General features: G+C 31.2%; 7 protein-coding genes and 1 pseudogene across 8 annotated transcripts; 5 read left to right on the top strand and 3 right to left on the bottom strand.

Annotated features, from left to right (window-relative positions):
* The first annotated feature begins 1,102 nt into the window (after positions 1-1,102).
* LOC110629773 (zinc finger BED domain-containing protein RICESLEEPER 2-like) lies at positions 1,103-13,861 on the top strand. Its single transcript, XM_043949377.1, has 2 exons — positions 1,103-3,167; positions 13,722-13,861. Exons 1-2 carry the CDS (start codon positions 1,103-1,105, stop codon positions 13,859-13,861), a joined length of 2,205 nt encoding a protein of 734 aa, XP_043805312.1.
* A 78-nt stretch (positions 13,862-13,939) lies between these two features.
* LOC110629564 (beta-1,4-xylosyltransferase IRX14) lies at positions 13,940-20,283 on the top strand. The gene is made up of 3 exons (XM_021776589.2): positions 13,940-14,974; positions 15,185-15,730; positions 19,634-20,283. Exons 1-3 carry the CDS (start codon positions 14,241-14,243, stop codon positions 19,860-19,862), a joined length of 1,509 nt encoding a protein of 502 aa, XP_021632281.1. The 5' UTR covers positions 13,940-14,240; the 3' UTR covers positions 19,863-20,283.
* Positions 20,284-20,428: 145 nt separating this feature from the next.
* LOC110629565 (cysteine proteinase COT44) lies at positions 20,429-22,913 on the top strand. The gene is made up of 4 exons (XM_021776590.2): positions 20,429-21,258; positions 21,829-22,064; positions 22,166-22,306; positions 22,392-22,913. Exons 1-4 carry the CDS (start codon positions 20,784-20,786, stop codon positions 22,662-22,664), a joined length of 1,125 nt encoding a protein of 374 aa, XP_021632282.1. The 5' UTR covers positions 20,429-20,783; the 3' UTR covers positions 22,665-22,913.
* A 139-nt stretch (positions 22,914-23,052) lies between these two features.
* LOC110629285 lies at positions 23,053-24,613 on the top strand (annotated as a pseudogene).
* Positions 24,614-25,996: 1,383 nt separating this feature from the next.
* Positions 25,997-34,690, bottom strand: LOC110630157 (DNA (cytosine-5)-methyltransferase 1). The gene is made up of 12 exons (XM_021777504.2): positions 34,345-34,690; positions 31,433-32,942; positions 29,806-31,318; positions 29,505-29,669; positions 29,139-29,334; positions 28,918-29,029; positions 28,689-28,836; positions 28,406-28,603; positions 27,388-27,666; positions 27,134-27,295; positions 26,811-27,029; positions 25,997-26,266 (listed from the first exon to the last, which is right to left on the bottom strand). Exons 1-12 carry the CDS (start codon positions 34,397-34,399, stop codon positions 26,114-26,116), a joined length of 4,710 nt encoding a protein of 1,569 aa, XP_021633196.1. The 5' UTR covers positions 34,400-34,690; the 3' UTR covers positions 25,997-26,113.
* A 1,643-nt stretch (positions 34,691-36,333) lies between these two features.
* On the bottom strand, positions 36,334-38,823 carry LOC110629158 (protein RER1A). Its single transcript, XM_021776073.2, has 4 exons — positions 38,354-38,823; positions 37,427-37,607; positions 36,898-36,963; positions 36,334-36,808 (listed from the first exon to the last, which is right to left on the bottom strand). Exons 1-3 carry the CDS (start codon positions 38,728-38,730, stop codon positions 36,907-36,909), a joined length of 615 nt encoding a protein of 204 aa, XP_021631765.1. The 5' UTR covers positions 38,731-38,823; the 3' UTR covers positions 36,334-36,808; positions 36,898-36,906.
* Positions 38,824-40,839: 2,016 nt separating this feature from the next.
* LOC110630528 (F-box protein SKIP2) lies at positions 40,840-42,801 on the bottom strand. The gene has a single exon (XM_021778065.2). The coding sequence runs from the start codon at positions 42,535-42,537 to the stop codon at positions 40,981-40,983; it is 1,557 nt and encodes a 518-aa protein (XP_021633757.1). The 5' UTR covers positions 42,538-42,801; the 3' UTR covers positions 40,840-40,980.
* Positions 42,802-52,451: 9,650 nt separating this feature from the next.
* Positions 52,452-54,253, top strand: LOC110629508 (cyclin-D3-2). 2 transcript variants are annotated; one of them, XM_021776509.2, is made up of 5 exons: positions 52,452-53,093; positions 53,199-53,400; positions 53,492-53,622; positions 53,741-53,978; positions 54,082-54,253. In XM_021776509.2, the coding sequence occupies exons 1-5, from the start codon at positions 52,614-52,616 to the stop codon at positions 54,213-54,215; spliced, it is 1,185 nt and encodes a 394-aa protein (XP_021632201.1). In that variant the 5' UTR covers positions 52,452-52,613; the 3' UTR covers positions 54,216-54,253. The 2 variants fall into 2 exon arrangements, with proteins under 2 accessions (XP_021632201.1, XP_021632202.1); XM_021776510.2 differs by having other exon boundaries at positions 52,454-53,093; positions 53,741-54,253.
* The last annotated feature ends 6,695 nt before the right edge of the window (positions 54,254-60,948 follow it).

The raw sequence follows: 60,948 nt of genomic DNA, 5'->3' as shown, positions 1-60,948 counted from the left end.
TCTTGAGAGCAAAGGTACTACCGCTTTTGGCAATTTGTGTTTTCTCTCTTTTGTACTTGACCATCAACCTCTTTTTTGTACTGTGGCTCAGTCAGATGCTTGTGTTTTCTCTCTTTTTTTCCCCTCAATTTGTTTGTCTTGGGTTGGGTATGGGTTTACTGGGTTTACTTTTAATCTTTGCCATTACCAATTTGATTTGTTTGTATGGGATAATACTGATTTTTTCACAAAAAAAATCAAGCGGGTTGGTACTTTGCAGGAAACAGTGATTACATGATTTAGGGATTTCTTGTCTGCGAGAGGGAAAAACAGCAAGGAAGAGGAAGAAGAATGTTCTGAGTTATGGAACACTTGGGCAGGAGCCCATGTAGTTTAAACTACCACTTTCTTTCATGTATATTCTTCTCGTTGTGAGTTATTAAGCATACTTGAACTGCAAAGTCTTATTTAATTCTTTCATCGCAGGAACATTTTTTTCTTAAAGAAAATCTAATTTGTCTCTAATTTTTGTACAATAAGCATAAGGATTGATTCAACAATGTAGAATTTTGTTTGTTAATGTATTCGGGAGAATTAAGGTTTGGGAACAAACATATCAAAACTCTACTGTTGGGAAATGGAGTTCAATGTGCATTGCTGTAGTTACCAGCTATAATTTGTTTAAGTGCAACCCACTGTTTAAAAGTGCCCAAGTATTTGTCTGAATTATTCTATCGTTCTCTAAAATTTTTAAAAAATTTAATTATTAACTCTTCAAACTATAAACCCATTGGATAAAAAAACTAATTAAATTTTGTTTTTATTTGATTTTCACTTCCAATTCCTTTTTTGTATATTGTTATTAATTAAGCTTATGTCCAATTGAATATTGTTGTTAATATTATTTCCAATTCCTTTTTTTTATATTGTTATTAATTAAGCTTATGTTTAATTGAATATTGTTGTTAATATTATTTCCAATTCCTTTTTTTTATATTGTTATTAATTAAGCTTATGTCCAATTGAATATTGTTGTTAATATTATTTTCAATTCCTTTTTTTTATATTGTTATTAATTAAGCTTATGTCCAATTGAATATTGTTGTTACTTTTTAGGTGAATCATGGAGTCACGAAATGATCAGATACTTCAAAATAGTACTAGTGATTCGAATCAAACTAGTACTGACGCTTCAACAGAATTAACCACATCATCAAAAGCAAAGAGAAAACCAGTAAAGCCAAGGTCTGTAGTTTGGGATCACTTCACAAGATTTGTCAATAGTGAAGGTGAATTAAAAGGTAAGTGTAATTATTGCAAAAAGGAATTTTGTTGTGATCCAAAGAAAAACGGAACCACTGCACTTAGGAATCACCTTAATTCATGCAAAAAACACCCACATTTCATTGAGACTAGACAAGCACAATTATCATTGCAAAAAACTGCAAGTGACAATGATGTGAATGATTTAGGCACTCTTACTACTTGGAAGTATGATGAAAATGCAATTAGGAAGGCCCTTGTCCATATGATAATTATTGATGAATTGCCTTTTAGATTTGTGGAAGGAGAAGGTTTTATAAGCTTCATGAGAGCAATTTGTCCAAGGTTTAGGATTCCCTCTTGTTGGACAATTTCACGTGATTGTTATGATTTGTTTATTGAGGAGAGATCAAAATTGAGGTCTTTTTTTAAGAAAAATTGTCAAAGAGTGAGTCTTACTACAGATACATGGACATCATTGCAACGCATTAATTACATGTGCATAACTGCTCACTTTATTGACAATGATTGGAAGTTGCATAAGAGAATCATTAATTTTTGTCCCATTTCAAGTCATAAAGGTGAAGCAGTAGGCAGAGCAATTGAGACTTGCTTGCTAGAGTGGGGGTTAGATAAAGTGTTCACTATTACAGTTGATAATGCTAGTTCTAATGATGTGGCCATATCTTATTTGAAAAAGAAGCTTGCTAATTGGGGTGTTAGTGTTGCTAACTCTACTTACTTGCATATGAGATGTATGGCACATATCATCAATTTAGTTGTCCAGGATGGCTTAAAAGATGTGAATGATTCAGTGATGAAAGTACGAGATGCAGTAAGATACATAAGGAGTTCTCCAGCTAGGTTGAAGAGATTTAAGGAGTGTGTGCTTCATGAAAAAATTGAAAGTAAATCTTCATTATGTTTAGATGTGCCAACTAGATGGAATTCAACGTACCTGATGTTGAATACAGCTCAAAAATATGAAAGGGCATTTGAGAGGTACGAGTCACAAGATCCAATGTTTAAGATTGATATGGGAGAGAATGGCATACCTGACTATTATGATTGGACACAAGTTAGAAAGATGGCAGATATGTTGGCTCATTTTTATGAGCTCACTTTGCGTATCTCGGGCTCCAGGTATGTCACATCAAACCTATTTTTCAGTGAGATCAGTGACTTAGCCTTTATTTTAAACCAATGGATTAATAGCAATGATCTTGATATGAAATCTATGGGGGAAAGAATGAGGGTTAAATTTGACAAGTATTGGGGAGATGTGGATAAAATGAATAAAATTATTTATTTTGCTGTTGTTCTTGACCCTCGTGACAAATTTGAGTTTATGGAGTATTCTTTTTCCCAAATGTATGGTCAAGAGAAAGGAGTAGAGCTATTCAACAAGGTCAAGAGTTGTTTGTTTGATTTGTTTAATGAATACAAAAAAATGTATCAACCTGATGTTGAGCAAATCAATGATAATAGTTCACAACAATTAAGTGGGAGTTGCACTACTACCGGTTCAATAAACCCTAAGCCTAAATTCTTTTTGAAGCATCACTACAAGAAGCAGAAGTTGGAGGAATCTGGTGGGTTTGATTCAAAAACAGAGTTAGAAGTGTATCTAAGTGAGGCAATTCAAGAGGAAAAGGAGGATTTTGATGTCATGAAATGGTGGAAAATAAATTCTGAAAGGTTTCCTATTTTAGGAAAAATGGCTAGAGATATATTAGCAATTCCAGTTTCTACAGTTGCCTCAGAGAGTGCCTTCAGTACTGGTGGAAGAGTGCTAGATTCCTTCAGGAGTTCCCTGACTCCTAAAATTGTTGAGGGCTTGATATGTGTGCAAGATTGGATTCGTCCATCAAATGTTCAAGTAAATGTTGAGGAAGATCTAGAGGAACTTGAAAAGCTTGAAGAAGGTATGTAATATGTTATATACATTTTCATATGTGTTAATTTCAATATTTATATATATATTAATTTTTTTAGTTTATTATTATTTGCAGAATTACCGTCAATTGGAATCACCTATGGTTTAGGTGGATCATGCTCTACTCCTACCTCATAAATGTAAGATTAACTATTGAAAATTTAAATTTATTTGATGATAAGGAATTAAGGTGATTTTTAAATATTTTTATGTGCAGATTTCAGTCTTTTAAATATGCTTCAACTCAATATTTTGTGGGATCAGATTCAGATATGCTGTTGAAGGCTAGTGTGCGTGTGGATTTAATATATTATTAAAAGTTGTTTGTGAAATGATATTTTGTTGTGAATTTACTGTCGTGGATTTAATATGTTTTGGCGAATTTATTATGTAGAATTCTGATTTTATATGTACTTTTAAATTTTATATGGATGTATCTGGACGTATATGGAGGCGATACGACCCCTTCCACACCTGTACTAAGCCTCTGCCCTTTTCCTTTTATTGCTCTGTTAACTGCCTTACATTTTCATTTTCTCTTTAATGGGTTTCATCTAATCTCTGTTCTTTCCATTTCTCAATTAATTTGTGAAATTATACATTGAGTTGTTAGGGAAATAATAGAACAGCTTATTTTCTTAATGCATATATTGATATGGATATAAGATAAGCTTATCTTTGGCTTTCAGATCCCTCGGATGGATGGTGCTTGTTGGTTTTGTGGCATTAGTTGTTTTTTTATGATAAAAATCAATACTTGAAGTCTTTTCATTTTAGAATGAACTGACCCTGAGTTTTCTTTTTATCCAGTTTTTTCTTTCCCATTATATGTTGAGCTTTCTGTGTGATTTGCCTTTTTTTGGGTGTCTACAGAGACAAAGACCCTGTCTGGATTTTGATGTTTGAGGTTACTTGTTTTGATGTACAATGTAAAGTTTTCTTGTTTCTGAAGTTTGTATTGTAGAGTTGCCCGTTTATTCTTGTAGTTCTTTTCTCTTTTTGGAAAATTACGAGGGCAGTTTATTTTCTTGTCTGATCTTTATGTATCCTAACCATGACTAATTTAGCAACTAGGAAAACGTTTATTATATTCCTGGTGTTGTTGCAAGATGATAGGAGACAAATCGAATCAGTTTTTTTGGTTTTAAAAATTTCAGCAAATCGGTTTTCGGTTTTATCGGTTCGGTTCGGTTCGGTTCGGTTCGGTTCGGTTCGGAACCGAACCGACCGATTGCACAGGTTCCAAATTAAAAATAAAAAATTAAAAAAAAACAGATTTCGGTTTTAACCGAACCGAACCGATTTTTATCGGTTCGATTCGGTTCGGTTATACCTCCAGAATCGGTTTTTTCGGTTTTTAAAATTTCAGCAAATCGATTTTCGATTTTATCGGTTCGGTTCGGTTCGGAACCGAACCGACCGATTGCACAGGGCTAATTCCGATACCGGAGTCTAGCCGGGTATTACAAAAACATTTTTGAAAACCTTTATTTTACCCTTCTAGAAGGCTCCGACATCCAAGAAATTTCTGATTCCAACGGAGATTCCGCCGGAAGGTAGGGATTCCGATGCCGGGGTCTAGCCGGGTATTACACTTACTCCTTTTCTCTTAGAAAAAAAAATATCTCTCTTCTCTCTCTCGAAATGGCCGGTAGTTCACAAGTTACTACTAAGATTGCTACCAATAAGGGCGCTATCATTTCTTCTACCCCCGGCAATGGACAGAACATGCCCGCAAGGGTCAATAAAGCAGATCCCAACAATTTGAGAATTAACCAAATACTCTAGTACGTCAGAAGGTTGCAGGTTACTTTTTAGCAATACAAAGGTCGAGAGGAGGCGTCATTCATGGCTTCCATGGGAAGGGAGGAAGTTTCCGTAAATACCTTAAGGACCGGGATAAAGGCAATCCAGACGCGATCTGAAGGGAAGATAGGTTTGAGAAAAATGAGCCATCAGACGATATTCTGAATGACGCTAGCTGAAAGCTAGTATGGACTGTTCAAAGGTATCAGGAAGGACGGGAATAGGACAAAAGGACGAGCCAAAAGCGAGGCCAAAAACTGGAGAAGCAAGGATATAAAAGAGACTGCAAAAGTTACTTGGTCTCCCGAGAAATGAATGACCAAAATAAGTATAAGAATTATATCTTACCGAATGACTCACAGACATATATTTTAGTGTGGATCAGAAAAAATAACAAGGAAGTTAGATGGCCTTCTAAACTCAACTCTAAGAAAGCTAGAAAGCGAGATAAGACTAAGTATTACCATTTTCATGAAGACTACGGACATACACCGGAAGAGTGTTGGTAGTTGAAAGACGAGATCAAGAAGTTAATAATAAATAGCACACTTCGGAAGTTCATAAAAAAGAGTGGAAAAGATAGGAGGCACGAGCTCGAGATAAAAATTCCCGAAACCACCTCTGACAGTGAACCTATGGAGTTATTCATGAAGTTGCAGGAGGACCGAGTATTAATAGGGGTGGCAATAAGGAGAGTGTCATAAATGTTCAAATCCTGGGTCAAACTCCGAGTTTTAAAATTGGTCAAGTTAGATGACTGAGCCTTTTATCTTATCCTTAGAAAAATGTTTGTGATTTATAAAAATATTATAAAACTATGATGCATTCTTCAGACTTCTTTTTTATAGGAAAATAAAAAATGTTGGATAGATGAAAGCATGGAGATAAGAACAAAGGCCACAAGGCGAGTTCCGCCAGGCCATCCAGGTGTTAGTCCCATTAAAAGGTCACAAGGCCATAAGGAAACTTCAGCCAGGCCATAATCCTGGCATTGGAAGTAAAAACAGAAACAAACTCATAAAAGGCCATAAGACAATCACTAGGCCATCCGAGTGTTAGACCCACTAAAACAAAGGCCATAAGGCAATCGCCAGGTCAACCTAGATTGGACCCATTAAATAAAAGTTTCAAGGCGAGAATCCATCAGATTAGAAGACCGGTTGCTGGTCTCACTAAAATAAGGCCACAAGTCGGGAATCCGTCAGGCCATAAAGGAAGTTACGCCAGGGCGACTAACCAGGTGCTAGCCCCACTTCACAAAAAGATTATAATGCATTTCATGCTAGGCCACAAGGCGAGAAAATGCTAGGCCGACTGACCGAGTGTTAGCCCCGCTTCACAAGATGTTTCTAAAGGCATTTCATGCCCAAGCCAACCAAAAGCTTGTTAGGGCTGAAAAAAGGCACAAAAGTCCATCAGGGCTGGAAAAGACCAAGGAGCTCACACGGACGAGAGAATACTCGGAATCTCGTCAGGGCTGAAAAAATATATAGAAGCCTGTCAGGCTGTAAAAGGCCAAGGAGCTCACAAGGGATAGAGAACGCCTGGAAGCTGGAAACCTATTAGGGCTAAAAAAGGCCAAGGAGCTCGCATGAGCTAGGAAATGTCCGAAATTTCACCAGGGCTGAAAAATGCCCAAAAGATCTCTAGGGTTGGTTAGGGCTGAAGAAAGCCCAGAAACTCATCAAGGTATTAATGTATCACTCGGATCACTTTTTACCATACAAGATTTTGGACCTGACTAATTGGTAGGGCAAGTAAGAAGAAAGCAATAGCATCGTGCACTCAATCCGGATGGAGGCTGACTTGGTTCAACGGATTAAACTAAGGCCGCACAGTCAATATATTTTATACTTCAGGATCGTGTCATATTTCACAACTAGACCCCTAAGGAAGGCCAAATGATGCGAGTATGAAAGGCTAATCTAAACAAGTCATGTACCCTAAATCATGAAGACAATTATCACCTTCGAATATAAATAATAGAAGACTAGCAAGAGAATTCTAATATTATACAACAATCGCCCAAAATTAAATAAAATTATAATAATCAATTTATATGCTATTATAGTTCACATTAAAATTTCATCTATTTGAAAAAATAATTTATATATACAAAATATTTATAAAAATTATTTTTCAATATTTGGTTATGATGTTAAAAAATAAAAATATTAATTATTTTAAAAATAAAATGTTTAATATTGTTAACATGATTCTTAAACTTGAGAAAATAATTTTTCTTATAAAAAAATACGTAATTTACCTTAAAATACCTTAATTTTTTTTAATTTTGAAAATATTTTTATGAAAAATGATTACACTTATGGTCTACATATAAATATAATATTTTAATTTTAATTAATTAAATGTATAAATCATATATTTTAGTGTATATAAAAAGATTTTAAATTAAAAAAATTAGAAAAATGTTTTTTTTTAATATTTTATGTGGTACAAATAGACCCTAGACTTAATTTATTAAGTAAAAGAAAAAGACATCACATGGTGGTAGGGACATATGTGCCTGTCAAAAAGACAAGAAACACAATGCTCAATCTAATTCTAAGTTTTTATTTCACAGATCAACCGGGTCAGCGACACGCTGCGTTTAATTGCTTCTCTAGCCTCTATCCCATGCACACCCCATTGATTGCGGAAACCCTAATAGATTTTTTTTTTTTTTTAAAAGCTTCATTGTGTGATGTTAGATTTTTCGAATTTTTTTTTTATGAAAAAATAATTTTATATTTTTTAATGTTCAGAAATACTTAAAAGATTAAACAATTTCAATATTTGCATGTGTTTTAAATTTTAGAAAATTATTAAATTAGTTATTTATAATTATTAAAATTACATGTATTTTAATTAATAAAAATATTTTTAATTGCTTATCTTAATCAATACACTTTGCATATTAATTCGCAATTTCATACGTTAAATAATTTAATTATTAAAATAAAAATGAATGTGAAGATTAAAGGTCAAATTAATAAATTGTTAAAATTAAATATTAAGGGAAAGATTTAAATTTTATAAATATTTTTTTAAATAAAAATTAAAAAAATAAAATTTAAAATCTCTCAAATTTATTTAAATATATTCCCTATAATTATAAATTTTATAAATATTAAATATAAAAATTAATAATCTAAATATGTGTGTATAATATTAATAATTGAGCACGTGCGGGAAATGGGTGAACATGAGTAATCCATGCACAAAATAGTCAAAAACGTGGAGTGTTTGGTTACCTAAACTTTGACTCTTCACCGAATATAATGTTAATTATATGATCACTTCCAACGTTAATTAGGGAGACATATCCTAAATTTATTTATATAAATTTATTTATATTCTATTATTAAATTTAACTTTAAAGTTTAATGAAAATACCACATCATTTATAATTGATATATTAATAATTATATTATAAATTTTTTAATAAATATATTTTAAATTAATATTTAATTTTATTTAATTTTTAATTTGATTCGATTTATTTATAATTTCAAATTATATATTTTTAATATTTAATAATTCATTTTTCAATTTTTTTATATCAATAAGTGTAACTTTTAACATAATTATAAATAATAATAACATTAATTTTAATAAATTAAAAATTTTGATTCTCTAAACATAAAAAATTAATTATATTTATTATTTTATTTTATTGAATCGAAAATCAATAGTTGTTTAATAAATTTAAAATAATAAATTTATTATATAATTTATAAAATATAGTTATAAATTAAATTTATTTTATCATTTTCAATTAATTAAACTGATAGTTAATTTTAACTCTATTAAAATAAATATAATTAATTTTTAAATAATTTAATTCTTAATTTACTATTAATATTATTAACATAGCACTTATAATTAATAGTTACACGAAAAATTACATATCGATATAAAAAAAATAAATTATTGACCGATCATTCAAAATTAAAAGTAAATTAAATTAAAATTAAAAATTAAATAAGTTAAAAATTGATTTGGAGTATATTTATTAAAAAACATTGAGAGTATAATATTAAAATTAATAAAATTTAAATTTCTTTTAAAATATGACATAGCTATTTTTAAAATAATTAAGAGGGTTCGCACCTTCTCATATTGTTGAAGTGTAAAGAAAAATTCACATTTTCTTTAAAAATAATATTTATTTTTTTAAAATAAATTATTTGTTAAAATAAAAAGTATTTAGATATATTTATGAAAAAAAAACAAATAATTTACTTTTTTTATTTTAAGAATAAAATTTAATCGCTTTTTATTTATAGATTAATTTTAAAATCCAGTGGGTCTTCCCCTCCATTTCCGGCATGAGTCAGCCCAAGCAAACCAAAGTGGACTTGGCTCTATTAAACTCAATTGGGCTCATAATGAAACAGATCTCTGTCTTCTTCTAATTCTAGTAAGTTTTATTTTTTATTTTATTTTATAATTTATTATATTCACAATAAGAATTGGTAAAATAAAAAAGTGAATGAAACTTTTAAAAGATAAATAAATAAAAATTTTATTTTATGGAGTTTCGTAAAGAAGTGCTAAGAAGAATAAAAATAAACGGCGAGACACACAAGGGAGGAGGTGGTGCCTCCTTTTCTTTCTTTCGAATCTAAACGACAGCGTAACCTTTAAGATGTTAACATAGCAACAACAGTTTCCTTTTATAAAATGTCTATGCTAATTTTTTTTTTTCCTCAATGGTAGTGATGTTTCACTTTCATCCCTTATTTTTATTATAAATTTTTTAAAATATTATTTTCTCTATTCTATAATTTTTATTTTTTTATTATTTTAAAAATATTATATTTTTTTAATATTATAATAACATATAAATTGAGTATTATAATTCTATTTAATAATTTAATAAATATTAAATAAAAAAATAATTAGGTCCAAATGAGATGGGAGTTGTAAGTGTAGAATATGCAAGGGTTAAAGATTTGTTTAGGGAGAAGCAAATTGGGTTGAGCAGATTGCTAAGCAATTAAGAAAGCTAACCAATTTAGGTGATATAAAAACCAATCACACCAAACCCTTTCTCTCCTTCTCACTCCACATTTGCTTAATTAGGGTTTGGTCCCATAAAAATGCCTAAATTAATTTGTTGGTTTTAGCTTAATCATTGATAATTAGGGATTTTCCTAATTGGTCTAAAATATGCATTAATTAATTGATGGGGTTCCACTTTTGGTGTTTTATTGTCTTGGCAAATTTTAGATAATTTAAGCAACTTTATGTCCATGGGATTTTTAATTTGTGATTTTGATGTTTTCACTTGTAATATCTATGCAATTCTGACATCACTGTTATATATAAATTTAAAAAATATTTTTTATATAATATTATATCAAAATTAATAAAATTATACATAAAACATTCATATATCATACGATATAATATACATCTAAAATATATCATACATTATTATTATGCGATGAAATTACATAATAAAATTTTAATAATTCATAATATTTGATAATATAAATTATGATAATTTATTAATTTGAGAGTAAAAATTACTGATTGTAGACTCTGATCATCTCATTTTATAAAAAATTAATAATTTATTAATTTGAGCGTAGAAATTATTGTCTATACACTTCGATTACTTCATTATTTACAAAATAACATGTGATTTTTAAATTTTTTTTTCAGCCATGCATATATAATTTAGAAACATATATAATATTATTTGTTTTTCAATATTATTGGTTCTGCTTAGTTGGATTTAATTATTTTTAATTAGAAATAATATATCAAATTGGTCTTTCTAGTTTATTAAAATATTATTTTTGGGTTCCAATTTGGGTTATGACTTTTTTCTCTTTTTTATAATTTTTATTAAATTTAATCAAAGTCATTTGGAGACAAACATTTTTATTCTACTGTTATTTTGTTTGATTAATGGTTTAATTTATTGTCTTTTAGATAGAAGGATGGTTTTATTAACAAAATTAAATTTTAGGGACTAAATAGTGATATTTCAACAATATGGTCCTTTTTCTAGTTTTTGTTGAATTTCATGAATAATTTTATAATAAATTTATAATTTAATTAAATTACATAAGCCCATATGAAATTCTATTTTTAAATTCTTTTTTTTAAACTACTCTAATTTTTTTAAATCTGTCATGGAGTGATTAACTTAAAATTTTATTAATATAATAATGATAATGCCACGTAATGTTATAAAAAATTAAATTATTATTATTATTATTGTTTTTTTTGAAATTAAATTATTATTATTATTATTGTTTTTTTTTGAAATTAAATTATTATTATTATTATTGTTTTTTCTGAAATGGAGAGTGAAACTTTCAAATTTATTCGGATGCACTTACCATCAGGTTAAGTATGTGAGTGCAAAAAATTAAATTATTTATCGCTAGTAAAATATATTCAGAATAATTTTAAAAAGTTATATAGAGTATAATTAATAAATTTAAAAGTCAATATTCTTTTAACCACCATCTCAATTTTTTAATTATAAATATGATTAATTGACTAAATGAAACTTCTTATTAAAAAAAATAATCTCATGCCTAATTAATAAATTAAATAATTATAGAATATTAGGTGTTAAAAACTAATAAAAAAAAAAAAGATATCGACTGAAATTTTTTATGTAGGGTTAAATTATATATTTTATTATAAATATTTTTAAATAAAATAAATTCCTTAGAAATTTTGCTTTCGCTTCGGCTTTAACTTGCATTGCGTTGGTAGAAACATGTCTAAGCTCCTTACGTTTCCACGTGCTTTCCATTTAAATCGACGGCTCACCTTCCTCCATGACCGTTGACCTAATCTCCTGTCCCTGTTGGTCAATTTCTTTTTTCAATCATATGATTATTATATTAACTAAAAATTATGGAATTAAATTATGTTGTTTAATAAATTTTATTTTTTAAATTAAAATTAAATAATATAAAATATTTTTTTATGAAAAATATTTTTTAAATATAAATTATTTTTCGTAAATAATTATTTTATATCATAAATTTTCAAAATGTATGAGGTGTATTTTAATACAAAAATGAAAATAAATTAATTTGAGGTGCAAATAACACTTATTTATTTGATTTATATATTTTAGAAAGAGATGTTATATCCATGTGTTTACTTCTTATAAGAGGGATTGAAGAAAAAAAAAAAGAAAAAAGAATATGAAGAACTCATTCTTTTAAAAATCGATTTTATTAAAAAATAAAAAAATAGATTTTAAATTCACTAAATGTCATATTTTAATTTTTATATCGGATATTTACTATTTCATTTTTAAATATTATTATTATTAACAAGTTAATATCTATATTTTTAAAAATTTATTAAAATATATTTATTTTTTTATTAATAAAATAATTTTTTTATTTATTTTACCATAAAAATTAAATTATTTAGAAAAAAAATTATTTTATTGACGAAAAGAAAATATAATGATATTTTAATAGATTTAAAAAAAATATTTAATTAATTTCTGAAAAATATAAACACTAACTTGTTTGTTAATAATGATAATATTTAGAAATTAAATAAAAATATTTATTTAAGAGAAAAAATGGGTTTTAAAATTTTTTTATATTTTTTATTTATTTTTAATAAAAAAATAATAAAATAACTATTTTATTAATAGAGATAAAAATAAAAATATTTTAATAAATTTTTAAAAATATAAAAATTAATTTATTAATAATAAAAATATTAAAAGACTAAATAGTAAATTTTTTTTATATCGATAATTTTATTAAAATATACTGTTGAAACTATAGTATTTTATGGCTTTTTTATTTTTGCTTTTTGTGATTATCAATTTTAAAAACCATTTAGAACTAAGAAACTAAAGCCCATTTGCGGCTTTTTAACCTTTGATTTAAAGGAGTTTGAGTTAGTCACGTTAGGAAATCACATTTTGATACGATAATTTGCTTTTAATTTATTAATTGTCCATGGGATTTGTATATTTTTAAAAAGAAAAAAAGATAATTTCACCTACCTCATATAAAATCAATGGCCAGAAAGTAAATTTTCATATAAAATTATACTTTTCCTAACCTCACCCATTATCCTCTTCTAAATCAATGTGCTCACTTTTCTTTTATTGATCAGAAGAATATAAGTTGAGTGAGAATTAAAGTATCAAACAATGTATCAAGAGTATAAATCAATTTTAAATTATTTTGATAGTAATAATTCTTTTTAAAACATAGCATATTTAAAACCATAATTTAAACATTTCATTCGTTTAATCAATGGTATAGCCTCCTTTTAATTTCTCAAAATTATTTGCTTTTAATTATATAATGCCAATTATTCCCATAATAGCTACTACTTAGATTACCCCTTCTTATTGGTTAATGCCAGAAACTTGCTTTCTGTCACCTACTCAACTCAACACCGTACATTGCTTAATTTGCAAAGTTTTACTTCAAACTTTCAAATCATCCTTTAATTCGATTTTTCTCAAAATTTCTATTTGTATTATTTTTTTAATAGGAGCAAATTTTTTAATAGGTGGATGCGAATCATAATTAGTGAATTATATATATAAATATTATATACTTTTATTAATTAATTTTTTTATAGTGAGAGTATTTTTAATTTTTTTATAATATTTAATGATTAATATTAAATTAATTAATTTTTCAATATATCAAGTAATATTTAATATATTTTTTAAAATATAAATACATGATAAAAATTTTCATTGTAAATTTTCCAGTTATAAATGAATTATTCTTTCGAGTAATGCCAAAGGAAAAGGCGATTACACGTGTAAGGCAATTAGATGGAGTTCAACGGTTGTCACGGAGAAGGGATGATGTCTTAAAGTGCGAGGACTATCACTTAATTGAGATGTAGAAAGCAAAAACATTTAATTCTTAACTGTAATTAATTAGAATAAACAAATTGAGTTTCTTTTAGCTGTCCTAAATTATGGACAATTTCCTCTCTCTCCGTCATTTTCTTCTCTATTCGGTCTCTGCGCGTAATGACAGTAGAGAGAGAGAGAGAGCAGCACCGAAGACAATAATAAGCAAAGCGATGGATTCGTGAATTCAAAGAAATCCTTTTGATTAATTTTACGCCTTAACAAACCAACCACACCAAGACTTCAAACTAACTCAACAAATACCCTCTCCTTCCTCACCTCCTCCTCTTCACCTTCCCATCTCTCTTCTCTCTCTCTCTCTCTCTCTCTCTCTGGCGCTAGCTTAGAGAGCAAGAGGAAGATATCCAAATGAAGCTCTCGGCGTTGCAGCAGAGCTACATGAACCGCCGGAGCACCAGCTTCAGAGGATCAGCTCCTTTAGATTCGTCTTCTGAAGGTGCTATCAAATCTCCGGCAGCTATCTTTTGGCTCCTTCTCCATGGTGTTTGCTGCCTTATTAGTCTCGTTTTAGGTTTCCGTTTCTCTCGTTTAGTTTTTTTGTTTCTTTTCTCCACCTCTACATCTAATCTCTACGGCCCGCCCTTTCGTCAGCTTACCTCCACTGTTGACCTTGCTAATCCTCTTAATGTTCCTTCTAATCCGGTTGTTAACACCGAACTGCCTGCACTTAACAAAACCCTCAGCTCTAGAGTGGTTGTTGGCCGGCATGGGATCCGGATCCGGCCTTGGCCCCATCCTAACCCTGCGGAAGTTATGAGAGCTCATCAGATAATTGAGAGAGTTCAGAGAGAGCAGAGGAATCAGTTTGGTGTGAAGAGTCCTAGGACTGTTATCGCGGTTACGCCGACTTATGTACGGACTTTTCAGATGCTGCATTTGACCGGTGTTATGCACTCGCTGATGCTGGTCCCTTATGACGTCGTCTGGATCGTGGTGGAAGCCGGTGGAGTGAGTAATGAGACCGCTTCGATCATCGCCAAATCGGGAGTTAAAACTATTCATGTTGGATTGAACCAGAGAATGCCGAATTCGTGGGAGAGACGGCATAAATTGGAAGCCAAAATGCGGCTTCATGCTTTGAGGTAGAATTTCTTTCTTGTTTGCTTCCTTAATTTTAGCATTAGATTCCGCATTCTTTACTATTTGGATTTCAAAGTAAGGTTACTAGGTCAATTTAAGTAAGCGAATTTTGAATTGAATAGCAAATCTAGTGCAAGACTATATTTGTTGGTCTTGCCATTATTAGATTGCGTCGTGTTGATGCGGTTAAATTTGCTTATATGGTGAAGCAGAATTGTGAGAGAGCAGAAGCTAGATGGGATAGTGATGTTTGCTGATGATAGCAATATGCATAGTATGGACCTATTTGATGAGATCCAAAACGTGAAGTGGTTTGGTGCTGTTTCCATTGGGATTCTTGCTCATTCAGGTGGTGCTGATGAGTCATCATCGGCTACAGTTGAGGATGTTGAGAAAAGATCATCAATGCCCATTCAGGGTCCTGCTTGTAATGCATCTAACAAGTTGGCTGGTTGGCACACCTTTAATTCTCTACCCTACGAGGGGAAGGCTGCAATCTATATTGATGATAGGGCAACTGTGCTGCCTCAGAAGCTGGAATGGGCTGGGTTTGTGGTGAATTCAAGGTTGCTTTGGAAGGAATCTGAAGATAAACCTGACTGGATGAAGGATTTAGATTCTGTTGATGAGGATATAGAGAGTCCTCTATCTCTATTGACGGACACTTCTATGGTGGAGCCACTGGGAAGCTGTGGAAGACAAGTTTTGCTTTGGTGGCTCCGTGTTGAAGCTCGTAGTGATAGTAAATTTCCTCCGGGGTAAGTATTTTATCCTTTGCATTTTTTTTCTATGTTTCCGCTATTATTTATACCACACATTCCTATTTATAAAGGTTGTTAGTTTTAGTTTCCTTTGCCATTGCTTGTTTCAATGTTTATTATCTTTGATTTTAGAATTATGACTTTTAGAAAGTTGAATCCTAGAACTGGTTAGATCAGTCAGGTCTTCGTGTGGAATACCTTTATGGTGGTCCTCTTTTCTCTTCTTATTCTGAGTTTATAGTCTATAGAAGTGACAGGTTCTAATTGCTCCAGTTTGGTCATTTTTGACATACAAAGTGCAATAGCAGTCAAAACATAGTTATAAGGAAAAAGAGGGGAAAACATGACCCTAAAAAAGTTCCATACAGCAACTTATATGTTGATGTATTCCATTATGGGGATTGATGTTGTACTGGGAAGCAGAACTTATCCTTTATGTACAAGTGCATGAAGATTGTACACTACATTGATCAATTGGGATGTATGAAGTCAAACTCTTGGTTGTTGACATTTCTTTTACTTGGACTTCATTGATAGGCTTGTAATGCATTGTTGAACACCATGCCATAAGATGCATGGTGGGCCAGAAAAGTAAAAGAAATAAGAACAAACAATATGAAGGCCTTGGAGTATAGTTGATATGTTGAAAGCTTTACCTTATGGTGATAACCACCTGTGCTTTACGTGTCCAACTCGTCATATTATATTGGTTGGTGTAAATCTGCCATTATTAGAGATATTAAATTTGAAACTATTCTTAGTTGTCATCTACAAGCTTGAGCTTTACGTTTAGTGGATTCTTGATAACCATGATAATTTTTAGTTGATTAAAGTTCCACTTTTTATTCATGCTTTAAAATTTGTATTCTACTAGTACAATGCTGCACCTACTTGATAATCTTGGAAAGAAGTTCTTATAAGACATATTTATTAGCTCCAAATTCACTTGAATCGGCCTTGGCCATGCTGTAGACTTGATGTTTTGGTACTCAGGATTTAGATGGAAAATGTATGCTCTGCTGCCCGATAGACCATGAAAGGTGACATTATTGATGAGTGAAAATGTGAATTTTCGTGATACTAGATGTTGGGAGGTATGGGCATAGATGCTGTGTTGTCATTATGATGCCAGGTGGATATCATTTATTATTATAGGAGACTGGGTTGAACTTGGGGATTGTGAATGAATTATCATTCTTAGCTGATTGCATGATTCTCTGAACTTCAGGATCATAAAATTTTTTGGTTTAGGTGCCTTTAACATAGGAAGGTTCTAATGTATCGAGAGCAGGATACCCCATTGACTATCAGTATCATCTAGGCCTAATATTCATTGCTGAAGACCTGATACTGAGAAACATTAGGATGGTAATGCAATGAAGTCCCTTTTTTTACTTTCACCTGAGGCATTGGAATTAGAAGTGTGGATATTTGTTTCATGTTCCATTGATACAACATCTTTTTTTATTATGAATGTTAAGGAGATTAAAACAACCAAGGTGGTCTTATATTTTATATGGGTTTTACATCGGAATGGGCATATAGAGAATGAGAGATTGTGGTTCCAAAAATATTTTTGTTCTAGTCTTGCATATGTCTGTTTTTGGTGTGGTATGAGAAATGATAATTAGGAGATGAGGTGTTGGCCTTGCATAAAATGTTCTATACCATTGATGCCTTTCTACTCAAATATGATCAAGGAGGTTATAGCATGGGGGCGCTTGCCCTCTGCCCTCTTGCAATTTCTTTATATATTTAAGCATTGTTTGTTTCATGTAAATTATTTTCTAATAAATATTTTCCATATTTTCTGATGTTTGAAACTCTTGGGGAAATTGGTCAATGAAAAATATTTTTCTGGTTAAAATTAAAAAATTGAATCATAATTAAGGAAAATGACTTTCTTTTTTGAAAAGAATAAGTTATTTCCTGAACTTTGAGAATCTTATTAACATCACTATATATACAATATCCTTTATTTTTTAAAAATTGTAATCAATGTAAAATAAGTTATTTTCTTAGAAAATATTTTCTCACATTAAATATTTTTCAAATACAAGTTATTTTTCTGCAAATAAATAAAGTTTTGAGTTATTTTTAATATTGTCTCACTAAATTTATTAGTTTTACCCCATAATTTCGCTAATCTTTAATTAATTATTGTACTGATAACTATATGCAATTCAGTTTTTCTGATTTTAGTTAGAATTCTACTAAAATTAGAGAATTAATAGAATACCATCTAATTAGATTAATTTATTCATTTTAATATTTTTTAAAGGTTTGTTCTCACAGGACAATAATACCCGTCTTTCAACTTAAAAAATGAAATAAAATTATGCATATTATAAAATTTTTATTTTTCTGACAAAGAACTTTCTCTAAAAAAATACATTACCCTTAAATTCACTCCCATAAAAAAATTCAAAGGTTTAATTACAAAAATTATGAATGCCTCATTAGATAACATTTACATGCATATACAATGGTATCAAAATTGGAAATTCAACAGTTCATAAAAAATATAAAAATTTCTAACAAGCTTTATTGCTTTTATTCTTCATATTTCATATTTATCTTTTGTATTGTATCATGTTATGAATACGTGTATAGTGTCTCTGTTTATATCCTGTGTACTTGAACTTAGCACATATTGCCCTTACTGACTAAATTTCTGCATCTGCCCCTTATTGTGCATTTTTTGGTTCAATGCTTTGCCTTATGAATAGTACTCTATCATACTTTTATTTTCCTATAAATTAAAATGAATATCTAATAATTATGCATATTTGGTAAATATCTATGTTTTATTCCCCATGTGGAAAAGTAAAAAAGCAATTGCAAATAATCTTCTTTGAAAAAAGAAAATTTTGATAGTTGTATCTTGCTGTCTAAAAAAAGTGCTTTTTGCTTTTATTTTCCCCTTAAAAGGAAAAAAGATAAAATTTAGCAAGTTGATTAAACAGGGTTCTATTATGCATGAGAGTAAGTTATAGGGGTTGACAGGTGGTTGAAAATGGAGTTCATCCTTATTTGATTTTTTCTTTTGGGATGTAACAGAAAAGTTATTTATATTTGTTAGCTCCTAATATCCATTTGGGTTGACTATGGTAAAAAGTTTTCAAGTAGTCTACCCATTAACTTTTTACCCTCTTAAAATTACTAATAAAAAAAGGGGAGTTAATTAACATTCTTTTACTTTCATAACCTTTCCTTTCTATTGCATTTTTAAAGTTCTCATGCAATGCCTTATTGTTTGTTTAACCACCTTCCTTGGTGGAGCCAAATCTCAAACCATATTGCACATGTTGGGAGCATAATGATTCTACTAATATAACGGAACGGGATGAACTCAAGTTGGGCAGCTTTGAGTGACCCAACAGATTGACGTTTGAGACAACAGTCAAATAATGTAAATGTCATTACTACTCATATCATATTAAAGGCCATAGCCTAATAATAAAACATATGCTAGGTATTTTCCTGTTAATGGAGAAGTATCTTGATGACTGAGAGTACAATGGAGAGTAACGTGGTTTTAATTGTTTATTTCATCAAAATAACCATGCCATAACCCATTAGAAATGAACTGGCCATTTCATGAGAACAATGCTAGTTAGTCTTTAGAAGCAGAGACCTTTATCATTTGAGAAGTTCATAAGTTTATAGCTTTGTTACCATTTTACATTCTTTCATAGAAATCAACTGTTATTTTGGCTACTGCAAAAGGTATCTGGATATTGTTTCATGCCAGTTTCTCCATGTGGTAATTCTGGAATGCTTTCATAATGTTACTATGGTGGAAATAATTCAATAATAATTTTTAGTATACAACTGTGTTTTGCTTTTAGTTTTATGAGTTTTCCATGTATTCTTACTTCTACTTTGTGCCACTTACAGATGGATAATTGATCCACCTTTGGAAATAACGGTCCCATCAAAACGAACACCATGGCCAGATGTTCCTCCTGAACTACCTGCTACTGAAAAGGCAGTGATTAGCATCCCAGAGCACACTGTTAAGCATGCAAAAACACGGTCATCCAGATCGAAACGCAGAAGCAAGAGAAAGCATGAAGCAAAAGTGGTGGACACTCAGGTTTCTGCAAGACATTCTGAGCAAAACTGAAACTTTTAAGTGAGAACATCATATATACTGCTTTGTGAATTTGAGACTGCAGGACTTCAACCATCTAGGAATTTCATTGATAGATCAAAAGACCCGGCACGATCTCGATGGTTGGCAGCTGCATTTGAGAAGCCAGCTATTACAGTTAGCGCAGTTGATATGTTCGTCTGAGTTTGATTTCCACCTATTACTTCAATTTTTTTTACATTCTCTTTTTTTCCTTTTACATGTTGAGGTTGATTCACGGAAGGGCTAATATCACGTCTACTGCCAAGGAAAAAAAAAGCTAGTATCTTGTATCTGAAATGCTCCACATTTTATACGTAAATCTTTTGAATAGGAATATATATAGAGTTGTGTTCAGATGTTGGATTCGGTAGAAACGAAACGCATTGTAATAAAATTTTCATTCATTGCACAACTACGTTGTTGATTGTATTGTAATTCTTGATCTGATCGATAATTAGAATTTTGTGACAGAGATCTGAATATCTCAGCAAAACGTAGTGAAATTTTTGTGGACAGGCGGCCAGTTTTCGGGTAATGGATATTTTGGGGTCAAATGACGTGCTACTCAATTGCACCTTACTCATGGTAGGTTCAAGTTTGACGAGCTGGTAAGAGCACCTTTTTGTCTCAACGGCCAATCATCCATTTTCCTGGTTAAACTTGCGAATTACAATTACCTTAGGATTCGGGTTGGAGATTGGCCTTGTATTTCCATTGACCAAAACGCCACCCGCCAAGCCATCCATCGACATTTACTCCTACTTCTACGACTTTAGCTTCCACCACCCACCCCCCCTTCGGTAAATTCTTTTTCTCCCTTTATAAATTCTCTTCATATTCACAGCCTTCTCCATTATCATTTCTCTTCACATCAACTCAGTATCTATCCCCTTTAGCTAGCTCATTTCAAACATGGCTCTAGCCATCTCTTTATCAACCCTTCTCTTCGTTGTCTTCTTTACTCTCTCATCTGCTATGGACATGTCCATTATCAGGTATAACGATCATCATCATCCTAAAAGCTGGAGAAGTGATAACGAGATCATCAACATGTACAACTGGTGGCTCTCAAAGCATGGTAAAACTTATAATAAGCTTGGGGAGAGGGAGGAGAGGTTCGAGATCTTTAAGGATAACTTGAGGTTCATTGATGAACATAACTCTAAAAACCGTAGCTACAAGGTTGGATTGACTAGGTTTGCTGATCTTACCAATGAGGAGTACCGTGCTATGTTCTTGGGTACAAAGAGTGATCCAAAACGTAGAGTAATCAAGGCTAAAAATCCCAGCCGTAGGTATGCTTTCAAGGCTACTGATGAGTTGCCAGACTCTGTCGATTGGAGAAAGGAAGGAGCTGTTAATCCTATCAAAGATCAAGGAAGTTGTGGTAAGCAAGCAATTCTTTCTTTCACATTTATATTCTAATTTAGTTCTTTGTATATTTTCTATATTCAAGATTTTTTTTTTTAGGGAAAGAAACGTGGGACGAACTGATAATCCCAACACAGAATTTTTTATTTTTTCTGATTGCTTCCGTTACATAGATTCATTTATTTTTTGGTTATGGGATATTGAAAATGAGTTGCAAGCTTGCACTTGGTTGGCACAGAATGGTAGTTATTTTGCTGGCCATATATGCTGAAAGATAGTTGAGAAAAGTCTCAAGTTTATTCATCACATGAAATGGGTAAAAAACAAACAAGCCAGCTCAATCCATATAATATAAAGTTTGAGCCTGGGCTCAGATACAAGTTGAGCTAGTACATATCATGATTCAGGATTAGAGCCCAGCCCATGTAACTATCTTTCTCTTATATGGTGAAGAAGAAAAAAGAGGTTAGACTTACTTGAACAAAACTTTAAGTTGAACAATGTAATTTGCAGAAAAATATCAGATAAAGTTCAGGCACATTCGATATTCCTAACAAAGTTGCAATGACTTTGTCTACTGGTGCAGGCAGTTGCTGGGCATTCTCAACCATAGCTGCAGTAGAAGGAATAAACAAGATAGTGACAGGGGAACTAATCTCACTATCAGAACAAGAATTAGTAGACTGTGACAGAACATACGATGCAGGTTGCAATGGAGGCCTCATGGACAACGCCTTCCAGTTCATCCTCAAAAACGGCGGTATTGACACCGAACAAGATTATCCATACCTCGCCGTCGATGGCACATGTGATCCAGTCAAGGTTTGTACATTTAACTCCGAGGACATTCCAGTATCACTTAACCAAATCTCATCGGCAAAATAAGAATTAACCTTGGGTTTTGTCGTTTTGGATTGTTGCAGGTGAATAATAAGGCTGTTACAATTGATGGGTTTGAGGATGTCATTCCTTTTGACGAGAAAGCTTTGCAGAAAGCTGTGGCAAATCAACCTGTCAGTGTCGCCATTGAAGCCAGTGGAATGCCTTTACAGTTCTACCAGTCGGTGAGTGTTTTCAAAACTTTCTTGTTTATTTTTTTTGCAGTTGAATCATTTGTAAGTTACAAGCTGAAGGATCAGATTTTATCAGGGTGTGTTCAGTGGTGAATGTGGGTCAGCATTAGACCATGGAGTAGCCATTGTTGGATATGGAACAGATGAAACTGGCATGGATTACTGGATTGTAAGGAATTCATGGGGCCGAGACTGGGGTGAAAATGGATATATCAGAATCCAGCGCAATGTGATCGATACATACACTGGCAAATGTGGAATTGCAATGCAATCCTCTTATCCAATCAAGAACACCCAGAATCCTTCTCAACCTTCTGAGCCTGCTGAGAAGAAGATCAACAGCGCTTGAATCTTCCTCTTGCCTCTTTCAAGCCAAGGGTATAAGTTGAAAGGTGCAAATTTATGATGGCTGCTTGATTTATAATGTCCTGTACTAAGCAAGAACTGGGTGTTTATGTTTATTTGGCTTGTTGTATTTGTTGTATATAGCTTTGTATTTGCAAAACAGCACCTGGAAAAAACTGAAAATTGTGGTATACGGATGTCATTTAACCATTAAATAAATTTATCAGGCACATGAAAAGCAGTTGTCTCTCTACTATGCATTTTCTTGATTGCTTTCTCAAGCTTTATTTTATATTTTTATATTGAAGCAGTGATGTCGCTTAGGAGTTGCTTTGACTTCTTCGCCAAGAGAATAATAGCTACAACAAAAAGAAAGTGAAATAGTTGGTATCTAATCACACTCATTTTAATAATTAAATTAATAAAATGAATTAGGGCAAGTTTAGAATGTAATTAAATATTTTTATATTGTTTAGAAGTTATTTATTTTGAATGTTGATTTCTTGGTTGCTTTTATAATGTACGAACATCAAATTGATTGTCCTAATTCATAAAATTGGATGTTAATAGTAATAAATCCCATGTTTGTAGAAATTTAGTTAATTCTGTGTTGATAGCTGACCAAATAATAAAGTCTTGACTCATTTGGGTCGGGTGAGTCTTTTATCATATATCGGTCTTGGACACTTTTTATCTAAAGTAATAACTGAGCTATAACTATGTCACTAGTTTGACCTAGTTAATTAAGTAAGAATCAAGTTATTGCTTGGTGATAAGTAATAAACCAATAAAATTTAGTTAAAAGATTTTCACTTGAATGAGATATGAATTGTATCAAGAAGATTTTCCATTCTCAATCCATAAGATAACGCGGATCACAACAGTTACTGGTATCTTAGTTTGAGGATTGTATTAACTTCAAGATTCAATAACCTCCTCAACGTGGATCTATTTTGATATTTTGCTTGGCCAGCTTTTGTATTTGCTACTGAAATACGTACGTTACATATGATACGTAGAGCTCCAAAAGGGTAAAGAAAGTCCCATGAGGGCCATGCAATTGGATCAGATCAATTAAAGTAATACATTTTCTACATCATCATGTTTGAAGACATCCTTATTTTATGTAATTAAGAGTTTGTTCCCTGCAAGTTAAAATAGTTGAATTTCCTTTGGAGAATTGTTGTCAACCAAAATCAAATCTAGCTTTGCTTTTTCCTCAGAATAAATGGTTGCAGTGTTCAACAAAGAGCTGCTAAGTTGGTATCTCATCACACTAAACTCAGAAACAGTTGAATCTGCAATCCCAAAATCTCCTACAGGTACCCAATTGCTTGAATTTCCAGAGCAGCCACTGCAAAATCAACAACAGAAACCTTCTGATTCTCTGCAGAATGAGATAGAAGATGATGGTGAAAACTGCAGAGGAAACAAAGTCTTCTGAATCTGAGTGGGTGATATCCATCAGAGAAAAGGTCGAACAAGCTCGGCTCCATGATGCAGCAGGCAAAGCTGTGCATCTACAGAGTCCCCCACTACCTGAGAGAAGAGGATGACAAAGCTTATGTCCCTTGTCTCCTTGGGGCCTTACCACCGTGGGAAGAGGCGCCTACGCCAAATGGACCGCCATAAGTGGCGTTCCCTACACCACATCCTCAGGCGTACTAATAAGGATGTAAAAATATTCCTGGATTCCATTGGAGAACTTGAAGAAAAAGCTCGTTCATGTTATGAGGGTTCCATTGGTGATCTTAGCAGGAATGAATTTGTTGAAATGATGGTTCTTGATGGCTGTTTTGTGCTTGAACTCTTCAGAGGTGCTGCTGAAGGATTCAAGCACCTTGGTTATGCAAGAAGTGATCCCATTTTTGCCATGCGTGGACCATGCATTCAATTCAAATAGATATGATAATGATAGAGAATCAGCTTCCACTCTTTTTAAATTTGTCATAATTATAGTTAAAAGAATTAAATTAAATCTAAAAAAATGAAGGGTAAATTATTTTATATTGTTTTATTAATAAAAATGTAGTCTCTTAATATAAATTTTGCATTGAAAGTAAATGTATTTTATATTTATCATATACAATAATAAATAAATTATATACAATAGATATTTATTGCAAATGAATTAAAATGTCATATATAAATATTATATATTAAAATATTTCATTAATCTCTAATTTAGTTTTGATTTATTTTTTAAGAAAAGAATTCAAATAAATTTTTATAAAATTATATAAAATTTTATTTTTTTAAAATAAAAAATTTATTAAGTAAAAAAAATTATATTTTATCATTTTAAACAAGAAAATTATTTGAAAAGAAATCAATTCAGTGAAATTCTTATGAATTTTTTTTTATTTCAAATAGAAAATAATCTATCCTCAACATTAATTATGTGTATATTTTTTATGCATATAACATATAAAAATATTAAAATATAAAATATTATATATTTTAACTTGAAAAGTTTTGTTTATTTCACATTTTAAATTTTTATTAATTTATTATTTTATATGTATATAAAAATATAAATAAGAGATAAATAATAGAAATGATAAAAAGAACATTATTGAAATAAAAGTAAACATTATAAGAATTTTTCTAGTAAAATAAAATTTTGGGGTCATATTATAATTTAGTATTAATTTTTTTAAAATTAAATTAATACTTCAGATGATAAATTGAAAAAATTTAATTTTCTTATTTAAAATTTAAAGTTTTAAATATAAATAGTTATAAAAAAATTTAAATATAAATATTTATATTTTTTATTCAATAAAATAAAAAAATAGAAATAATTTTGCAAAATTTTATTTATTTATTTTTCCTTGTCGGGACTAAAAGAAGTTGAGAATTACGGTGAATCACGCAACCTTGTTAGAACTATGACTAAAGGCCCATATAGCCAACAGTTTGCCAAAATTAAAGGGAAATGAGGAAGCGTGCTCTTTTCATTTGTTTTACCAAGCGATAAATTGTGCATTTCTCAAAGGTCAGATCTGCCTGAGACAATAATTTCTACATCGAAAATTGGCTAAATTGTAAGTCCTCACTGTCTGTGCCCCTTGTCCACCAGATGGGCATTGAAATGTTGGTTTGATTAAATTTTAAAGTCAAACCAAACTCAGAAGAAATTACAAATCAATTCATTCAATTTATCTCATTTTATTGATATAAATCTCATTAATTATTAAAATATTTTATCTAATTAATATCGTACTAAGTATGAAATATAAACGAGAAGCCATTCATTTGTCTCAACAGCAAATGATTCGACTGTTTATATTTTGCTAAAATAACAAGGACACAATTAAAAAGTATCATGAAAAATTTAATAAAAAAAATTTGATAAAAATAAAATAATTGAATTTAGATATTATATTCTAAATAATAAAAAAACAAAAAATTCTAATTAATTTTATAAACTAAACATAAAAAATATTACAATTACAATTGACCCAACCCATGAGCACCCTTATTGTACATTGCCTCCTTGAGTTTGATCCCAAGTGCATATGCCAACGGGGGAGGAACAGCATTTCCAATTTGCCGGTGCTTGTGTTGGATGTTACCGGCGAACTTGTAGCCATCTGGAAATCCCTGATAAGAGCATAATACAAAAAAAGGATGATCAAATTTCTAGAGGTAGCACAACTTGCCACTTCGGATGGATCAAGAGGTTTACAGAAACAAATTTCTAGAGGGGCAACAAGTCTATATCATTGTAGAATGGATCAACAAGTCTGTACAAATGTGTACAAACAAATGAGTACAAATGGATCAGCACGTGCAGCCACTTGTTGTCTATTCCAATGCAACATTCCAAATCACAGCTCAGAAGATCAAAGCATTTAAACATCTCTAGTGGCTTAACCATAACGAGAGAGGATCATTAATAATGGTATGGTCATGTTCAATGCAAAGCAGCTAATGCTCTAGTAGGCAAATGTAATACGTTTATGGGAAAGGTGTGAGAAAGAGGAGACCTAAAATATGATGTGGAGAAAAAAGATAACAAAAGGCCAAAAGGATCACTATAAAGATGCCAACAACTTTGGAATTAAGGTTTTTTTTTCTTCCTGTTGTAGTTTTAGCAATGGCTTAACAGAAAAATGATTCAACGTACTGAGAAATTTAAACTTACTTGAGATCGGGCACACTCACGAACTGTAAGAATTCTGTCCTGTTCAGGATGAAAACACATCCCCACCTTACCCATTGGTTGAGGATCTGTTATTGAAGTTGGAAAGTTCCCTTCCCAATCCAACCTCCCAAAAAGCCCCTTCCACTGATTGTGCCGTTTAGCTGTGTTTGGTAGGCACCACGGAATCAAATCAACCACTTGTCCCGTAGACAATTTAACCTGCATGTCATAACACTAAAAATCAGATCTATAGAAAATAGGTGATATGAAAAATGAAAAATCAGGAGTCTACAACCTACAAAAACTCAATTTTCTACTCGTACCTTTTCATCTGGAAGGTCACGCCAATCAGCACCTGGACGTTTTGGAATCTTCTGACACCTAATGAGATTCAGCTCATTCATTTCTTTTGATATATGGTTCGTCAAAACAGCTGTGTCCCCTCGAATTTTCTTTTGGAACCATGAGACAGGATCATTTTTATACTGCAAAACGAAAGATTAAGAATAATGTATCCTGCATGTCATTATTACTTGATGCCAGGATATTTTGAAACATATTTTGTTATCTTACACACCTCCATATTTGTCTTAGAGGCACCATTTTCTACTGCTGGGAGATCACCAATAGTATCTCTGACAGTTATTGCACGGAATGGGGCACCATTAGCAGTACTTCTAACAGCAGAATATTGTGAATTTTCTGACAACATGATTTTCAACTCTGGGCCAGAAAATACATGCATTGGTTCTGGCCACTCTGGAAGAATCTCATCAGGGGAGGCTGCCCATATGAACGCTCGTTTCCGTGATTGTGAAACTCCATATGCTCCAGCTTCCAGTATACCAAACCTCACCTAAGCAAAAACAAGTTATACAAGTATAACTGCACAGGTAATTATAGAAATTAATGTATCAAATTACATAATAATTAATGTTATCAAGGCGAGAGGTGACACACTCCTCTCTCGCCTAGGCAACATCTATATGTGTATTTATATGTATATCGTATAGATATATATGTATAGATATTGTATTAATTCCTTCCAAATTAGTTAATTAGTTAGTACAATTATAAAAATATATATTCCTAAATTGAATTATAGGCACATTTAATTATAAATATGTAATATTTTTCAATATTGGAACATACTTGAATATTAGAAGTAAACTATGTAGATATTATATTATTTTTTTCCTCATTAGTTAAGATATGTATATATGCTAAATAATTAGTAATATATCTCCAATTAATTAGCATAATTATAAGGATATACATCTCAAATTAATTAGCCTAATTATAGGATATAAATCCCTAATTAATTAGCTTAATTATAGGATATAAATCCCTAATTAATTAGCATAATTATGAGGATATATCCTTTAATTAGTACCTAAAATTCTTCAATCAGCTGCTTTAAAAAGAAATATGAATTAAGGTTTAATCTTTAAAAAGAAAGCAAAAAGAAAAGCCGGGCGATGCTTCGCCTAGCCTCGCACCTCAAGCCAGGTGAGGAAAGGTGCTTGCCTCTTGCAAGAGGCCTCACCACAGCCTTTAATAATACTGATAATAATTTTACTTATAGTAACATCTACCTGATATCCCATCTCAAGGAGTGAAGCCAAAGTTAAACGGAAAGTCTGTCCTTTATTGAAAGACACAAAGTTCCTCACATTCTCCAGGAGGAAGTACTTTGGTCGGAAGTAGTCAACAAAGGATAAGAATGCTAAAATCATCTCACATTGAACTTTACTCCAAGTGCTTTGACTAAACCTATTCATTCCTGAGAAACCCTGCAAAGAAAGACCACCTTCCTTTGTAAAATCCTTCAATACTAGGACATTGAGTTGGTATAAAAAAGGCCAGAATTTCACATACTTGACATGGAGGTCCTCCATTGATGAAATCAACCTGCCCTGGTAATGGCAAATCATTGATTATTTTTTCATCAAGTGATGCAGCCAAATCCATGGCCTCACTAGTTGAGATGCATTCATCTGCATCGCCACACTTCTCCATTACAGCCCTGCAATGCAACCCAAAAGCTGTCAAGCAAAACTCACAGAGAGGACAGGGAAAAGAGTTAAAATTACAATCAACCATTTACCTAAGGATCACATTGCAGTTATTAATAAAAACTAATGACGCTGGATGATTGAGCTTAAATGCTTCTCCAGCAGGCTCTTCATATTCAATAGCCCACTTGGTTGTTGAGACACCTGCAATTTTGAATGAAAGCACCAATAATCAATCATCAGGTTCTTCAGTCGTACATATGTGAGTAAACATACTCAGATTGAAAAATATAAGGATATAAGGAAAAGTCACCAGCTTGCTGCAATCCCTCTGACAAGCCACCACAACCAGCAAAAATATCCAATGTGGCCAACCTTCTCTCTTGAGATGCTTCTCTTTCTCTTTCACCTTCATCCTCACCCTGTTTGCACTTACCCTTCCTCTTCCTAGATGCAGCATCACTTTCCTCACTCCCAGTTGAGTACCTCAATCTGATGTTAGCTGGCAACTTCTCACAAAAGAGATTGGAAGATTATTTACATCTCATGAAGCCAGGTCTTTTTATCAAGACATGATAATCATTAAATAAATTTGCAGATGTGAAGTGGCTTCAAATAACTTAAACTAAATTCATGATTTTTCTACGAGCTGATTAAAAATATTTAGCAAACCAGTCACCTGTTTTAGGGACCCTCTGGAAGGATCATAAAGATGCTCACAAAAGAAGATGTGATCAAAGGTTGCAGCAGCACTACAGGTAGGAATATCACTTTTCTTTCTGACTTCACATTTCCCTCGGATAGCCTCAGCAGGTAAAAGATGCATATCTTCGCTGTAATATATCTGAAATTTTAAGCCATAAAACTCATAAGAGAACAGAATTTAATGGCCACCGTGATATACAAGCATACAAGGCAAAGTATGGTGACAGAAAAGCTAGGGACCCAACATAATTACGCCATAAAATCCTTAGTTTTACCTCGCGAATGTCCGAACAATATGCCTTCTCAGATGAGATGTCCTCTGGTCTGAAAAACCTTCGGACCTTAACCCTGGTGGATCTTGCTTCAGCTTGTTGCAGTTCCTTTTGGACAATGATCTCCAGCAACTGGCACACAACATAAGCCTTCAGCCCTACGTTCCTTCCACCCTTAAAAATTTCAGTCTCCCTTTCAACGGAAAAATGATTTGGACTTACATAGACAAAATCATGAACAGAATACTCGGTCCCAATATATACAAATCCAGTCCTAGAAGAGTTCACTTTGAAAATGTCCTTTTCCATATTAACTTCTTTTATTTTGCAAGAGTAGCAGACACCAGACCCAAGACCCATTGTATCAAGCGGGAGACTGAAAAATGCACCTCTCTCAGGCCAATACAAACTTTTGCAGTAATACTCTGGTGGCAATCCTTTCCTTTTCCTCTCTTCTGCTCTTGCTCTATCAATTTTATCAGCATTGTCATTATCTTTCCTGTGATGATATCCCCAAGGCATTTTCCGAACTTCCACTGCAATTGCCTGTTTGACATCCTGCAAGTCATAATTTGCACACTCATTTCTTAAGAAAACCTCCCTCTCATTGGCTGCATTGCCAAGAACTGTCTGGGATCCCTGCTGCATCATTCTCCCATGAAACATTTTGCTTCCATCCGAAGCTTCAAACATGTACTCTACAAAATAGATTTCAGGAAATTCATTTGATTCATTAAGATCCACTAAAACAGCACCTCCCACAGCAATCATCTCTCCACGAACAACTGCGCACTTATAAATAGCTTCACCAGAATATGTTACACCTACAGGATTCCCATCCCATTGTACCTCATCCCTTGAATAGTTTGATTTGGTCCGTGATGACACCAAGCAAGGCTTTTGTGTATTCTCTGAAATTAATGGAGTCTCCTCTTCAGCATCATCTTCATTTTCCTCTTGCTCCTCAATGCAATCCTCCTCTTTTGCTTCATAATTGGTCTCCTCTTTCAGATCCTCTGGGGAGTAATTAGAGTAGTACTCACCCCAGATTCTGTTAATCAGCCTTGTTGTTGTTGCCTGCATGACCTTCCTCTTGGAAAGCACAGGGCCTGTACAGCCCATTGCTGCTCGCGGATTTAAATTTGGTTGAATCTTCTGCATAATTTTTTTTTTGTTCACCACCCATTTGGTATGGTGTCTATCCTCCATCTCACTTGTAAGACCAACAACAAATGCACATTTCTTTATCTTTTCATCAGGAAATTCAGCAAAAAGCTGTAGTATTATCTGCCCATGCACAACCACATATCTCTTAACAGTTGCTGAGTCATGAGAAATGTAACCGTGATCATCTTTTTTGAACTCAGATACTTTCCTGATTACATCTGCAAAAGAAAGCCGGGACACTCGGCTTTGCTCTTTCAACAATGTAATGATGCTTCTCGCAAGTTTGGCTGTTTTCAGAACTGGTTTATACCATGGAGAATATTGCTTTGATGGCCTTCCAAGTCTATACCTGAAAACAAGGGGGGGAATCATACACTTAACACCATCAGAAACAATTCATGACTAATTCACAACAGGAAAAAAACACTGTTCATTTATGATTATGAGAGAACATGAATAATACCAGGCCATGTCAGTGCGGATAGATATGAAAACCATTGAAGACCCAAATTCAATCATCCACTCCTTTATTGCACTCAAAAAGATTGGCAAGCCCACATCATCCTGTGCTCCTGAACACCCTGAGGAAGACTGATCAGTACCATTATCAAGGCAGAATCCACTTCCATCATCTTCAGTCATCCTTCCTGACCCAAATATGGTGACATCTATATCCTCGCAAGGTTTCATAGGAAGAAGCTCCAAGGAAATCAACCTTGAATCGGAGTTATAAAGTGACCAATTATGGAGCATTTTTTTAGGAAGATCATCAGGGTCGACCATGATGTGCTCATCACTGTCAATAGCCACATATTCATCAATTTCTTCATCAGAATGTTTGTAGAACACAGGCAAAGGGTAGTCATTAGCAATCTCATCTTCATTTATTTTTATGTAGACTGTATTTGTTGATGAAGCTGAACCCTGATTTTTCTTTTGCTTCTTAGTGGATTGCCAATACTCTTCTTCTTGCAAAAGTCTTGCCAATTTTGCATCTTCATCCTCCTCGGCTCCACTGAAGGATGAATTAGACAGTAGCACATTTGATTCTGTGTCTCCAACTTTTGGGCATATCATCAAATTCCCACCAGAGCTTGCTGCTTTTGCCAGTACAAAGTTTCCATGCTCGCGACTCTTGCCTTTCAAGGCAAGAAGAACAGGCAAGCCTGCAAATTTCTGGTCATTCTTCTTTGAGGTCTCATCCAATCCTATTAGTTGGTTATAAATGAATTCACCCTGAGAAATGACAAAATCCTTAATAGATGCTGCACCTGAAAAACACTTGCTCCCAATCATTGATCGAACAACCCCTGCAAGCAACTCATCAAGAGCGAGGTCAGGATTCCCTCCAGATGATTTTGACAGTTTCTTGTACACCTCTATACAAACATGAGCCTTTTCGAAGAAATGGTCATAGAACTTTTTGTAGCTGCTTGCAGGTTTTAGGCAATCATAATCAGCAATATCTGTTGTAAGCCATACAACTGGAGAGCCATCTTCATAACCAGAAATGCTCCACCCTTCTATCCTTCCAAAGCCTTCACATCTAACACGTTTTTCCTTTTCCCTCTCAGGACCCTCTTCAAGAGGCAATATAAGACCAGATATAAACATATCATCAACTTCAATCATCTCAAGGGGCTGTGGGGTTCCATTTGCATCATGCACAACAAAATCAGCTAGTCTCCTATTTGGACGACCTTCGTCTTGTTCATGTGTAAGGTGAATAGCTATAATCTCTTCATCTGCAAATTGATCGTTCTTTAATTCAAGAACAGAAATCTTTTCAGATAAATGTATAGATTTCTCCTTAAAATCTGTGCATGCAGCAGCTCGCTTTGGCCTTTTCCAGGAAACAGCAACCTCTTCCTTCCGATGAGAGCAATTTCGCTTTTTTACTTTTTCTCTGCTAGTTAGTACCTTGCTTGCACTAGAAACTGAGGATTTTGTTTTTCCTTTGTTCTTCTTCATTCCTATGACCAAATACAAGTCCAATGAGACAAATATACCAGGAAGTTCAAATTGAAAAGGATGCTGAGACATCCAAAGTACTGAAATCAGAAACCAAAAGGAAAAGGCACACAATAAAAATAATTATATAGAAATGACAAATTCACTTTTGAACATGTCTGAATTTCGCAATAGCCAAAAGAGAGACAGCCAGAATAATTACATAAGAGTAAAAATAAATGTGGAAAGGATTGAGACAATTTTGGCGATGGCATGCTTATACTATCACAAAGATATCATATTATGGATCGAGCTATTAAAATCATCACTATTATAAATGCAATGTATGTAATGATTATTCAAATTTAAAAAAAAAAAAAAAAAAAGAAAGAAAAGCTGCAGATTCAATTAAGAAAGACAACATTTGAAGGAAGCTTGCATCGGCTTCATTAAATGGCCCATTTAAAGCCATTGCAAGTGGCCTTGCCACAACCTATAAAAGGCACGTAGGAGAGAGCTTCAAGCATAAGTTAAGAGTTGAGAGCATCAATTGAGAGCTTCAGTTGAGAGCAGATCAAGTTTTTGAGAGCAAAACAAGTCTCAGAGTGTGAGAGACAAATAAGAGTGAAAGAGTAGAACTGAGTGGTAGTGAGTGGTGAGAATATTTGTTTTGAGTGATATTTTCTTTTGTTGTAAAAATTTTAACCCTCAATGAAATTAATATTTTCTAGTGAGTTGCAGTTTTTAATTGTGTCCCTATTTCTTCCTCCCATCTCTAATTTTCCCTCATGAGCTTCAACCATTCCCACAAATTCTTTCTTCCATTGCATTAGCATTCGGTTGCAGAACTAGACAAGGCAGCCCTCTGTTATTGATAAATAAAGGAAGAACATGAAATAGATCACCAGCAAACCATCAGATCATGTGAATAAAACCCCATAAGTATTATTTTGTTTTGAATTATATTGCTCATATAAAGCATCTCCTAGAGGAGTTAATTAAAAGCCAGATAAGATGAAAAAAATTAAACAAAGAACCTACGAAGTAGAAAACTATTTTAAGATAAAACAAAGGCCATCTGGTTCTCAATTTCCTTAGTTGTAATCCCAACAAGTATCCCAACAAGTACTCTAACAAGCAAAGGTTCAAAATCCCAATTGCTAAAGCCACTACCATATACAGCCCATGAGTATTCTCTTTTCAGGTTTCAATAGACAATCTTTTAAAACCAACTGGTTCAAAGTAATAAATTGAACTACACAAACCAATAATGAGAAAGCGAGAGATAGAGATAGAGAAAGAGAAAGAGCACCTGTATCATACTAAAACGTCAACAGCATAAAGCAGCTGACAGATTTAGGATCAATAAACTTAAAAAATGAAAATAAGAAGAACGTATTGAATGATAAGTAAATTACTCAGCACCTGATTCAGAATCGGAATTTTCGTCCACTGAATCCAATAGCGCTGCAGAACCCATTCTTCAGTTGAACACAATCTCTGGCTTGTTACTTGTGAATCTTTGAATTAGAATTAACTAAAATAACCCAGCAACGGGTAAAGAAAGATACATCAAACCACAGCAGGAAGATGCTAGACTAAACTCGCCAAATGGGATTGTTTGCCTCTCAAGTCTCTCAATAATGCATTTTTATTTCAAATAAAATCCCAAGAATGGTAAGAAAAAAAGAGGGGTGAGCGGGAAAATGAAAATTTTGGCGCCCATTGTCATTTTTAGCAAAACCCTTTCTTCGAACAGGAGGGTAAGCAGCTGGGCACACCAGTCAAGGTAGTATGTAAAAATTCGGATATTCTTACTAAACCAATTAAAATAGAATTCGGTAATGTGTAATTAATATAAATTAGAATTCCATAATGTGTAATTAATATAAATGAATTGTTTTATATATTATACTTTTATAATACAAACAATTTATATAATGAATTAAAATGTTTATATTTTTCATAAATTTTAATTTAAAAATATAATAACTTAATTATATATTGACTTCAAAAAAAATAACTTAATTATATATCTTAAATAAAAATTATTAATGAAACATATATTTTTTTAAATAAGCAGTCGGGTATTTTTTAATGTAGATGGAATTTTAATAGGATGAATTTTAAATAATTATAATTATATTTTATTTTGATTCGAATTTAAAAATTAATACTTTTGTGGTTTGAATCCGATTTAAATTTTATATATATATATATATAAGTATTTACTATCCGAATCTATTTATATAAATAATTCATTTAAATAAAAATATATTTTTTATAATAATATTTATAAATTTTTTATATTTTTATTTAAAATTAAAATTTAAATATTTTCTAAAAATATTAAATTTTTAAATAAAAATTATTAATAAAAAAATATTTTTTTATATAAATTGAAAATTAAAATATATAAACTAACTATATTCTGATTTTATTTGGGTTAGGATGAATTTAAATAATTTATATTAATTTTTAATTAAACATGAACATTTTAAATATTTTTAATATGAATTGAGTTGTGATAATCGCTGTACTTTATTCACCTTTGACAAGGTAGTCACAAGAAAGTTGAGCTGGCCCAAAACCCGTGAAACTCTTCAGATCGATCTATTCAACATTTCAGACCCTTATTCAGATGTGCGGGGCAGACCTAATCACCCGCAAGTCCAGATATCTAATTCGATGATGTGATATGAGAAAAGATATGACAAAAGGAAAAGGAATAGAAAAGGAGAGTGAAATTTGCTGGCATGGAGACTAGTGACACTATAACAAAAAGGCTGTTAGAGATTATTAGCAAATAAAGACAAAAGAAAAAGGAATAAAAAATGAGAAATATATTTCTCACTATCTCCATCGAAACTCAGCACTCACACTGAAAAACTCTATTTTTTTAAATTTTAGAATATAAGTTCGAATCAAGATTGTCTAATTTTTATAAATATAATCAAATTTTCGTGGATATTACTAAATATAATCTAATTTTCGTGGATATTTTACCTAGAAAAAGTTTGCTGGATTGATGAGTTAGACCAAATACATAACATACATTTAATAAAATTTTCTCGTTTGTTTTATACTAATAGAGCACTTTTTATTCTTACAGTAAAGAATTTTATTAATTAATATTTTATTTATTTCATAAAAAATAATTTATATTTAAAAAGTATTTTTTAATAAAATAATTTATTTTTTATTAAATTAATTTTAATTTAAAAATTTTAATAAAAATATTAAAACGTAGAAAATAACTTTTTTTAAAAGTAAATTACTTTTTTTAAAATGATTTTTTTTTATCAGAACAATATTATTCATAAAACAATCCAATCGTTGTAAAACAAATAGAGTCTAAAAAAAAGAAAAGTTAAGAGAAAAATACTGCTGGCATATTATTGATAAAATATAAGATAACTAACCAAAAAAAAAATCTTCTATTAAAATAAAAGCTTCTATCCTTAGAATGTGCTAAATTATTAAAAACAAGTTTGGAATTCTAATAGAGAAACTATATGGATACATCAGTCACAAGGGGAGAATCCAGGCGATGGCATTTAAAATCAGTTAAACCGCATTTCACAGAATGAGAAATTGGCATTGTCAACTGAATTTAGAATAATCCTTCTGCATTGCTTGGTTGGCACTCCCCTTGTAAACTACAAATCATTAAATTAACAATTTTGCTCAAGAAATGTAGCATGCTGCTCTATATACAAAGTATTCCTCCCTGAAGAATAACATTAGGGATCACTTTGCTTTCTAAAAGCTAAAAATTTCATCTAGTACCAAAATCTGGAGAATCTGAGGAACAAGAATAATCACTCATTCCACCAAAATTAGTCATCAAAATAACTTCTACAACAACCAAAGCCTTCAAGCATTCCACCTGCAATGTAAAATTGCTGATAAGGATCAGGCTATGGGTGCAAGAGTGAATTCAAAAGAGCAACTTAAACTCATATATAAGTCAAACACCTTCGGAATTCAATCCCTGGGAGGGTTCGTGCTGTCAGTTGAAGGTACCTTCTTTCCATCATAACGCTACAAAAACAAGTAAAAGACCACAGTTAAAATCAAACCATCATTGTAACTGCAACTACCAAGGATATAGAAACACTAGGGTTGCACATGAGCCAGGCATTTGAGAGCTACACAAAACTCGGCTCACTGACAAATCTTTTTCTTTGATTGAGGAAGACACAGTGTTTATTTATAGAATATGCAACATCTAGTTTAAAATATCTCATAAGCAAGTGCTCATTAAAATACTAAGCAACTTTTTTTTTGCATGAGATTTTTTTTTCATTAAGCAAATAAATGGCTCAAGCTCAACTTGGTTCATTTCACCAGGTGAGCCGACATCTAACCAAGCCTAAGCTTATTAAAAATCTGGAGAACCAAGCTTTAGCTCCACATGGCTGAACTTAAATCAGCCCACTCGGTCTTAAAGGCTTAAGAACAATATACACGGCGAGATAAAAGAGTATCATATCTTCGTGCATACCTGTTTGCCAAACGAGAATGGAACATATTTGTATTTGATCATGTGCATTATCTGTCTCCTCATAGTGAGGACAAAAAGTACCAGCCAATAGAAAAGGAGTATTGGCCAAAAGACAGGTACATCAAAGACGGCAAAGAATGTCATGAGAAAAGCAATGAAGAAAGCCTTGGTAATAGAGTACCTTAAGAAGAGCAAAAATGAAACTTAAATAAGTTCAACCAAATAAAGATTTCATAATTGCAACATAAAACTGGAAAATAATAGCAAAAAGAATAAATAAAAACCACCAGCACGTTGCAAGTTCCAATATTCCCCATTCAAACAGGGATGAATTTCAAATTTCTAGGTCTTTAAATTTGATATTACGTTGAAGTTTTAAATTTTCACTTGAAAAATAAATCCAAATTCTCAATCATTTCAAATACACACATATCCAAACAGAGACTTGAATCCTAAAGAGCAACAAATCCAAGCAAAGAATACTTACTAATAAAAAGCGTCTGATGCCAGGAAAAAATTGGGGGAAAAAAGAAGAAATAGATTGCTTTGATTTTATCAAGTGAAATCCCATCACAATTTCTACATTGTTCTGCTAGCTTCTGTTTTTCTCAACCATTTACAATTTGTCCCATTAGTTTTCAAATTGGAGCATTGTTTTATTTGTTTGACCATTTCTTTTCTAATTCCCTTTATAGATTATGCAACAAATCCAGTTCTTCATCAACAATTACTAAACCCCCCCCAAAGAAAAAGCCTAAACCAAATTCAATTTTCCTCATAACATTTGTTTCGCTCCAATTTAGCACACATTATGAATACTCACAATGCCATAACGAACAATTATACTCATCGAAGGAAAAACAAAACGTTAAAAAAAAAGTCAAACAAATTGAGATTAAACCAGCTTTAAGCAGTGATTGATCGTACCAGAACTTGAATTCCGGTAGACGGCGAACAAAAGGGCGGAACTCGTCCGATCCACGGGTGGGGAGAGTGGGCCCGTCATAGATCTCGGGATCAATCTGAGGGGAGAGAAACCCTATCAAGAGATTAAGCATATAAATGCCAAGGCCGTAGGTGATGATATAAAATCCCTGGACGAAGTACACGCGTACGGCATAGATGAAAGCAATGAACAGACAGGCGATCCATCGGCAAAGAATGTGGGGAACCGTCTTGTCCAGCAGGTACTGGTAACCCCTCGAGACGGCGAAGGTCCAACGGGAAAAGATGCTGACAGGGGACGAAGAAAGGGAGGAGTCATTATCTCCGGGTAGCGCTCCACCGGCCTGTACGGTGTCCATTGTCGGGCCGGGAAAATGAGTGGCAGTTCTTTAAATGTACTCTTATAGTGAAGCGTGAAGAAGGCCAAAGTCCAATTAGGCCCGGAATCCGCCGGATCAAATTTAGGATAGGAATTGATAAATGGTTCACAAATTTAATTTGGTGAATTTTTTTTAAAGAAAATGAAAAATAATTGAAACCATCAGTAAATTAAGATCAAATTAACTCCTATAATCTAATTAAAAACTCTCTCTTTTTACAAATAAAATCCTTCAATTTCGATTCCAAACTGAACCTCAACCAACCATAGAAATCTTTGGTTTCTAACCTTTTACTTGTTTTAAGAGAAATTTAGAGAGAAGAAAAGAAAATATAATGATTTCTCAAATTTTTTTATTTAAATAATAAATAAATAATAAAGTAAAATTAATAAAGGGTTTTGTAATGGGCCTAACTCAGTCCACATCTCTGAAGACTTTTGGGCTTTTTATTAGTATAAACTTTTCTCAGAACCACCTTCCTTTTCTCTTTTTAATTTTCCCGGGTCTTCGATCTTTGGAACAAAGAGATCCTTAATTCAGGATTCGCATTTGGTAAGTGATGCAATGCTGCAATTTTCTTTGCAAATCTCTTTATATGCTAAATGCGATTCCATCTTCGTTATGTGTGTATGTACATATGTATAGTTGGTATCAGATCTCAGCCTGCATTTTGTGCTAATCCATTAAAAACACAGTTTCTTGGTCAGTCAATGCTGAGAATTTTCAATGCTTTATCAGTGGTTTACTCTCAATAGAATTAATCATGTCATTTGATCTGTTACTTGTGCTCATTTTGTGCTGATATTTTTCTTGTTTGTTAAGAATCCCACAATTAAGCTTCCATTAGAATTGCTGAGCGGTCATGTATGTGTCTTTCTCCCATTTGCTATTTGTTTGAATCTTGTTTTACTTGGTTTGTTGTAAGCTTTGTGTTTTAGACTAGAGTTGCTCACATTCTGATTTCTCATACTTGACATTTTACAGGTTCTGTAGCTTGGCTTCTTGCTGGGACCACCAGGGCTTAGACATTATAGTCGATGAAAGAATGGCTCTGAGTATCATCTCAAATTCCTGCTCAAGTTTCTTCCGGCCAGCCTCCTGCCAATCCTTCCAATTCTGAGCGTTCTGCAAACACTGCCACTAGGGATGATGGTACAGCGGGTGAATCACCATCTCGAGGTAGTTCAAACAACACGACAGCCAACAGACTCCCAGCTGGAACTTTTGCCATTTCTACATTTTCTCTTTTCACTAGTGGCCTTCGATTGCATTTTCCTTCAATGACTCCAGGAACGAACGAGAGTTATCAAGGCAGCCATGTAACCCTCACTAAAAAGAGGAAACCAGATTCAGGAATAAAGGCATGAATAAATTCAACTAAAATTCCTTGTGAGATTTGAGACTCTCTTTCCTTCTTTAGAACGAGTCTAGAGATTTGGCAGCTCCCTCCATCGAGCTCCGCTTTCAGTAATCATAGGTTCTACACACGGGGCAAAACTAAGAATAACAGTAAGGCTGTTACTTTCGACAGTAATTTTACAGCCAGTCGTCCTCTTTCAGTAATCATAGGTTCTACACAAGGAACTTTTTAGCTTTGGTAATATTTATATGGTTTCTCTACTTACTGAATTACATGCTAAGTTACAATTGACTCAATAATTTGAGAACAACATTTTTTTTCCTGGATTCTGTAGGACTGAGTGATGCAGCCGATGCTTCAGTTTTCAGTTTTGGAGATGAAGAAGATTATGGAAGCATCGAGATTTGTCGCAGCCTAAAGGGTGCGACAAACTTGCAAAGATGAGCTCAAATATTTGAGGCAATTTGTAGAACTGCATGTTCATTGGGGATAAAGGAAAACCAATACTATAATATTCTACTGACTATTCAATATTGCTCTTTCTTTCTCAAAATTGCAGTTCTACCTTGACCTTTGAAGTAATTTTTTAATAGAATTTGTTCTTTAAAACGTCCCTCTAGAATAACCTTGAATTTACAAGTCAACAGATTTGAATCCAGGACCTTGCTAAATTTGTTTCCCTTGAAAAATGGAACTTAAAGAAAACTCATTGCATCTTAACTAAAATATGTAATAATTCTTGTTTCCACTTCATTGCAATTTCTGAATAAAAATCAATGAACAATACGAAAAACTGGGAAGAACATCATCCCATGAAAATGTCAATCTTATAAAAAACATTCACAAGTTGTCATTTGAACTAACCATCTTCAGTGGTTTGACAATCTGCTAAATGCACAACCCACCAGATTCCTACTTGCAAAAAGCCCAAGCTTGGCTCTAAGCAACGCCAATCTCCCATGAGCATTCGATGAACCATGGCCATCTGCAACAACCACTTGACCACCCATCACAGCAAACTCTAAGCCACTTTCTTGAACCCCACCATCACTCAAGCTAACATCAAAACCTTCATTGTCACTAGCAACATCAAAATTCACAACTAGTGAGGCTTTTAGCTGCTGCAAACATTCCACAACTTCACTGGTCACTCCTCTGCATTGCTTCACCTTGATCTTAACCAAATTGGGACACCCATAAGCAAGAGCTTGGATTGCAATGTCTGAAATAGCACATCCTTTTATACACAGCTTTTTCAATCCCATGCATTTTGCTGCAATGCAAGCAATCTCATGATCCCCAATGCTTCCACTCCCACAAAGTGCTAATCTTTCCAGTTTTTGGCAATTATCAGCAATAGCTGCCAAGCTCACATGTGTTGCATTAACCCCAATCAAAACCAGCTCTTTCAGATTCGGACATTGTTTGGCTACCGCAATTAAACCCTCATCTCCGATTCTGTTAGTCCTCCATCCATCTATGTGAAGCTTCCTTAGTTGCTTGCAATTCTCTGCCACACAAACAAGCCCTAAATTTGAACACTCTGGGGTTTTCACAATGCGCAGAATCTCCATATTTACCCATTTCGAGATCGCTGCAAGACCAATATCACTCACTTGAATCCTTTCAAGATGAACATCAATCAAGAGACTGTTCCCGTTTCCAATAATCTGAAGAACGTTATCCCAATCACCCAAACACCGAATAATTTTTAGGGTTTTTAGATTCTTAGCTCCGATCACAAGCTGTTCAAAAGACTGACCGTTGACTAGCTCCTTCAAGCAAATTGATTTCAAAGATGAAGCAGCGGCTCCGCATCTGATCGTATTGGCTCCGTCGTGGATTCCACGGAGACGCTTAATGGAAAGCTCCTCCAGCGCCTTGCAGTGATCCAACACCGCGTTGATGCCTTTGGCGCCGAAGGCGCACGAGCCGCACGATAGCTTTCTCAAGTTCTTGCTATTTTTAGCAAATGCAACCATACCATCATCGGTGATTTCGCGGCAGCCACGGAGCTTGAGCCGCTCGAGATTCTGACAACGGACGGAGATCATGACAAAAGCATCATCGTTTAAGCTCATGGATTTGCGGTCACACCGCAAAGCGAGTTTGGTGACCGAGTCGAATCGCGTGAACAGAGAAGGAACATAAGAAAAAATCTCCACTTTCGCGTGTAGAGAAAGCCGTTGGCGGCTACAACCGTCAACGACTAACCACCGCCGGCAAACCAAGGAGCACCTTTTCCGGTCCCCGCTAGAGAGGAATTGGAAAATGTACGCCAAACACTCGTCAGGAATATAATCCGTATAATCAACATCAGCAGTTACATCATCTGCGCGCTCAAGGGATTGAGATTCGGAAGAAAAAATCGCCGGAGATGAAATCCGATTAGTATAAGAATTAACGGTGGAAGCTGACTGACCCATTTGGAAGGTGAAGAACACGCGCCGGTGAAAACGATGTATATACTTGCTAATCCTATATAGAATCAGTTTCTGCGTTTGGTGAGGTGTCTTGCGGAGGTGGAGATTTAGCCGAGAGGGCAAATATAGATGGAGGGAGAAATGTAGACTAGATGTTTGATTTTGATTTGCTTACCCAGTCAAAAGCGGTGCGTGTCCTCGTCGCAATCGCTATGGCCGACTACGCACTGACAGAATAGTTCGTGGGCGTCAACTAGCGCGTGATGATGTGAGGGAAACGAATCGCTGCCGTTTAACGTGAATATGTATGTATAATATAGGGAAAATTACATAAAGATATTTTTTTCTAAAATATTTATATATATTTTACATTAATATTTTCTTAATTTAACAATTATTTATATTTAATGAAAGATTTTTAATTTAACGAAGTTAAAATATAAAAAATTTAATTTAAAAATATGGGATATATATTAATTTTGATGAATATAATTTACTAAAAATATAATAAATAAATAAATAACAATTGAAGAATTACCCTTTATTTTCATTTTCTTTTAATTTGTTTATTTATTAACCTATATATGTAAATATATGGAAACTTTTGTGAAACTTATACATACATTCTATAAACATTGATGTAAACAAGAAAAGTCCTAAAATAAGTTTTAAAACTTAAAAAGCGTGGAGGTCTTAGTTGTAAAGTATAAAATTTTTATAAAATGAGATAATAAATAGTTTTTTCGTTAGGAAAAATCTACAATTTTTTTTACATGTGAAAAATAATAATAATACTTCTAACTTTTCAGCTGAATACAAAATGGGCTGTTCAATTTTCTTTTTTTTTCACAGCAGCAATGTATTAAAAAATTTATATAAAATGAACTAGACAGGAAAAATATAAAAAGCAAACGAAAACTTAAAATTTTAATCGAGACAGGAAAAATATGGGGAGTGAAAAATGGGAGATTGAAACTAAGATCTCTCAGATTTACTCGAATGCACTTAATATCAGGCTAAGCATATGAGTCCTATTCAATATATTTTTTAAAATTAAAAAATTAATTAATGTATTTTTGTGTAATATGAAATGAAATATTAATTTAAAAAAAAAGTTAGGAATGGTGTGAAAATGTCTAGAATAAGATGGTATGAAAATTGAAAAAAAGAGGGGGGAAGTCAGCCCTTTCGCATCGAGAAATGGTAAAACACGTCTAAAATACAAAGGGCAGTGCATAATTCAAATGTTCCGTTGCCTGAAATTTCAAACGTTTGAAACATTCCAAGTCCTATATAATTATTATGGAAAATATTCTGTCTAAACATAAATGCAGTACACAATAATTAAATGGGCAATTTACATTATAGTTTTTGAAGTTTAAATAAAATCTATAATTTAATTTATGCTTATTTAATACTAAATAATTTAATTTTTAAATTTTTATTTTATTAATAAAATAGTAATTTTATTAATTTTATTATTAATCCATTGTTAATTAAAGAAGACCACTTAAATTAAAGGATTATATTATTATAAATATTAAAACTATAAAGACTAAATTATTATAAATTATTATAAATTATTAGTTTAAGAGTAAATTTTAATAAAAGAATTATTTTATTAATAAAAAATTATTATTTAATCTCTGTAATTTAAAAAAACTCACTAGTTAGTCTATTAATTTTTAAAAATACATTAAAATATTTTTAAAATTTTAAAAAATCTACTCATTAGTCCCTTAATTAAATTTTTTATTAAATATTTTTATTTTTTTATATAATTTTTAAAAATTTATTAGTTGATCCCTCAAATTTATAAAATATTTACTAATTAGTACCTCCATATCATAAATATTTTAGATTTTTTTATTATATTTAACAGCTAAAAATAATGGAGAAATTAATTAATAAACTTTTAAAAATATTGTAAACGTTTTAATAATCGAGAGACGAACTAGTAAATTTATCTGTATTATAGAAACTAAATAATAATTTTTATTTAAAAAAAAACTTTTAAAGACTATATTATTTATTATTAAAATAATAAAAATTAAATTATAAATTTTACTAAATTTCAAACTCTATTATAAATTACAATAATTATAATGAATTTTTCATATAAAAATTGAATTAATTAATTTTGTGGAGTCTAAAAAAAAATTAAGGAAGATTTATAATTTAGTCCCTAGATATTGTCATTATTATATTTTTAGAAATCTATTAAAATGTCATTATTTTTTCTTTTCGTCAACGAAATAATCATTTCATCATCTTTTCTGTTAAAATTAGATAAATGATGTGAGAGAAAATTTTTAAAATTTAAATTTACCCTCAAATAAAACCCCTTATTTAGTCTTTGGATATTGCTATTATTAACAAGTTAGTCTCTACATTTTCAAAAATCTATTAAAACATTTTTATCTTTTTTCATATCTATTAAAACGTCATTTCGTTTTTTTCTGTCAACGAAATAATCACTCCTCATCATTTCTTTCCATCAACGAAATCGTCCCTCCCTATATTTTCAGAAATCTATTAAAATGTCCTTATCTTTTTTCATATTTATTAAACGTTCTTATCATTTCTTTTCGTCAATAAAATAGTCCATATCTTTTTTTATATCTATTAAAACGTCCTTATCGTTTTTTTCCGTCAACGAAATAATCCCTCCTCCTCCTTCTCAAAGAAGAAGAAGAAGAAGAAGAAGCCGAAGCAGAAAAGGGAGGAAGAATCGATGAAGAAGGAGGAGGAGGAGGAAAAGAATGAAGGTAATTTGGTCTTTTATTATATTTTTAACGGTAAAAATAGACGAAAATACTATTTCGTTGACGGATATAAAAGATAATGACATTTTAATAGAGTTTTAAAAATACAGAAACTGACTTATTAATAATAACAGTACTCAGATACTAAATTATAAATCTTCCAAAAATTAATTAGTCATGTATTATATATATATCATGTCTTTAGTATTGAACTTAGCACCCTTATTTTATTTTTATTATTATTATTTTTTAAATTTCAAACACAAGTAGAATCCTTCACTAAAGTGAAAAACTCTCAAAATTTATAGATTAATTGTTTTAGTGCTAGAAGAAATTAAATTCATATAATTTGCAATGTGGCAAAAGAAAGGAGATAAATTATAGTATATCACAATTTATTAATTGTGAAAATTTAAAAATAAGTTAGGGTAATTATATTAACAAGTATTGACACTAATGTTGTTATTCAGATTATAAATATAAAAAAAATTATATTTAGAAAAATTACTAATTAATTTTTTAATTTTAAAAAATATATTAAAATATTTTTAATATTTTAAAAAATCAATTAATTACTTTCTTTATTAAGTTTTTTATTAAATATTTTATTATTTAGTCCTATAATTTTAAAAAAATTATTAGTTGGACTCTTAAATTTTCTAAAAGTTTACTAATTAATTCATCCGTATTATAAATATTTCAAACTTTTTTATAATATTTAACGATCAAAATTAATAAAATAACTAATTAGTAAATTTTGTAAATCGTCAATAATGTTTTAATATTTTTTTTAAATTAAAAAATTCACTAGTATTAAAATAACTGAGTAGTAATTCTTTCTAAATATAATGATCGTTATAACATTGATCACGATAATTTAATAGTAAGTATATTAGTAATAACAAAAATAATTGCCGATTAGAAGAGAGTCTGATTTATCATTTTTCAAATTTTAAAGTTTATAAAGTACATGAAATCTTTAAATTTGAATTTTCTCATTTTTTCTAATGTAATTTTCACTAGAAGTCCTTTAATTTTGATTGTATTTTTAATTTGGTTACTCAACTTCGATATATTTTTTAAAACTTATACAATTTGATTATCATAATTTTTTTTTTCAATATGTCATTGTAAGTTTTGGGGTAATTTTCACTTTGCAAACTCCCAACTTTAGAGTTATTTTCAAAGTAGCTATTGAACTTCAATTTCTATTTCAAAACTTCTTGAACTTCAATTTTGAAAAAGTTTTACAAATTTGATTATCATTTCTTTTCTCTCTCACTCTGTTCTCTCTTGAAAAATCTAAAATTTCTCCATTTTTACCCTATAATTATCATATACTTGCTTAGTAATGCATGATACTGACAAACCTTGACAAATAATATATAACCATGATTGATTTTTTAATTATAGTAGAAGAGTATATTTATATCAAAAGATAAAATTTAATATTTTTAATCTAAACTTTATAATTTAAGAAAAAAATATAGTTTTTTAGCTAAAAAAAATTATTTTTAAATATATTAGAAATTATTTTTTTATATTACTACAGTTATTATGTATTACATTTTTATTATATTATATTCTGAGTAAATTTCTTTATATAGCTATTATATTTATTATAATTGAAACCGTGCTGAAGCCCAAAAATCCTGGAAAGTAAAATTATGGGCCTTCACATCAACATTAACTCTGATAGGTCAGATTCGAGTATTCGGTCATTTTATTTTAAAATTAAATTGAATTAAATAAATTAAAAATTAAAATTTTAGTATTTATAAAAATTAAATTCAACTGAATTAATTTGATTCGATTCGATTCGATTTAATTCAATTTAATCAGTTTGAATTTTTAATAAATTTTTTATTTTTTATATTTTATTTTTAATATTTTAAAATTTAATTAAAATATTTTAATTTAATCTCTCTAAATTATTAAAAATAATATATTATTATTATTGGTTGAGTTTTTTTATTTTTTTTCTAATTAAAATCGAACCAAACTAAAATAATTAAAATTTTTAAAATTAAAAATTAAATCAAATCGAAATAAATAAAAAATTAAATCAAATATTTAAATTAATTCAATTCGATCGATTTTTTTTATTTGAACTGAATACTCTATATACCTTTTCTTTCTTTTAAATTATAACAAAATTTTTGAAATTTAGATTCAAAATTTCACTATTTCAAATATAATTTCATATATTTAAATTAAATCTGATTTAGATTTAACTCCTCTCATTTTTTACCATCCATAATTTTATCAATCAAATAATAATTTGAAAAAATATAATAGATCAAACCAATGAATACCCACTAATCAAACCGTGTTAGAATTCAAGTTAGACCAAAAACCACTCGTTTACACTTAGCTCCTCAATTCAATAGTAGTGAAATAGGGTGTTAGATATTATAAGCTCCATCTAAGTCTCATAATAATTAAGTAATATATTTATATTTAATTTAATAATTATAAATACCAAGTTTATATTAAATATATTAATTGAAAATTTAAAAATAATGAAGAAAAAAAATATCCTACTTGCCAACTGCTCATGCTGGCTGGACACCCATTGTTCAGTTTCACACTCTCTGAAAAAAATTTTCAAATATATTTTGTTAATCTATCTGATGGGAACTGTAAGGAGGCAGTATCTAAATGAAAATACACAAAAGTCGCAAAGCTCATCATATCATATTTATACTAAAATGATGTAATAGAGGAGACAAATGGAGGTTGGCGTTAGTTGTTGGGAAATCAAGATTAGAAAAGGGCACATGTTCTACTCATCCAAAACAAAAGGGGCAAACAGTAATACTAAAAAAAAATCATCAGGACAGTAACCTTTGTTGTGTTTTTTTAGTAATAAAAAGTGGAAACCTAATTGGGTTTTCGCTGGACATCACTGCTCTGCTCTGCTCGCCTCGCCTCGCCTCCCATTCTCTTTTCTGCCTCGCACCTCGAGCCATCAAACTACGTAAACAAACAACAAGAAAACAAAAAATACAGACACATGCACTGTTCACTATCAAGGCTTAGCTTGAAAGAACCCTACATATGAATCAATCTCTCTTCTTATACATCTGAGGAAGTTGCTTTATAGTGAAAATACAGTGAAAGAGTTAGAAAAAGTTGCAAAACAAATTTGATACTAAGTAAAAAGATTACTGAAAGAGAGAGAAGCTTTCGTCGACAGGTTCTTAAAGCTTGCATGTAATATATCAATACATTGGAAACGACGTAAAAAGAGTTTACATCCATCTTCCTTTTGTCTGAAAAGTGATTATATTAGCTATATACTGCAGCTAAAGCCAATGAAAAACAAATTTTATAAAGCTAGCTGTGTCTGTATATACAGAAGTTTTGGTTTAGGTATCTCTACCATGCAAGCCCATGATAGCATTTTTCAAGTAGTTGACCCAATTATATATATATATTGATTGATGTCCTTGTGAGATTGATGATAACATTGGAGAAGAAAACGTCCATGCAATAGAGATGATGATGAGAATAATGATGTTAAGGCTGGAAGCACAAAGGACCATCATTAATATTGATAATGTTGAAGCTGTTATAAGTCATCATTGCTGTGCAATTGTGCCAAGGTTGGAGTTAGTCTAGGCCAATTTGATATTCTTTTAATTAATTAATTAGCCTCATAATTTATTAAAAATATGATTTTTACTTTAAAATATGATTTTTAAATGTTAAATATATAAGAAGTTTTGTGTTAAAAAATTATTAGACATGAAAAGAAGGGTAGGGGTATGTATAAGCTGGCTGGCAGAAAAGAAAAGACTCCTAAGAATTGGAGAGTTTTTGTTGGGCTCTGCTTTTTTTCAAAACAAATTATTTTAGCCCTCGTGACTTGTCCCTTTTTGTACTTCTTGCTTCCTTTGGCAATTTTCTTCGCTGTGCCTCCCATATTTCATAATTTTGATTTTTTAAAAAGATATTTTCACACATTGAAAATATTTAAAATAAAATAATTAATGTAAATATTATTTATTAACAAAAATATTAGACGTTTTATATTTAAAAATTTTATTAACATCATTAAATTTTCATTATATAAATTTATGATATTTTTTATTTTTTGATTGAAATGAGAATGAAGGAGTATAATTTGAGATATCTGAGATTTATTCAGATACACTTATCATCAAATTAAATCTGTGAGTGTGAATATTTTTTATTTTTAAAATTTTATTATTTTTAAAATTAAAATTTGATAAATGAAAATAAATTTTTAAAAATATTTTATAAAAACATATACTTTTCATACACAAACTATTTTTTTTATTAAAATAAAAGTAGATCATTAAATTTTATAGTTGGTTTCAATTTTTTTTTAAATGGATAATTTTTTTTATTAAAATAAAAGTAGATCATTAATTTTTATAGTTGGTTTCAATTCTTTTTTTTTAATAGAGATTGAAGATCGAAGGAATAAAATTTAAAATCTCTCATATTTATTCAGATACATGTACTATCAGGTACTAATTGTCACGGTTTCAGATTTTAGCATTCGTCTAGAACCGTGCGGCATTTGACTTGAACACTTTGAAGCCAAGTTAGCCTTAAGAATCACCCGGTGCTTTGTGGACATGAATACCATGATTAGTCAAGGTTATATAAGCGAATAGCGAAGCCAACATGCGGTCTTCCATTAAAAGTTTCATGCTAGGCACAAAAGATAAGAACTGAACATGAGAATTCATGAACATGCTACTTATTTTATTCCAGAGGTAAAATAGTAATTATATATTATTATCGACGTAATCGTTATAATAATTTTGTGAATGTATAATTGATTTTATTTTATTTATTCAAAAATTTAGTTAATTTTCTGTTATGTATTCACTAATAACAACTGTATTAATTAATTAAGAGGGATAAAAATAAAAAATAAAATAATTTTAAAAAATTTATAAAATTAATTAATTGTATTTATTAAAGATGAGAGTAAAATTAGTAAAATAATAATAATAATTATTCTTTAATTACCTAAAAGTGATAAATAATTTTAGAGAAATTAATTTCTAAAATGCGACAAATAAAAACGTACCGAGAGAATATAATTTTAGCGGATCTATTATAATATTAAATAAAATTCATAATAATTCTAATTAAATTATATTTCTTTCTCTAATTAAAGTATTTATACATTCGTATGTAAAATTGGTCCATATTAATTATTAGGTATTTATCGAAATATTAGTAGCGGAATATTAAAAAAATGCACATTATAATTAATTAGAATTATTAATTAATAAAAAATAAAAATTTTATTAATTAAAATTTAGTTAGTATTCTAACTAAAGTCAGACAGATTTATATTTGAATTCTTATATATGCAATATCCTATTGTAGATAATTTTTACAAATAATAAAATTTATAAAAAATATCGTTTAAATTAAATTTATAAATTTTTTAATTTTAAAGATAATTTATTATTTAATTTTTAAGTATTATTATTATTAATAAGTTATATTTAAAAATTGATTAAAATATTTTATTTTTTATTTTCATTAATAAAATAATTTTTTAATTTATTTTTATTTTTAAAAATATAGTAAAAAAATAAATTATTCATTTTTTTTTTCGATTTTTGTTGCTTTTAATTTTGTTTTTCTTTAGAAAAAAAGGATAAGGTACATATATATTTTTTTTAGAATGAGGGACTATTTTACCTATCAAAAGAAAAAATAAAAAAAATTTAATAAATTTGAAAAAAATAAAAACATTTTAATAAATTAAAAAAATAAAAATATTTTAATAAAATTTTAAAAGTATAATTATTAATTTATTAATAAAGATAATATTTATAAATTAAAAAAATTTATTTAAAAATAAAATAAAATTTTAATTCTTTTTATTATTTATTTATTTTAAATGGAAAAGAAAATGGTGGAAATATTTTATTAATAGAAAAAAATAAAATATTTTAATAAATTTTTAAAAATATAAAAAATTAATTTATTAATAATAATAATATTAAATAATAAAAATTTAAATAATAAAATTTTCAAATTTTAAAGACAGACAAGGGAAGATTTGGAACAGTATTACGTCATCTTTATCTCGGTGGTTCAGAGTTGCCATTGGTCTTTGTATTTTTTATTTTTTATTTTTTAAATTTATTTATTGCCAATCACAAGTTAATATTACCAAAAAACAAAACAAAACACAACATCGTTTGGCGCGTGCAAACAAACGCAATAGTCTCCGTTAGACGCGGTCAACGCTTTTCAGCATCGCTAATTACGCGAGCAAAAATAGTTTTAATTATTTTATTTAAGACATAAATTAATATGCTTCCATTAGAATTACCAATTTTAAAACAAGAATTTATTTAAATTTTTTATATTAATTTAAAATATAAAAAATAATTTTATTCAAAAATATTTTCATTATTTTAACAAATTTTTATTATAAAAATATTTTTTATTAATAAATTTTTTTAAAACTTTAAACGCTATAAAAATATTTTGTGTTAAATAATGACAATAGATTCTTATAATCTTATATACTAAAAAACTTCACAATTCTGAATTAAATTTTATTATATTCTTTCTGTCTTATAAATATAAAATATTTTTAAAATTATATTTTTTAATTATTAAATTATTTTTAAAATTAATAAATTTTATTTTTTAATGTAAATTAAATAATGATATATTGGAAAGCAAATTAATAAATTATTCATTTTTTTTCTACACATATTTATTTATTTGTTTTATGGTATATTTTGAATATATATTTTTTATAATAAAATTATAAATGAGATTGGAATTTAGTATCTCAAAAGAATTTAATATTATTATTATATTAAAAGTAAATACATATTTTATTAATTTATTACTAAAAAATAACTATATTTATTAAATTATATTAAAAATAACAGATAAATTTAATATTAATAAAAAAATATTTCTAGGAAAAAGGTCTCGATTATAGTGCCTTTGCTGTCAGGTGTAATTTCCATGGCGCCAAACGGTCAGTTAAAATAATAATAAATAAATTAGTTGTAAAATTAAAAATTGGGAAAAAAAATTTATTGCCAAAGTAAAAGAAAAATAAGGAATTCAGTAAAAAGAAAAAGAAAAAGAAAAGATGAAAAGGGAAAAAAGGACAGGCGTGAAGACCTTCTCAGATAAAACTCTTCACTTGCTTACTCTCTCTCTCTCTCTGTCTATGTCTCTACAATCTAGAGAGAGAGGGTGTTAATGGTGATATGCAAGGCGTTTGAGATTTAATGTTGTTTGATGGTATAATGAGAAGACGAATTAATCTCTTTTTCTTTGAAGATGGCTTTGCAAGAAGAGGAGAATCGGCAGCTTCCAAGCTCAGCATTGGTTTTTGATGGATTATACTGTGAAGAAGAGGGGATTGAGGAAGATTATGCTTGCGTTGATGATCAGACTGTGAGAAAGGAGTCGCCTTTTTCTTGTGTTTTTCTCGAACAAGACCTGTTTTGGGAAGATGATGAACTAGTTACTCTAATCTCTAAAGAAAAAGAGACCCGCTTTTGTTTTGATAATGTAGTCTCTGATGGGTCTTTAATGATGGTTCGCAAAGAGGCTATTGATTGGGTTTTGAGAGTAAAAGCTCACTATGGGTTCACTGCTTTGACTGGTGTGCTTGCTGTGAACTACTTTGATAGGTTCATTTCTAGTTTAAATTTTCCGAGAGACAAGCCTTGGATGGGTCAACTTGCTGTTGTGGCTTGTTTGTCTCTGGCTGCCAAAGTTGAGGAGACCCAAGTGCCCCTTCTTTTAGACTTGCAAGTACGTTGCTAAATTTTGCATTCTGGGTGTTTGTTAAAATTTCGTAGTTGGGTGTTTACTGAACCATTTGTTAGAGTTATTAATTTTGTGTTTGTGCTTTTATAGGTGGAGGAATCAAAGTATGTTTTCGAAGCCAAGACTATAAAGAGAATGGAGCTTCTGGTGCTCTCTACTCTTCAGTGGAGGATGAATCCTGTGACGCCAATTTCCTTTTTTGATCATATTATAAGGAGACTTGGACTAAAGAATCAATTGCATTGGGAATTTTTTAGGAGGTCTGAACGGTTACTTCTCTCTGTCTTTGCTGGTAAGCCATTGAACAGCTATTCATTTTGTTTCCAATCTTTGAATTTGTTTATGTTCACATATTGATTTCCAATATTGGATTTTAATTTCAGATTCAAGGTTCATGAGTTATCTTCCTTCTACATTAGCTACCTCAATTATGCTGCATGTCATTAAGGAGGTTGAGCCGTGTAATCAAGTGGAACACCAGCATCAGCTTATGTCTGTGATCAAAATCAGTGAGGTCTGTGTCTTATTAGCTTGCTTCCTTTGTTTCATTTCGATCATGGATCTCCAGCTGTAAAAAAATGTATGAATTTTAATAGCTCATATGTTACATTTCGTCTGATATGTTTCAACAGGACAAAGTGAACGAGTGTTACAAGCTCGTTTTGGAGCTATCAGGCAGTGAGAATAGAAGCTGCAAGAGAAAGTGTCCCTTGACGCCCAGCAGTCCAAATGGAGTCATTGATGCATACTTCAGCTGTGATAGCTCAAATGAGTCCTGGGCTGTGGCTTCAACGGTCTCATCACCACCAGTGACTCGGTTCAAAAGGAATAGAACCCAGGATCAGCAGATGCGGGTGCCTTCACTAAATCGTATGTTTGTGGATGTGCTTAGCAGTCCTCATTAGTATTTACTTCTCTTATTGTCTACTACAAAACATGTGGATTATAAATTTCTATTAATTGTACTATGCAGTTCTTGAGGCGCAACATTTCTGTGTTTCACCGATTATCAATGCATTTCGGGCGTATAATTTGAACCTTATTGGTACTCAGACAAAGGAAAAAGAAAGAAAGATGAGAAATTTTCTATGTGACCTCTTTATTTGAGAATGGAATGAGGAAATTGGCTATTTATTTTTTCTTACAAGAGCTGCATGCTTAATGTATTTCGTTCCTACAATTTGAATCTTTGCTCTTTCCTATTTATTTATGTACTTAGTCATTACTGTTGATTTATCCATACCATTAGTTTAATATGGTAGTGAATCCATAGTTACAAATAGTTGGACCACTGATGTCGATCATTGCCTATCATGAAAGAACAGAGTGTTGACTTGAGAGTTAGATTTTAAATAAACAATACAAAGTGTTTGTTAACTTCTTGATAGCAACATGAAAGAGATAAAAAGAAGGAAATTCAGAACCCCTAATATCTAAAATATTATTGTATTAGGGAAGTTTTGCAACAATGTCAAACCACAAAGCAAAAGTCCTAACTAACCAACAACCACAATTTCTGTAGGCAGACAATGCTCTTCTGCCTTTGAAACTTGGTGCTTTCTGTCTCCTTCCTTCCCTCCCTCTCTCTTACGAATGTGCATTTTGTTAAGAAAACCTTACATTTTTAGTTTTTCACCTATATGCTGGTGCTTCTAGTGTTGTCTTTCTCTATTGTAACCCATGATCAATTAATAAGAACCCTTCATGCAGGTGAATAAGAGCATTGAAACTTAATTTTCATGTATAATTGAGAGCATGCTTTGCTATGTCAAATATTTGGTGAATTCAACTGAAAACTACTATAATCCAGCATATCTGGCCTTCTTTCTTTTCTACTCTGGTTCTAAAAATTACCTGAGGAAAGTAATCAGAAAAAGAAAGAAATCATATTCTTTCTTTTATCACATAGGAGCATGCAAGATGAAAATCTCATGCACGGTTTTGGATGAGAGAAAGAAGTGAGGAATCACCTTTTGGACTCTCGACTCTCCCACTTTAATTGCTGCTTTTTTTTTTTTTTTTTTATCTCAAAAGTATGTTTGCAAGTGAGTGAGCTAATTGTCCCTTTAATCGAGTTGCATCTCTTTTGAAAGACGATCGAGCCTACATGTCTTTTGTACCATACTCAAGTTCTTGAACTTTTAATATCTAGTTTCTCTACTGGATCAACTTATTAATATACAGCCTTGGCATTTCTATTAACATAATGACATCCAGCCCTTATTGTAGCCATAACAATTAAGAATTGCTTTCTCCTACTTGTTACATCCTACAAGTTCAAATAGTTAGAGGTCGGTTTAGTGCAATTTAAGCCATAGAGGTAGATTTTTTTTGTGACGAATTAGTTAAGTCATCTGTCAGTATTAAGGTATACGTAATTAAGGATGTTGTCAAGTTGAAAGTGAAAGCTCCAGGAACATCTGCATCACTTGAGAAGGGAAGGTGGGCAAGAGAGCAAGTATTAATTTGTGTGGATCTTTGATTCCTCAAGCCACACACAACCCCATTAATGATGAGTCCCCCTAAGCTTTTAGTTTTTAGTGGTGAATAAGTTTAGCTTGTGTGGCAAAGTTTGTCTTAAATATTTGCATCAAAAAGTGATCTTGGAAAATACAAAATGGTACAACTAGAAAAGAAAGGATAGAGGAAAAACAAAAGATTTTCAGGTGCATGCTGTTATTTTGAAGTGGTCAAACCTGTAAAAGTGCAAGAGTGGAGAACTTGAAAGTAGAGTTGAGTGAGCTTCTTGGTCTGTGAAGTATTTCATTGCCCCTGTGGTCCTGCATCCTTCCATTGTTTCTTTTTTCTGCTTTTATAACTTGGGTATATTTTGACTGTTAAGAGGCCTAATAATGCCTTGTGAACATAATTCGTGAGAGAGAGAGAGAGAGAGAGAAGGGAGAGGGAAGTGTTATGAATGCAACAGCCATGGCAATTGGCCCCATCCTGTAATAATTCTGGAATCATGTGATAGTTACCCTCATCTTAAATGGCTGAGCCTCAGCATGCAGCTGATTTTGCACATGATTTGTGTTTCTTTAGGCATCTACTTCAACTGTACTAAGTTGATGGTTCTTGTTCTTAGGTTGGTTTTGATAGAAAAAAATAAAAAAGCACTTTTAATATTTCTTTATTTATATCTATAAAATTGTGTATTAAATGGGTAGGAATGCAGCATTCCTAGACAGAGCATTGCCAAAATGTCCGTTTCTTTTATGAAAGCATTTAAGGCAAAACTCATTCCAATTCCACTAGTATAGGCAACGCATATACAATTATGAGCCTCGTGACTTGGGTTTCAAGAGTCAGAAAATTTGTGTTTTCTGCCAAAAAAAAAAATAAATTACCTGAATATACTACTTTCTTCAGACTTAAAATTCATCGTATAGAGAGCTCAACAGTTACACCCCATACTCATTTTCATGATTCTGCCATTTCTTTCAACTGGCTTCAGCTACTGCTATCTTTTAACAACAGGTTGAGCAAAAATTTTTCTTTAGAGATTCTGCAGGCAAAGATATGGAGCAGTCCTTCACTGTATCAAATAAAATGTGTATGCCTTTCTTATATAACTCACCTGCCTTAATACGGTAGGCATCGATGCTTGATGTTCTCATATTCAAAAAATAGTATTTATGGTGGTTGTGTAAGGTTAAATAGAAAGGAAGATGTTTCAATCACTTTTCTACTATGGTGACAAAAATGTTTTTCAGGTCCGTTAGTACGGATGTATCAGAGTTCTATTCACGTCAGGCGATCATTTAATTCTCTTTGGCGTGTACGCAGACAGGGCTACGAAGTGGCTGCCACTGGACTGGATTACTTCTCGTTGGACCTGAGTTTACGATGAATTTGATTTGTCTCGCGCGTCCGGATCAGACTTGAGTTGCTGGATCGGTCTGCTTAAAAGATTGATGGGTTCTGGATCAGCGTTCTTATTTTGGACTCGGCCTCACCCCAAATAAAAGAAACTCAGCGATTATCAATATTTAATTAATCGAATTGAATCAAATTAAATCCTCATTTTATATAAAATAAAATTTTAAAAATAAAATTAAATATAATTATAATAAATAAAATTTTAAAAATAAAATTAAATAAAATTATAATAATTAATTAATAAATTTTAAATAATTAAAAAAATAAAAATGATGAGACGTATTTATTAATTAAATTTTATTAATAACTTAGAAATAATCCACCAAAAATCAAATTAAATATATATTTATAGAAGTAAATATATTTTATTAGTTATAACTAAATCATGCACACGTTATGTATACGTAAAAAAAAAAAACATATTATGAAAAATAGAAAAGAAATAAGTAAACAAGTAACATATCAGGTTAAAATATGAATAAGATAAAACAATACGGAAAGTAAAGGACACATGCATGAGGGAGAGCTGTGAACAATACAGTAATTTAAAAAAAAAAAAAAAAAAAAAAAGAGAAGTTGTTGAAAACAGCTAGAGAAAGCTTGGCTTTGACATAATCTGGGAGAAGAAGTCAAAAGACAGAGTACTCTGTTGTTTCTTATTTGAAGCAGAAAAATCAGAGGGAGCAATTCCAGCCAGCCAGCCATTGCTGCAGTGTTAATTTTGCCAGTGGCTTCAAATCTATTCAGATCTGTACAAGAGTTGCATGTGAAAACAGGGTTAAAAAGAACAGACACAAATCTTTTCTACTATTTCAACGTACGAATAGTCCAAGAAAAAACATCTAAGCTTAGGTTATTAATCTAGATTCATCCTTGCATGAGCTACATATGAAGAAGATGCTACTCCTTTTTGGGAACAAACTTGTGCGTTCCTTGTTTAGCTGTGTCCACTGTTTTTTAGTGTCAAAATGTCGACAAGTCTTATCAATGTTTCGAAATGGGTATCTCAAGAAATATACCCTTCTGGATTCCAGGTTTCAAATGCAGAAAACCCTTCAAAATTATCAATCGACATAAGTGTAATTAGATGTTATGTTAAAACCTATTACAACCTCAAAATTCAGAAAACGTTGTTCGGAGTAGCCTCAAAATTCAGAAAACATTGTTCGGAGTAGCAAACACCGACATAAAATGTTAGTCTTACGTTAATTATATATTAAATAGCACTGATAAATTTAGATCGATAATAAATATATCTGAATAAATTTAAGAAATTTTAAATTTTTTTTTTAATTCTTATTTTAAAAAATTATATATTTAATAGAGCTATATGGTACGAGCAATTTTACTGCTTTAGGTAGTTCATTATTGAACAGACAAGATTTGTTTTAACAACTTTACCTACCGGAGACCGAAGGCATTTGTTCTGCTGTCGGATTCAGATTTGATAATCGGAGAAACCATTGTTAGGAGCAGCCACGAATCTCGAAGGGTTAATTTTTTATTAATTGTAGAACAGTCATTCAATGGTATTCTAATAAAACTAGAATAGATGGATGTACGTGGCCACTAATCATACTTTTATTGAGAAATTATTACATCATGATACACGAAATTAATAATATTACAATAAATCATGATATAATCTAAAATCAATTACTAACCATACCATCACAAGGCTATTCATAGCTTACATAGCAATTTAAGACAACTTTACATTTTTCAAGTTTTAATTATTTTTAATAAAATTATTAACTTTTTTATAATACGTTGCCTCGATATAAAAATAAAAATCGCTAAAATTGTGATACGTGTACGCATATTTTAAAAAGAGTGAGCTAATCTTTTCACTTACTCTTACTCGGCAGTAAAAAGCCTGATTTATAAAAGTCTGAATATTAGGCCATTTCTCTTGACCTTCTCGATATCCAAAACGAGAGAAATGACTTTTTCTGTGTTCATGCCATATAATTAAAAATAAATATAAAAACTATTGATTCCAATAAAATTCGTATAAACCGAGTAGAATCCGATAAGATCGGAGCCATACAACCGATCTCCCTATGATAGTTGGCCTCTTTAATCCTTTTCGAAATATTAAATGCACATGTCGAAAAATTATTTAGTTGTTTGACACGTTTGACAAAGGGTATGGGCTCAACTGTTCCACATTGATTTGTTATCTTAATTTGATGGGACATAAAGTAGAAAATCGGAACACAAATATTTCTGAATCAATTTCGCCAAAGACAATCCATTGCTGATGAAAAACAACCCTTTCTTCTCTAAAACTCTCACCAGAGTTTCAGTCTCCTTGAGATAGAAAGCTCTCCAAAAGAACTAAAGTCAAAAGAAGCCAATCACTTTCATATTTACAAAAGAAGGACTAATTTGAGCATAGGAGGATCTACATCGAGTACATCTCCAGTAAATTTTTGACCATCTTTTTCTATTTTATAAGACTCGTTTTTCAAAATCAAATAAGAAAAGATCTAATTGAATTAATTATAGAGTAATGGTCAACTGAATCGAGCCGCTATCCAGATGTCCACATCAAAACACAGTAGAATCTAATATCATTGGTTACCATCAGCTTGATGAGATGGTACATAATTACTTTTTTTATTAATTAAAATTGAATTTAAAATTATAGAGTTTACCTTATATCAATAAATAATAATTATTATTATTATTATTGCAAAACAATCTTAAATTTTGTTTGATTCAAATTTTCTATTTCCTGAGAAATTACTTCATTTCAAAGACTTAACTTCCTTGAGTTTCTGAAAAATTGAAAAAAAATGCTGATAAAACAAGTTAAATATATCAATATTCAGAGAATTTAAATTTTTTAATTAATTTAACCCTAATCAAACAAGTTCTTATTTTTGCATTTAAAGTTGCCAACGCAGCTGTATTTAATAAGAGCTATATGGTACAAGCAACTTTACGACTTTAGGTAGTTAATTATTGAAGTTGCAGACAACATTTTCGTAAACAACTTTACCTACCAGAGTCCTGAAGGCATTTATTGTGTCGAATTCCGACCAGAAATTATTTATGTGATTCTTGAATAATTTCCATATATATATATATATATATATATATATATATATATATATATATACCTCCACACACAAACCCTGTAAACTGATCAACTCCGACAAGAACTTGCCATGTTAGAAGTGAAGATTTCCTGCCACATCCACCTAAATATCATAGAACCTTGTCAATATATTACATTACATCTTTTAAGATTGTTAGCTGCTTACAGTAAATAGCCTTGCATGCATGTCACCAGAAGATTTAATGGAGGAAAGTGAGATGTCCATAGAACTTAACTGTTATAACTTGGAACCGTAAAGAAGTACTATAAGATTCAGGTTTGAATTTGTGATGATAATTAAGCCTGGCATTTAAGGGATGTCCTTGATATGCAGCAAAGGAGAGAGAGTATTAAAAATTACAAAATTATCCTCAAATTCTTTTTCCAAAATCCTTTCTGTTTTTCTCTTCCTATCCGGTCTTTTCCACTTCCTTATCTTTTATTATCCGCTCTTCTAGCTCTCACATCTCCTTGGCTGGGTCGTGGATGAGCTTTCCGTGGGTCTTCGATCAAGCCTTAGGATCATCGGTGAGGGAGCATCTCGCAATTCACAATATCGGCAGTGGAAGCTTCTCTCAATCGAGCAGAGAAAGGCATTAGATGGGTCTTCGATCATTGTTTTTTGGCATTTGAGAGAGAAGGTGAAGGAAAAGTGTCTTTTCTATAGCCTCTGGGATATGTACCGATGGATGATAGATACCAAAATGTGAAAGATGAAAGAGATGCTATTGTATCGACTGGATTTAGGGGGAAATTCAAGTGGGTTTGCTGGAAAGAATATTCTAGCATAATTGTAATTAATCAATGGTTAATATTACCATAGTTAGCATTATCTTAACGTGATTGTAAACTATA

The sequence above is a fragment of the Manihot esculenta genome, chromosome 13 (genome assembly GCF_001659605.2).
Source record: "Manihot esculenta cultivar AM560-2 chromosome 13, M.esculenta_v8, whole genome shotgun sequence".
NCBI lineage: Eukaryota > Viridiplantae > Streptophyta > Magnoliopsida > Malpighiales > Euphorbiaceae > Manihot > Manihot esculenta.
Note: the sequence above shows the minus strand (reverse complement) of the source record. Positions and strands in the feature narration are given on the sequence as shown.

Bases quoted from the DNA above. Each gene is read 5' to 3' on its own strand.
- LOC110629773 (XM_043949377.1), top strand. From the start codon at position 1,103: ATGGAGTCACGAAATGATCAGATACTTCAAAATAGTACTAGTGATTCG. The intron at 3,168-13,721 runs GTATGTAATATG...TAAATTTTCCAG, and splicing joins ACTTGAAAAGCTTGAAGAAG to TTATAAATGAATTATTCTTT.
- LOC110629565 (XM_021776590.2), top strand. From the start codon at position 20,784: ATGGCTCTAGCCATCTCTTTATCAACCCTTCTCTTCGTTGTCTTCTTT. The intron at 21,259-21,828 runs GTAAGCAAGCAA...CTACTGGTGCAG, and splicing joins CAAAGATCAAGGAAGTTGTG to GCAGTTGCTGGGCATTCTCA. The intron at 22,065-22,165 runs GTTTGTACATTT...GGATTGTTGCAG, and splicing joins GCACATGTGATCCAGTCAAG to GTGAATAATAAGGCTGTTAC.
- LOC110630157 (XM_021777504.2), bottom strand. From the start codon at position 34,399: ATGGGTTCTGCAGCGCTATTGGATTCAGTGGACGAAAATTCCGATTCT. The intron at 29,030-29,138 runs GTGACTTTTCCT...TCAAAATTGCAG, and splicing joins AGAGGGATTGCAGCAAGCTG to GTGTCTCAACAACCAAGTGG. The intron at 28,837-28,917 runs GTAAATGGTTGA...GTTGCATTGCAG, and splicing joins AACTGCAATGTGATCCTTAG to GGCTGTAATGGAGAAGTGTG.
- LOC110629508 (XM_021776509.2), top strand. From the start codon at position 52,614: ATGGCTTTGCAAGAAGAGGAGAATCGGCAGCTTCCAAGCTCAGCATTG. The intron at 53,094-53,198 runs GTACGTTGCTAA...GTGCTTTTATAG, and splicing joins CCCTTCTTTTAGACTTGCAA to GTGGAGGAATCAAAGTATGT. The intron at 53,401-53,491 runs GTAAGCCATTGA...TTTTAATTTCAG, and splicing joins ACTTCTCTCTGTCTTTGCTG to ATTCAAGGTTCATGAGTTAT.
- LOC110630528 (XM_021778065.2), bottom strand. From the start codon at position 42,537: ATGGGTCAGTCAGCTTCCACCGTTAATTCTTATACTAATCGGATTTCA.
- LOC110629564 (XM_021776589.2), top strand. From the start codon at position 14,241: ATGAAGCTCTCGGCGTTGCAGCAGAGCTACATGAACCGCCGGAGCACC. The intron at 14,975-15,184 runs GTAGAATTTCTT...ATGGTGAAGCAG, and splicing joins ATGCGGCTTCATGCTTTGAG to AATTGTGAGAGAGCAGAAGC. The intron at 15,731-19,633 runs GTAAGTATTTTA...TGCCACTTACAG, and splicing joins GATAGTAAATTTCCTCCGGG to ATGGATAATTGATCCACCTT.
- LOC110629158 (XM_021776073.2), bottom strand. From the start codon at position 38,730: ATGGACACCGTACAGGCCGGTGGAGCGCTACCCGGAGATAATGACTCC. The intron at 37,608-38,353 runs GTACGATCAATC...GCTCTTCTTAAG, and splicing joins CTACCGGAATTCAAGTTCTG to GTACTCTATTACCAAGGCTT. The intron at 36,964-37,426 runs GTATGCACGAAG...TTGTTTTTGTAG, and splicing joins CATTCTCGTTTGGCAAACAG to CGTTATGATGGAAAGAAGGT.